At 36.0% G+C, this 58,349-nt stretch overlaps 1 pseudogene; it reads right to left on the bottom strand.

Annotated features, from left to right (window-relative positions):
- Positions 1-16,526: 16,526 nt before the first annotated feature.
- Positions 16,527-43,968, bottom strand: LOC101646289 (annotated as a pseudogene).
- Positions 43,969-58,349: the final 14,381 nt, after the last annotated feature.

The raw sequence follows: 58,349 nt of genomic DNA, 5'->3' as shown, positions 1-58,349 counted from the left end.
CTTCCTCCCCCCAACTACCAGGACCCCAGTTTCGCCTTGAAGACCTGGTTAGACCAGATGATGCACAGCGGTGCGGATGGGAGTTGGAAGCGCAGGGAATCTAGGACGGAGGAGCCTTTCGGGATCGGGGGCGACGGTGGCGATACCAGGAGGGAAAGGGGAGGTAGCAAGGGGGAATGGATCTATATACAGGTTTTTAATGATGTCTATTGTTTTTGATACATGGCATAACACAATAACATAAATAGTTTTAGTAAAAAGAAAAACAATACTAACAAAGCAAATATATTTCTTTTTGTCTTCACAGAAGGAGCAGATACGTTTAAGAACATAGTCTGGGAAGTAAAATGTCTGAATAAGATGCCTTTTCAGATAATATAAATAGGAAAATATGAATAATCTATCTAATTTGCTAAGCTTATTGACTCTCTTTTTTGGTTGGTCTACATTTATAGCATATATTTTCTTCTCTCTTTCCCCTGTGGAGTAAACCTACATATGTTAGTGACCTGGGTCATTATGACTATCAGATATCTGTTGCTAGTCCTTAAACTGAGTAGATTAGCCCTATTGAGTTGGGAAGACAGAAGAACATGGAGTCAGACAACATATCATACTGAATTCTCTAATCAAACACTTATAAGTTTAGCTGAAATTTTGTCTATAAGCCTTATGAATATTTATTGCTTAGTTCAAAGACTGATGTAACTGTTTACATTTCTCAACATCCAATAATTAGGTGCTATAAACATATACCTCAAATAACCCTTACATATCATATAAGGCATAATGCACAAACTTTAATTCAGATTTCAAGATGTAATTTTTATCCAGGTAAGTGAATCTGAAGTAAAAAAACTAAGTATTCATGAGTTTTCTGGAAAATAAATCATAAGACTAATTTCCTTCCTTGTAAAACTAACAATTAAATCACATTAATTAAAATCACTGTGTTGTGTTAGGCAGAAACAAAATGGAACTTGTTATGATTCAGTAATTCAAATAATATAGTTTCTTATGGACAACAGTATTAAGTAATAAATATAAATCAAAATGAAATGAAATGTGCTAGAACATATAGATAAAAAGTAAAAGTGAGGGTAGAACTAAGATAGCAAACTATGAAGATAATTCCACACCTTCCATCTGCCACAAAGACCTGAGAAGCAAAGTGGACCAGATACAGATGATAATCTTGCAACCTTAAGCTTTCAATGAAAGGATAAGAAGTAGATTAAAAGATTATAGGAAGAGATTCAATAAAAACATTGAGCCAGAACAGATAGGAAGTAGAAGTCCCTGGCCAGCCAGCCTGACAGAGCATGAAAACTTTGATTCTTTGCAAGCAGCATTTTGGGTAATGAACATAAGAAAACAACTTTAAAAAAATTTCCAATGAAGTCAGAGGCAGACAGAGTGCAGATGAATTTGGAATAAAAGAAAGTGAGCAGAACATGGTTGTGATCTAAGGAAGAGAAATGTAAGAAAAAGAGCTAGACCTCTAGAGACTCAGGCAACAACAAAATAGGAAGAGATACAGTCAATAGTTTCATAAACACTAACCAGTAGTCATTCCAGATTGTTTGGGTTGTGAATCCCTGAAGTAGAGGATGCCCATGGGATGGTAGCTGGAGACACTAGACATGAAGTGTCTCATATTTAAACCGAGTTTCAGTAAGAACTAGCTTTTTCTGATCATACAAAAATATATTATTTGATTATGACAGGGGCAGTTATACCCTGTCTTATAGGGTCGCTATGAGTTGGAATCAATTTGATGGCAATGAGTGAAGAGTGGGAGGAGGAAAAAGGGTAAATTAATGGCTACAGGGTAAAAACGTGCTAACTTGGATGAAGGCAAAGGCCATATACAATAAGAAGGGGCCCAAAATGATACAGGCAAAAGTAAGCACTGGAAGAGCACAAGCGTTGAAGACAAAGAGGTAAAAACTATTGTATATACAAACCTGTAATAACTGTGATTTCTCAGTAGATATACAGACAGATATGTAATCTGAATGAAGGATGATGAGATGGTGGGCATAACCCCATGAATGTATATAGACTAGAGAGAGGATATGCGTTTTGTGACACCACACAGTGAGTATGCATTGGGCTGCCACTACAAGATCATTAGTTTGAAATCAACAGACACTCCAGGCGACTGGGATGTTTTCTCAATATTCACTTGCTCTTGTATATAAAGCTCTTTCTTATACACATGAGTGTCCATGAATTCATTTCTCTATTCTACCCAGACTGGTACAAAGGTCCTGGGTAGAGCGGGAGAAAATGTGGAACAGAACCTAAAATCATAAAAAGACAAGGCTTACTGTTTTTATTGGAGACTGGTGGAACTGCATGATTATTGTTTTTAGTCACCCTTGTGTTCCAGAAAAGAACTCACTTCTGTGGTACAATTTTCAGCCAATCAATGAACAGACCTATAAGGGAACAATAACACTAAGAGAGATAAACAATCAACCATTTGGGATCAAGAGGCCAGCATGTACTCTAGGAAAAATTTAGAACTGTTAGAAAAGATGGAGGAATCAAAATAGAAAACAGTCAATGAGATGAAACAAATATTCATGAATTGTTGAATGGAAACTAATCTGCTCTGTAAATCTTCATCTAAATAACAACATAAAAATAGTTAATTTGTATTTTTAATAAGTAATATTTCAGAGAGAGTGATATGTTGAGTTGCAATTTTTAGCTGAGGTGTTCATGCAACAAACATGAGAAAGAAAATTTTAAGGAATGGCTGCAACATAAAACTCATATCAAGGTGAAGATAAAGTTGGAAATAGTTTAGGACATGATTATTAAATTCCTTAGATTCCAAGCTAAGGAATCTTACTTTTATAAGGAATTATGTCCTAAAATAATTTGTATAGCAGAAGAATTGCTAATGCATATAAACCAACGTGCGCGTGCACGTGAGCACACACACACACACACACACACACACACACACACACACACACACTCTGCTGTCCCACAAACCAGATATGCATTTGAAGATATATTATTCCTATATATAATGGTGCAACCATCTGTTCTAAACAACTCCTTCTAAAAGTTTGTCTTTAAAATGAAAGAACTGGTAACCACATTGTTTACTTTAGAGGAAGAATTTTGTTTCTTTTTTATTTGCTGTGGTTTTGGTGTTGTCACTGTTTGATGAGAATGACTTAAGCTAGTATAAAAAGATGATGAAAAGAACCTGAATGAAGTCAAATACATAAAAGAGAGATGGTGCCATTAATGGTTTAAGGATTCAGGAAAGGAACTGGAGCTATGAAACAAAATCAGAGTTGACAGACTTGGAGGTAAGGCTGTTCCTGTGTTTTAAAAGGAAAGATCTAATGGATATAAATAAATATAAAGATGCTTGTGTTTTATGGATTTCAATTGAAGATATTCAACTTCTGTTTACTTCCTTTCTTTTGTAAATAAAAAAATTAAATCTACTGCTAACAATGATCAGAATGGGAGATTAAAGAATACTCTATTACCTACAACTCAGGAAAATAAGTGATAGATAATAAAACTTTGTACTTTGTTTGGAGAGAATATATAGTTAAGAAAGATATTCAATGTCATAAATAATCTTTTTTGTGAGAGTCTGATATTTGTTTCTGAAAATTAATTTAATAAACTATCCCATGGAAAAAGGAAATAAAATTAAACCTATAAAGAATTATGACTTTCACATTTAGAGAGAAAATGTTGGTTTATTCATTTAGATAACTGCACTACAAAATATTTAAACATTATCACTCAAAATATACAAATGCCATATTAATAGATAACATGAGATTTAATATAGCCATTTTGTAGAAAATGGATGTCGTAGTTTAACTAAATGTAGAAAAGATTCAGTTACTATTTTCAGATTTCCTAAATTCATTAACTTCATATTCACATAAATATATGGAGTATACATTTGAAGCTAAAATAATGTGACAAAGTATTTGAAATACTTCTCAATTCATCAAATGCATTGCTTAATGTGCATAAACTGAGCATAAAATACGTTTTTCATGTTGTGGTAATTGAGAAATGTATTCATATGTGTATTTTTTGGTTAAAACAAAAAGGACCTACCACTTGAATTATTATAACTGCTATATAAAATAAATCTATATTTCATGGTTTATCTATAGTATAAAAGGAGAAGCTTACATTTTCTCTCAGATAACTATAAAAAACTAAGAGTAAAGAGAATATTTACAATTTAAACACAGTATTAATGTATATTATATCCATAGAGGTTACCTTAAAACAGCAATGTCTTATGTTTAATATAAGATATTAAAGTTATTCTCATTTTCTCTCTTCCTTCTCCTTACCCTGCTAAGTCTGTTATTATTTACCCAAATCTATAATTTTCTAGAAAACAATATCACTTTCTTTATGCCTTAAATGGATTTATCTATATTATTTTATCTGTAAGTAAGCCTTTCAAAAATATAGATGATTTATTCTTATATGAAGGTTTACAGCTATGCGTATTTTTGTTTTGGTGTAATAAAGAAAAGGACAACTGCACAAAAGAGTGAGAACTTGAGTAAGAGAACACAAAATAACATTTCCTCTAGTTACTCACAAAGAAGTTAACTCATTTGCTTCATGGAATACCCTTTTTGTGCTGCTTTGGTGCTGGGGTCAATGTACTGCTCTTTGGATAAAAGACTTGTGTCTCTTATTTATCACAAATTATTGAGTACTTGCTCTGTCAAAACCCTGCCTCAAAGGGCAGAATTATCACTCCAGTCCCACAAATAATGTTTTCCTGCAAAGTTAACAGCATACAAGTGTTCATAGAGCAATGATTAAGACTGCAGGTTTAAAAGCCACATTTCTTGGAATTTAATCATGTTTCAACCATTTAGTATCTGTGTGACCTTTCTTAAGTTATTATCCTCTGTGACTGAGTTTCTTCATTAGTCAAATAAAGATAACAATTATCACTATCTAGGACATAGAGTAAAGCAGGATAATAAAAATAAAAGAAGAAAATTGATGCATTTAAATTGCTCAGTTGGTAAATATGTTGAAAATACAGTGGATATGTTCATTTCTGAAGAATGAACAAATCCTTCTTGGAAGAATTAAACCCAGGGTACTCTTTAAGATCAAGTGTGATGAAATTTTATCTTGTTTATCTTGAACACACCATCAGAAAGGCCAATCACCAGAAAAGGACACAATGTTCAATAATGTGGAGGGTCAGCCCAAACGATGGAAACCCTCCACAAAATGTATTAACATATTAGGTGTAACTATGAGCTCAGATATAGCAAAAACATAAAGATGTTGCTGGAAGAGCAATTTCTTGCTTTGTTTTATGAAAGACCAATAAAAGTTGGAGCCAATTACATGGAAATAAGAAAGAACATAAAAAGCAACCTCCTATAATTTGGGTGATGATTAAATAAATTAAAATAAGCAAAGATTTGGAAGAGTAAAAATTTGATAAAATAGAACCAAATATTTTTTTTCTTTTAAAAATATCCCCCTAACATTTTATTTACTTCCAGGTGCCCAACACCTTTTTGATTCTTATATTTATTTATCAAACCATCAATTCATTCATCTTATTCAACATATATAAGTGTCTGCTCGAGCCAGTCAAGGTGCAGTGTAGCAATGATGAAACATACAACTTTCATCTAATTCTTAAATGCTTCCTCCCCTGCCCTTACTATCATGATCCCAATTGCACCTTACAAATCCGGCTACACCAGAGGATGAACACTGGAACAGATAGGAACAGGAAACACAGGGAATCCAGGACAGATGAACCCTTCAGGACCAGTGGTGAGAGTGGCAATACTAGGAGGGTAATGGGAAGGTGGAGTAAAAAGGGGGAACCAATCACAAGGATCTTCATATAACCCACTCCCTGGGTGATGGACAACAGAAAAGAGGGTTAAGGGAGACATCGTACAGTGGAAGAGATGACAAAATAATAATAATTTGTAAATTATCAAGGCTTCATAGGGGGGCAGGGAGGAAGGGGAAAAATGAGGAGCTGATACCAAGGGCTCAAGTAGAAAGAAAATGTTTTGAGAATGACGGTGGCAACAAATGAACAAATGTGCTTGACACGATGGACGTATGTATGGATTGTGATAAGAGTTGTATGAGTCCCCGATAAAATTATTTTTAAAAGTGTCTGCTATTGTCAGAAATTATGGCAGGCACTAGGTTACAATCAATAAGAAAGTAGACCTGCCTTCATGGAATTTCAGGGATCATAGTTCACATGCACACAAAAATAGTATTTAATACCACTAGGTTAAATGAAAAATAAATTATTACAATATAGTAAATGACTTGCATATTCTTTGGAAATGCTGAAAAAGCAGGTTTTATACATTCCTTCCTTAAAAATCCCAAATCCAATCAGCGAAATTGGTCTGCAAGGAAGTTGTTATTGCTGCTGTCACCGCTGCTTATTTCATTCCCTTGCTACCTTTGTTACAGTTAGGAAACTGTTAATTTAATAAATCTGACAATTATTACTCAGCATCCACAAATATGTCTAACTAGCATTTAAACCTGTGTCACTACTGTCACAGAAAAATAAAAATATCTAGTCAGAAAAACCATCTAACCAATAAATTGCCATACTTTCTTTGAAGTCCTGAGTGGGGATATTTCTTTGATTATATATGGTAAATCTATAATGCATGGAAATATGGAATATTCAGTTTAAATTTTCTAGTTTCTATTTGTTTTAGGTTGGGTTCTCTAAAGAAGCAAAGCCAGTGAAGCTAGAGAGAGAAAATTTATATTAAAAAATGTCTCACACAATTGTAAAGTCAGTCAAGTTGCAAGTTCAGGCAAGTTCCACATCCATGAACCACATGTTAGCATGGAGGCTTCTACTGACTCATCTCTGTGGGGACTGATGAGCTCATGATGAGCAGGAAGATGTCAGGCTCGTAAACAAATCAGGTGGCAGGCCAATGACAAGTCCCTAGATGGGAGGCAATATAGCAGGTCATTGCCAAAGAAGCAAAGGTTGACAAGACAAATGCAGGACCAGACTGACAAAAAACAAACAAGTTTTTCAATGGCATCCATTTAGATTGGAAGCAGGCCACACCCCAGACTAAAATGATTTGAAGCAAATTAATTATGTCCTGCCTGTGATCTCAGTAATGGTGTTGTATTCCACCCTAATCTTTTTACTATTATCCTCTCATATCTCATTATAGAAGTATCTGCATTGTGTTAGATTACTAGGTCTAAATTAATAAACTATTGAGAAACCTGTTTCAGCAAAACTGATACAAAAATTTAACAAGCACACTATTATAATAAAAGGAGACTTTTTGGTGAAATGATTAAACACTTGACTGCTTGCTAAAAGTCAGATGTTTGAACAACCAATCACTCCACTAGGGAAAAGAATTGCCATTCTTCTCCTGTATAATTAAAGCCTGGGAAATTCTGTGTGTGTCAGTATAGAATTGTGCTTCATAAGATTTTCTTTTCATTTTTTACTTGTATTATTTTTGATACTTATATTGGGGGCTCTTATATTCTAGGCAATTAGTATTTTGTTACTATTGTACATGGTATTTTGAAATATAATTGAATTTAGAACAGTATTTATTAAAATGTAGTAAATATACATTTAAAATAAGTAATAACTAGCTTTTATTTGAAAAAATATTATTTAAAAAAATTTCTGTCATCTGAAAATAATTCCTATATTCTTTCTTTTCAACCCTTACATCTTTTATTTTCCTTGTCCCTTTGTACTGGCTAGGACTCACTACAACAATGAATAGAAACAGTGATAAGAACATTTTTTATTTTTCCTGGCATTGAATAAATGTTTTCAGTATTTCAATATTAAATATCTGCCTAGGTCTCTAAAAACAATGATCAGATTAAGGGAGGCCCATTCTGAAAGTTTTATTGAAAATGCATATTAAATTATTCCTAAATGTATTGAGTTGATGTTATTTTCAGTCTTTGAGTATTTCATAGGATATAATTTACCAATGAAAATGAAGTACTCTTGCAGGGTGTAACAGGAATAAACTTTAAAAACATTTTGCTAAGTGAATGCAGCCTGTTACAAACTATCATATATTGCAAGATCCCATTAATGTGAAATGTCCACAACAAGCATACCCATAGAGACAGAAAATATATTGACCATTGTTTAGGAATGTCGTGTCAGGGGAAAGAGTTATAACATTTCACAATTCACTCTATACAATCTTACACTCTATACACTCTATACAATCACTCTATACTCTAACGCAATCATGATAGAAATCACAGGAATATCATAGCCAATATCCCTTAAGAGTGTAAATATAATGTCATTAAAATATTTTAGCAAATAAATGTCAACAACAACAAAAATAATCATAAATATAACCATGAGGGACTTATTTCGGTAATGTAAGGTTACTTTAATGTGCTATTACCAATTATTGCAATGGGTCATATTGAGTGATGGAGTACAAATCTATACCATCATCTCAATAGAAGCAGAAAAATCAGTCGACAACAAATATATTTTGATGATAAAACAAAATCATCTATAAATGCAAACAACTTTTTATTTTCTTTTAAAACCTGGAACAACAACAGAAAAAAATAACTACTCTCATGAATTCTATTCCACATTCCCTGGAGGTTCTAACACCTATGTGAGGAAAATATAGCATAACTACCATATACTAAAAATAAATATTTCTATTTTAAGACATAAAGGATCATTTCATAAAGCCCGTTGACCAAAACTAAATGAATTATCTCAGCTCTTGCTGAATTTAAACTTTTTTGTGTCTTTATTTGCATGTCATATTTGATTAGTTGCATGCAAGAGAGTCAACACAAATTTCTTACAGGCTCGTACTACATAGCTATGTTGAACTCCAGAAGCCATAAAAATTAAGAAATAATTTCAACACAGACCTCTTACAACTGCCTGTTATCTGACTATATTAATTTACAGAAGCCACACAAATGATGAAATAATTTCCCTCTATAGTCATATCAGTATGTTAACAAAATATGCTCTCACAAGGATAATCTTGATACAGCTGTCTTTCCTATAAAGTGGTCCAAGAAATATTTCTATGAAAATATGTAATAAAGGGAATTGGCTACAAGGGTTGTGGAGCCAGTCTTACCTACAATTTCCCAGATAATTTCAATGAACTATGGTTTAACAAGTTGTTTCAGAGATTTTATGATGTCCCGGTATCAAAAAAGTGTTTCACAAATTCATGAGACATCTGCTTAAAGTTGTTTAAGCATTTGCTTGTGATACTTTAAGATCCCACCAGAGGGGCATATGACTATCACTGAAAATCTCCATAATTAGTTTCCAAAATCAATTACTGTAAGCTCCTATAATCAATTTACTGATACAGGGTAAGGCAAACTGAAGCTCTTGAGCCATATGTTGCTCTTTTGGTGTATACATGCAGCTCTGAAGTAAAATTGAAAAAAATGAAGAATATTGTTCAGGTAATGGTGAGTTCATTTGTTTGTAAAAAGGTGTTTACTGCCCTCGAATAATTTTTAATTTTTTTGAGGGACAGGATTGATTTTTCTCTCTCAAAAGTTTGCCGACCATTGAATAGAAGATGACTTCTGACCCCTATCCCATCCTTCTTTGCCAAAGACTAACCAATTAAAAATTCCAATGTAATTTTTCACCTGCTGTTCTGTATATATCTTTGTTAGAATATCTTTACTTGGAGTAATCAGTTGTTACTTATGTAGGCTTCATGTTTCCCTTTATTAAAATGTATTTTTAATACCTTTTTCCCTTAGATGTTGTTGTTGGATGCTGTCAAGTCAGTTCCAACTCATAGTGACCCTATCCACAATAGAACAAAACAATATCCAGTCCTGTGCCATCCTCACACATATTCCAGCCATTGTGTCAATCCATATTGTCATGACCTTCCTCTTTTTTGCTGCAGCTATACTTTAAAAAGCATGATATCCTTCTAAGGGATTGGTCTCTCTAGACAACATGTCCAAAGTACATGAGACCTCCCAATACTTACCTGTAAGGAATATTCTGGATGTACTTCTTTCAAGACAGATTTATTTGTTCTTTTGGAAGTCCAGGGTACATTCAATATTTTCTCCAGCACCAACTCTTCTTTGGCCAATGTCCAACTTTCATATTCATATGAGGCCACAGCAAAAGGACTCAACATTGAAGCCCTTATCAATGAACTGGGCTCTAACTCAAAATTACCTGCAGCCCTTAGATTTCAGATCAAAATTCCCTGGTGTCGGAAGAAACAAAGATGGCCTTCCCAAGGCATGGAATTCGTAGTCATTGGAATTTTGTTAGCATCTCTGGTTTTGTGGGCATCCTGTGAAAGGTGGCCCAGAACTACCATATATTTACTATTTTAATACTTGCTTTAATATTACATACATTAATCTAATAGACAATGATCAGCCCTTGTAATTAATTGTTTCTGGATATTTTCCCTAGCACCATCCCCCATGGTCAATGTAAACAGAGTTCAATAATTTAAATTTTCAGTCTATAAAAATCAACAACTTATGAACTGTGGTTTGCAGCTGGGCTATACTTGAATAACCTTATTTTCTCACCATTATTTAAATTCTATGCCATTGGATAAATTAATGATACTATTAATGGAATTGTCTTATGCCACCAAGGAATGATTGATAGTGTTCTTTTTCATTAAAATGATGAGACTTTTAAAGTGAACCAGAGTCACACATAATCCATGGAAATATGAATGGATTCTGGGATCCCACTTAATTGTAGCCCCAACCCAAGAATATTTGGTTCTCATGACGTGGCTCTACTCAATAATTGCCTTCACAAAGAGATCACTGAAGATATGGGTGCTACAGCAAGGTGTGGTATAGAAAGCATATTGTGCACAGCTATCAAAAAGAGCAGCATTTGAGGTCTTAAAGCCTTTTATTCTACCAAGTAGCCATCTAAGTGAGGGGTCAATGAAGTCCATATAGAAGAAGTATGCCAGTCTGTGTGATCCAAAGATGACATATAACAAAGTTTAAATACAATTATGGAAAAGTATCAGAGCTTAAATTGTGAGCACTTAATTTGCAGAAGTCGATGGATGACAGTGGTAAACAAATATCCATGTGCAGTGTACATGGGTTAAGCCTCTGGTAGATCTCCTTTGACCACACATGAGGGAAACAATTGACCTTACTATCAGACAGAGATTACTGTGAACTGGATTATGGTGTAAGGCCCTATGATATAATATATCTGGTCATTGAATCTCCCTCTTGATCCTTTCTGCATTTATTTTAATTTTAAAGATTTCTTGCTTATTTCTCCACAGAGGATTCTTATCTGGTTTGTTTTAATATTGCTGGTGGTCTTTTTTTTTCTTTAAATATATTTTTACTGGTTTCTTTTGCTTATGTTTCTCAGTTTATGAAGCACAGAAGGGGTGGATGTATAGAGACAATAATTGATGTAGTGGCTTATCTGGGATATAGATGGAGAAGGGCGTGGTTGAAGGGAATTGGGGAGAAAATAATGAATACAGAAGAGGGGGAGGATGCACTAGAACTGATTATGGGGATGTATATACAACTCTTTTAAAATACAGCTGAATTATGGATGCGGGTGATATGTGAATTATATTTCAGTAAAAGAAAATATTATGGCTTGGGTCAGGTGCACCGTACCCCTCAAAGTCACCTCCTGGCTTTCAACATTATAAAGAGGTTTTCTTGACACAGATATATGCAAAGTAATGAGCCTTTGATCTGTTGACCACTGGTTCCATGAGCATTGATTCTGGATCCAAGCAAGACAAAATCCTTTACAACTTCAATCTTTTCTCTAATTATCATGATGATACTTATTGGTTCAGTTGTGAGTATTTTTGTTTTCTTTGCATTAAGCTGTAATCCAGACTGAAGACTACATCCTTGATATTCATCAGCAAGGGCTTCAAGTCTTCCTCACTTTCAAAAATCAAGATTGTGTAATTTGCATATCAACGGTTGTTAATAAGCAAGTAATTATGGAAGAAGCTTATTGGAGTTTGTTTTAGGCCAGTTGACTAGAGAAACAAATCTAGAGTCACTCATATAGGTGTAAGAGAGAACTTTATATCAAGAAGTAGTTATATATCAGGAAAACATACCAGCTCAGTTCAGATCAAGTCCATTTATCTGATACTACTGCATAATCCCCTCCTCAGACTCACACAGCTACAAGCAATTATTCAGAATGCAGGAAGATCACATGCCAGAGGGTTCAAAGTCTTGTGGATTCAATGACAGTGGATGCATATCTATGGCTTGCACATGTCTCTAAGTGGCTCCTCAACGGGAAGGTGAAGGCAGAGAGAGAGAATGGCCTACCTCTAGAGAGCCCTTTAACTCAACGGCACCTCCAAATGAAGTCATCAAGCTCCGACTTGATTGACAGGCTAAACTCCACCCATATCTACTTATGGGTGCCATGTTGGCTCCAAAACCTAACTATCACAGAGCTTATTGGATAAAGTTTATTGGAGTTATTTGGAGGAAGCTCCAATCCTGATGCCACATTCTTCTTCGTATAATCCAGCTTTTCTGATTATTTGCTCAGCATACAGATTGAATAGTGTAATGAGGATACAATTCTGTCACACACATTTTCTGATTTTAAAGCTTGCAGTATTCACTTATTCTTTTAGTAAGTACAACTGCATCTTGATCCATGTACAAGTCTTTGTGAGCACAATGAATCATTCTGTAATTCCCAGTTTTCTCAAGGTTATCCATAGTTTGTTATGATCCACACAGTTTAATGTCTTGGCACAGTCAATAAAACACAAGTAAACATACTTCTAGTATTCTCTGTTTTCAGTCAAGTTTCCGCTGACATCAACAATGAATATCTTTTGTATCATGTCCTCTTCAGAATCTGACTTCACCCTCTGGCACCTACCTGTCAGTGTACTACTACAATCAATGTTGGATGATCTTCAGCATAAATTTGCTTACCTGTAATATCAGTGATGTTACTCTTTAATTTGAACATTGTGTTAGTCTGGTTAAACAAGAGAAACAAATTCATGGAGACTCATATGTGTATAAGAAAGAGATTTATATGCTAGATAATTGTATGTTAAGAAAGCATCCCAGTTCAATCCAGTCCAAGCCTGTAAGTTCAATATTAGCCTGTATGTCCAGTACCTGTTTATAAATTCCTCTTCAGATTCATGCAACACATGCAATGATGCCAAATGCAGAAAGATCACAGGCCAGTGGGTGAAAAGTCTTTTGGATCCAGTGGCAATAGAGGAAGCTCTAAGGCTCTGACTGCCATCAGCCTGTCTTATGTGGCTTGTCAACAAGAATGTCTCTTTGGTAGTGAGCTTGTGTCTCACCTCCAGCACACTATATATCTCCTAATGCTCCAAAAGAGGTCATCAAGCTCTGACCCAATTGACAGGCTAAACTCTACCTCTTCACTCATAATGCTCTCAAATTAACAAATTTTATAATTACCACAGACTACCCCTTGTCAATTTGACACTTTCATACAACTCTTTAGCCATATACAATTCTAAAACAATAATAAAATCATATATGTACCTAACAGGATAAAACTAAAATGCATACAATTCAATATGTGCCACCCTCATTTAAACATAACATTCTATAAGTGAACAAACAAAAAATATTTTATGCCTAATAACTGCAGTTAAGTAATACCTACACCTTAATCCTATAACCCTGTGCATATATTTCCCCACCTATGAAAGTTTGTAAGCCAACCACTTCATGTCTTTATGCTCCCAATTTCGGGTATACAATTTCTATACTGTCCACTTACATCAACCCAGTGCTCTGAGGAGACAGTCATATTATTTGATGTGAATAATCTTCATCCCAGTTTGAACCTTGTCAAGTCTGCATCCAGAAGCTGTTAAATCAGGACAGGCCATCCATAAAGTCGGCAGCCATATGCACCAGTTCACAGAATATCTTCTATTCATCTGGTCAGGTTCTGGTCAGCACAATGTGGGCTGCCTCACTTAGCCTCACCAGGGTGCCCATTGGTTGCCTTGGCTTTAGACCAAGGCCCCATCACAAATTCTCAACAAGCCTAGGCCCCTTGTGCTAGGTCATGAACTTAAGACCAGTCAACCGCCTCGTATCTTCTCCTCTAGTTCCTGTAAACCAGGTCCACAGGTGTCAGTGGCTAGACTCAACCTGTCTCTTTATTACTGCATTTCTCCCACTTCCATTCAACAAGTGGATCCAGATGGTCACCTAGCAAACATTTCACCTTGCCCTCAGGCTTCCTTTAACCTTCAGTCCCAGATATGAGTTTTCTTCATGGTTTCAGATTTTTTCCAGCTTCTGAAAAAACCCACTAGTTAAAATTCAAATGTCCAAAGAGTTCATTTTTCCCCCCTTCAATCTGTCAACAATGGCCCCTTAGGAAATACTCTTCGAATACAAACATCCTGAGTACTCCAAAACACTGGGTGGGGCTTATCCTTTCAGAGCCTTCTTTGTAGGCTTGTCCTAACCCCTTTAAAATTCAAATTATAATGGCTCAAGGTAAGTGGGCTTACAAGCTCTTTATTTTCATAGTTCTCAATGGTCATTTATATCAACAATAATAAGCAGAAGAAATCAGTATAAACAAAGTAGAATCAGATATTTAACTCAATTCTTAAAACAGTCAAGTTCAATTCTTATTTAGCTTATCTAAATCCTTGTCTAAACTATTCTATTGATACAAAAGTATGGGATTAGGCCTCTGAGAGCATTAAACCAGAGCCAATCATTCTTTCAGCCATTTTGACGTTCTGTCAGCCATTTTCCCTAAGCAGCATGGTTTCTGAGGAATTTGGGGTGCGATTTTTATCCCTGAGCTCAAAATATACATTAACAGCATTCATTTTTGCCATTTCACACAGAATTAACAAAAGACTACAGCCAAACAAAAAATCAAAATTTTAACTTCCCATATTCTTTACAGAAAACAACCTAGCAAACCACATGGGCATATCTGACTTTTGGTTAGCCAAAGAAGAAACACTACCATGAAGCAGAAGTCAAACAAGAATCCACTCTCCATCGTTATAATTTGTTTCTCTAGTACCCCACTCCTGGTACCATAATGTGTTAGTCTGGGTAGACTAGAGAAACAAATCCAGAGACACTCATATGTGTATAAGAAAGAGCTTTATATACAAGAACAGTTTAATATTGAGAAAACATCCCAGCCCAGTCCAGATCAAGTCCACAAGTTCGATATTAGTCCATATGTCTGATACCGATCTATCAAGTCCTCTTCGGACTCATGAAACATGTGCAATGATGCCAAATGCAGGAAGATCACAGGCCAGTGGGTGGGAAATCTTGTGGATCTAGTGGTATTGTAAGGATCTCAGAGCTGGTAGGGCTCTCCACATGGCTTTGCAAGCTCCAGAAGTCTGGCTCCATCAGCCTCTCTCTATGTGTCTTCTCCACAGGGATGTGTCCCACGGAGTGAGTCCTGTAAGTAGAATGTCTCCAAGGGAGTGAGCCAAGAGAGAGAATGTGCCTTTTGCCTCCACGGAGGAAATGCAGGCGTTCCCAGAATCCTCAATAGAAGACCATGCCCACACAGAGGGCTCACTATGTATATCCTGATTGACAGACTAGACTCCACCCCTACACTCTTAATCCTCAAATTGACATCAGACTACGTAACTACCACAGACATCTTGTTGTGTAACCTTTCTTTGAAATGTTTAAAAACATGTATCTCTCCCAGGCAGTTGACAAAGTTTTCTTCCAAATTTCCTGGCATTGACAATTGAGTGCTTCCAATGCTTCATCAACTTGTTGACACATGTCAATTGGTAGCCCAGCAATCTGGAGCCTTGCTTCTGGCTAATTATTTCAGTGCAGCTTGAACTAATTCCTTTAGCACCATTTGGTCTTGCTAATATTCTATCTCCTGGAATAATGAAATGTCAATTAGTTCTTTTTAATACAGTGACTGAATTTTTTCTTAAGTTCCTTCAGTTTCTGATATGTGGAGCATATTCTTCCTTTCTGGTGTTCTTTTTTTAACTTTATAATCTACCTTTATGAAATTATACTTAAGCACATTAATTTCATCATATGAATATGATTTATATTACATAAGTCAGTAATATAAAGCACAAGCCTCAAACTGTATAATCTGATTTAAATTAACTGCACTCAGACACAGTGTACATTTGTAATGTTGTGCATTAGTGAATGTTTTAAGCCTCATATTTTTAGGTTTTAGCTGAGGCAACCCTCAAGAGTTTCTTAGTTTTTGTCAGTCTTGTTTTGGGAACTATCTAGCCTTATTGTGCCTAAACAGAGTACACTTCAAAAATACATTAATAGTCCATACTGGGAATTAGGTTCAGGTACTTTTCCAGTTCCTTAGGAACATGAGTTCCTATGAACACAAGGGAATGGCCCAATTATCCCTGGACTGGGTAGTTTCAACAGGATCAATTTTCCTATGGGGCTAAAGACTGTGGTCTGATTTTCCTAGAAGCTTCCAAAACAGAAACTGGGTTTACTTTGTCTTCAAATTATTTCTCCTGGTGCTCAAGAAGAATGCTTTGCGTTCCTGATCCCACCACAAAAACTCATGCTAAGATAAAGCTTATGCCTTCCAGGTTTCTAGAGAAGCCTCTGTTCCCAGCCTGGAGGAAGTTGTCCCAGACACTCAGATGGACAAATCCCATAAACATCTTCTTCCCCGTTTGGGACTGTATTTTTTTTCATCAGGAAGATTTCTTCTTTGAAATATGGCTGGAAGTCTTTCACTTCAGTGTTGATGTGCTCCTTCACCACTGAGTAGAGTGGGATACCCAGTTTTGCAGCCTCTTCTTGACAGAGGAAACAGCCTGGCCTGTGCACAGCGAGAATCACGACTCCATTATTTTTCCATAGCTCCTTTGCTTTGAAAATCCTAGGTTCCTTCACCAGTGTTTTAAGTTCTATACCCTTTAGGTACTCCAGTGATGCTTTCTGGGGATTGGACAGAAAGAGGTCTATGTTGACCAGAATCAGTGCCACCGCTGCAGACCCCAGCACCAATGGACCACACTCCCATAGCTGAAGAAAGTTGGATCATGTACCACTGCTGAACCCACCTTAGTGGATGCCATGTGCCTGGCATGGCCCAGGGAACAGCATTAACTGCTGGCACTGCAGTACCCCCTTTACATGCCTGGTGCCTGGGCTAGGGACTAAAACGTCCCAAGCCAGAGGTCACAGTCCTTTTTAGTTTTCTAACTCTAGGTCTTCTCACATTTCATTACAATATTTTACTTTCTTTTTGAACTGCTCTTTGATAGTTTCTATTCTCTGACTTCATAATTTCTTCCATTTGCTTTAGGTACTTTATGATGTAAAGCAAGTTTCAGATGTTCTTCTTAAATCTACTTTGATCTTTTTCTTCATTCCTGCCTTTTAATGACCATTTGATATCTTCCTGGATGATGTTCTTGATGCCATACAACAGCTTACAGGGACTTCTGCTACTAGTGTTCAATTTGTTAATTCTGTTCTTGAGATATTCTCAAAATTCAGATGGGATAGATTCAAGGTTTTGATTTGACACTTGTGGACTGTTTCCATTACTTCAGGTCCAACCTTGATAAATGCTCTTGATCTCATTTTAAGTACTGGGTTTTCTGTAGGAACACAGAGGATATACAGAAAACTGTAAGGAATACACAACTTCACATTATTTTAACTAATAAACTAGTATATTGGTATTAAAGCATATTAGATCAATGTAAAAATCAATTGCATGTAAAACTGGGAACAGGATAGGTTAATCTGTAGAGATAGTAATTGGATTAATAGACCCTTGAGGGTATGGCAGGGAGGCTGGGGGGGGGGGCGGAATGGGGAGCTAATAACTGTGAGCAAAAGATTGAAAAAATGTTCTGAAATGAACTGTTGTGATGATTGCACAACTCTTCTTCATGTGATAGAATTATTGAATTGTATGTTATGTAAATTATATGCCAATAAAACTTTTGGGGAAAACAATTGGGCACTAGAGCAAAAGTAGAGACAACTAGATGAGAGAAAGAGGCAAGAGGGTTTCTATTGTATAATTGAGTGGGACCAGAGCTCAATGAAATTCCTAGATACAGGGCTTCTCTTTTGTAATAAAACGTTCAAGCTATTTTTTCAGAGATATTACCTCAAAACTGAAAACCAGTGTCATATTTTGGTGCACCTTACCCAGATACCCTTGCACTTTACATCACTAGTAGTAACAGAGTGTTGGACTAAAGTTACCAGAATCTATTCAATGTGGGGAAGGAGTTAAACATTTTAACAATGGGAAAAAGGAAGTCCAATAAAAATATCTCAATTTATACAAAACGTTATGCAACATATAAAACTATATAGTTGTTTGTTTTTTTTTTAAATAAAAATAGGAGAAAAGCTTAAGGGCCTACAACTACATACTATGACTATGACTACAAGTTTTAAGACTTGATCCTCAATGGTGATAAGGAATATAAAATCAAAACAGAGGCATATGGTCAATTTGTAAAGTGACTGAACTATATTTAATTGCTCAATATATATATTTTTAATTTAAATGCTACCTGTGTTGTCTAGTGTGTTAGTCTGGGTTGACTAGAGAAGCAAATTCATAGGCACTCATATGTGTGTAAGAAAGAGCCTTATATAAAAGAGCAATTTTATATTGAGAAAACATTCCAGCCCATCCAGATCAAGTCCATAAGTCCAATATTAGCCCACATGTCCACTACCAACCTATAAATTCCTCTTCAGACTCATGCAACACATGCAATGGCGCTGAATGCAGGAAGATCACAGGCCAGTGGTTGAAAAGTCTTGTGGATCCAGTGGCAGTGGAAGCATATCAATGCTGGCAGGGGTCTCCCCATGGCTCCTCCAGTTCCAGGGCTCTAGCATAGGTCCATGTGTCTTGTCAGCAGGAGAATGAAGCAGAAAGTTTGCATGTATCTGGCCTCCCGTGAGCTATTTATCACCTTATTTAGTGCCTCCAAATGAGGTCATAAGTTGTTACCTGATTGACAGGCTAGACTCCACACCTTCACAAGTTGAAAGATTATATAACTCCCACAGACCACCCCAGGTCAACTTGACACTTTTACACAACGCTTTAGTCATACATAAAATTTAACAAAACAATAATAAAATCATATCTGTAGTGAGCAGGATAAACTAAAACGCATACAATTCAATATGTGTCATCCTTATTTAAAGATAATTTACTATAAGTGACAAAACAACAATATTCTATGCCTAATAATTGCAGTTAAATGAACACCTACACCATAATCCTATGAATATATTCTCCCACCTATGAAAGTTTGTAAGCCAGTCACTTCATGCCTCTATCTGCCCCATTTTGGGTATCCAATTTCTATACGGCCCACTTACGTCAACCCAGTGCTCTGAGAAGACAATCATATTCTTTGATGTGAAGAATCTTCTTTCCAGTTAGAACCTTGTGAAGCATGCATACATAAGCAAAGTCAAATCAGGACAAGCCATCCATAAAGTCAGCAGCAATATGCACTAATTCACAGGCTCAAATATCTTATCATCATCTGGTCGGGTTCTGGTCAACCCAATGTGTGCTGCCTCATTTAGCCTCAACAGGATGCCCTTTGGTCACCTCGCCTTTAGACCATAGGCTCTGTCACAAATTCTCAACAACCCTAGGCCCCTTGTGATAGGTCATGAACTTTAGACCAGTCAACCCACCCTTGTCTTCTCTTTTAGTCCCTGTGAACCAGGTCCACAGGTGTCAGTGGCCAGACTCAATCTATCTCTTTACTGCTACATTTCTCCAACTTCCACCCAACAAGTGAATCCAGTTGGTCACCTAGCAAGTATTTCAGCCTACCCACAGGCTCCATTTAACCTTCAGGCCTAGAGAGGAGTTCCGTCAGGGGTCCAGATTTTTACAGCTTTGGGCTTAAACCATGAGTTCACAATTCAAAAATCCAAAGGGTTCCTTTTTTTCTTCTGTCAACAGCCCCCTAGGCAAGTCTCTTCATCTTCGAATGTCCTGAGCAATCAAGAAGCTGGATAGGGCTTATATTTTTAGAGCCTTCTCTGCAGGTGTCTCCTAAACCCATTTAAAGACTCAAATTGATCGCTGAAGGCAAGTATACTTACAAAATTTATATTTATACTTCTCAATAATCATATCTATCAACCATTATATCACTAACAATAGGCAGAAAAAAAACAGTATAAACAAAGTAGAATCATCCTAAATTCAATTCTTAAAACAGTCAAGTTCATTCCTTATCTATCTTAATCTTCATCTAAACTATTCCATTGATACGAAGTATGGCCTTAGTCCTTTGGCTGCATTGCCTCAAGTCAGGGTCAGGAGTTCTGTCAGCCATTTTGACCTTTTTGTCATCAGTTTTCACTAAGCAGCACAGTCTCTGAGAAATTCAAATGGTGACATCCACCCCTGAGCTCAAAATATTCATTAATCACATTTATTTTCACCATTTAAAGAGGAATATCCAAAGATAAAAACCAAACAAAATATTCAAAACTGTAACTTCTCCTATTCTTATCAGAAGACAGCTCAGTAAACCACATGGATATATCCGACCACTGACTAGCCAAAGAAGAAAAACTACCATGAGGCAGGGGTCAAAGAAGCATCCACACTCCATCCTTATGATTTGTTTTTCTAGTACCCATCTCCCAAGGTGCCATAATGTGTTAGTCTGGGTAGATTAGAGAAACAAATTCATAGACACACATATGTGTATAAGAAAGAACTTTCTATACAAGAGCAATTGTATATTGAGAAAACATTCCAGCTCAGTCCAGATCAAATCCACAAGTCCAATATTAGCCCATATGCCGATACAAATCTATAAATTCCTCTTCAGACTCACAAAACATATGCAATAACTCCGAATGCAGGAAAATCACAGGCCAGTTTGTGGAAAGTCTTGTGGATCCAGTGGCAGTGGAAGCATCTCAATACTGACAGGGCCTCCACATGGGGTCCTCCAGCTCCTGGGCTCTAGTATTGTTCCATGTGTCTTGTCAGCAGGAAGACGAAGCAGCGAATCTATAGATATCTGGCTTCCAGTGAGCGAATTATCTCTGTGGCATCTCCAAATGAGGTCATCAAGCTGCAACCTAATTAATAGGGTACATTCCATTCCTTTGTAAATTGACAGATTATATAACTGCCACACCTAGGAACCAACTCCTATTATTATTACCAAAGAAGTAAGCACATTGTAATAAAGTAGACTCAGACTCACAGTGACCATGTAGGACAGGGCAGGGTAGAACTGTCCCTTGTGAATTTCTGAAACTGCAGCTCTTTACATTAGTAGAAACCTTCATCTTTCTTTCATTGTGTAGCTGATAGTTCAAAAAACCTGACTTTGTAGTTAGCAGCCCAATATGTATTATTATGTCCCATTATGTCCCAGTGCTCCTATTATTTATTACTATTAAGGGAATGAGTTTTTGTGTGGTTAGACTGAAGAATATGAATACCACATAGAAATGTTTGATCTCAATTCCTTAAGTTCCCGGCTGGTCTGAGCAAAGTAATATTTCATGTAAGCTCTGCTTCCATTCTCCTCCAGAGATCCATATTAGAACTTGAATTCTGAGCTCTCAGTTTGCAGAAGGATAAGGTTGACAGTGAAAGACCAAAATCAATTTGCACAGCCCCTGCCTAGATTAGCCCTCCATTTAATTCCTTCTGACCATTAATTAAGGATGCATAGACAATGTTGCCTTCTGGCAGAGTGCATTGGAAATTTATTGCTTCCACCTTTCTCCATGCAGCACGGCATGGGGTGGGGAGTGGGATGTTCAGTCTCTCTTAGGGACTTGCCTGGGTGTGTCCTTGATGGAGATCACCATACTGGGGACAGTATAGGAAGTTTCATGGTCATTAGTCATATCCTATTACTATTTATGCTTTGGTCATGGTCAGAAGCCCTGTAAGCTTTTCTAACCTAATATATATGTCCCAATCATGGTCCTGTTCCAAATTCTGTAATCCTACCTGTAAGTAGGATATATTGATATGCCACAAATCAGGAATTTGTGATGATTTCCTTTGTTCCATTCCTTAGTCAACTAGTGTCTTGAAGGTGAATCTTTGTAAGCCATTATGGCCTCCCTCATCTGGAGGATGTGCTGTGTCTTTGTGTTATCTTTGTCCCTTTTAAGCCTTAACATATGTTCTTCCTCAATTATATTTCAGATTAGGGTCTCTTTTGTATTTTAAAGTATATCCAATACTTTGAGTAAGCTAATTGTTAAATCATTTCAGAAAATATCTGTTATTGAAAGAGATCTTGAGGTTTCAAGTTGCTCCTTTCTTAGTTCTTGTCCCACTCACAAGAAATATTCAGTTGAAGGACATATAGAAATCATGAATGGAATGAGTGAGTCTATTAAAGGGGTATTTCAGCATGAAACACAGAAGTACATTGCATCTAATCTGAGGGCACTCTGGGATGAAAACTCAAGATTTAACTGCTAATGGAAAACCTTACTCTATTGATCAGCTTTCCAGCATACTTTTTGACTTTCCATAGTGTACCTCCCACTTAAAATTGTGGATGTGCACCTCAGAATTCATGCTGTGTCTAAATGAAGGGTCAGTTCAATCACTTTAGGGGAGGGGGATATACTACTTTTCTCCACCCACATATTTTCACTGTCTCCTCTTCTTAAAAACCATTCATGAAGAAATATGTGTTCTCTGCCCTCCATCTTGCTTTGTGCTCAGAAACGTTTGCTAAAGGAAATGTACTTTTGCTTTTCTTTTGTGCTATAAATTCCTTCCATTGCCCTGTTCTTTCCACTTGCATGTATTTGTCTACCTAGTATTTCTCCCTCAAGTGATACCATTCAAATAATTATGGAAGTTGAGGAGGCAATATCATTCATCAGCAGGACAAGGGCATAGAGCTGATTTGGATGGAATACTTAGTCTCTGTTTGAGCTAGAAGTTGTGGGGAGAGTATCTGTATAGAATTTGGTAGCAACCCAATCTACGGATAGGCTAGATTATGTGTGTGGAACAATTATTTGTAGTTGCACAGCTTCCAACTTGGAAGAGACAAAATAGAGATGGACATTAAAAATACAAGGTCCAAAAAGAAACGGGAAACTAATAGAGACTAAGGGGCCCAGGATAAGCAATAACCAGAAACCTCATGACCAAACATCAGATCAAGAAATCCATCCAACTGTGGCTTGAGCCTATAATTCTCTTGCTTGTTACAGGAACTGGTGGATATGTTCTTGAACTTGACCCACTTAGTTAAATTATACACAACACTTTTTCTTGAATATAAAACAAATTTAAACTTGGGCTACTGCCAGTGTATCTATACCTCATCAATTCTGGAGAAGAACTGTTTCTAGGGAATAGATATGAGCCTGCATTATAACTAATGAATCCTGATATTCGGTTGTGCTATTTTGGAAGAAATGTTAACATATATTTCCTGCAGGTAACACTCCAGTGGTTTGAGCAAATGTACCCACAAATCCCTGCCATAGTGCATATTCATAATCAAAAGGACCCAGCTTGTTTGAGCATTCTATATATGGTACATAATGGAATGAGAATGGGGGTTGTGTCATTAGAAACAGATACGGTAGGAGAGTCCTAACCCAGAGTGCAAATCAAGTTGGTTGGTAAACAAAATAAATTCCCTTTTGGGAAAGAAGACATCTCAATATAAAATATGCAGCTGAAAATAATTCTCACTTATTTTGTGGCACTTACGCGTATACTTCCAACGTAAGTGATAAGCATGAATGCCACAGTTCAGAGGACTAAAACATGGAGTGGTGCTATGACTAGAGTTGTAACGTAGAGTTTTCCAAAACATGACATGCTGAGTAGTGCCAATGAAACCATTCCTTTTTGAGCTACTAGAAATAGAGAGAGTCCTGGCTCTCTGGCTTAGCTGGTTAAATCACCTGTTTAGCAGAAATAAGGGAAATATTTTCTGTTCTTAGGCTTCTCCAGTTAGATTTTCCATCAGAGGCAAACATATGCATCCCAGAGGTCTCATTTAGCAAAATACTCCCAGATAGTTTAACCTCTGAAATATGTAAATATTTTGGTGAAATGAAAAGAGATTAATTCCCAAAGAGAAATCTGAGAGAAGGGAAATTTTCTTGTTGGCAAAATGCATATCTATTAAAATCTTACAAGTTGAATAGTTCAGGGCTGGCTGCCATTTGATACTGCAGTAGAAACAGGGAAATTGAGACAAAGAGGAGACTCAGATTTAAGGACAATGCTGATGAAAACTGGCCCTACAAGAGGATGGGTGAGGCCCTTCTTGGTTGTGGATGTAAAAAATCTTGGTGTCTGGAGAGAGTTAAATAATACACAAATGCTTCTATTTGAGCTCAAAGCTACAAGGGGACCGGTTATGCTTCCGCAGGCCAACCTAAGACTTCTCACATATCCAATAATTTGAATTGTTGTGGGGGAAATAAAAGGGGATTTAGTTGATGTAGACATGATGCAAAATCACAAGGAAAGAACAGTTTTACAGGCTATATTCATCTGGTCTTTCAAAAGAATTCTCATAGGTCCGTCAATGGTTCATTGGTTCCATTATGGTCTTTTATTTCATCAATTGTGAATTGTGCCTGTGTTAAGGTTTCACTCTTGGATAGTGTATCTAGCTAGCTATTCCTGGACCTTTGATGGTTGTGGAAATAGAAAGCATGACTATTTAAAGTCTCTTCCACTGTGGGAAGAGGCGAAATACTAGAGTCTCTTTCTTTTGGGGTTTTTATTCATATTTGGGGCATGTCTAATACAATGGGTTGGGAGTGATGGGGGATGATATCTTTATCCCATATTCCTGGACTGTTTGATTAAATTTAGCCAAAGAGGTGACAAGTCAAAGGGTTTTGCCAAGTTCTTTATCTAACGCTATCTCAGTTGTTATTAAGGGTTTTCCATATTAAAGCCTAAAAACCCTAGGAAAGGGTAGGATTATTTTAATCCTGAGCAAGGTATCAGGCTGAATTAGCAGTCAAATTTGAACTGTTTCTTGGCAAATTTTCATAACCTATTTTTTGAAGATTTTGGGGGTATTTATTAATTTATTATTTTATTTTGAGCTCTTACAGATACTATAACAATCCATACTTCAATTAGATCAAGCGTTATTTTACAATTGATACCACCTTACTTTCAAACTATTTCCTTTCTTCCTGAACTCTGTAATATAAGCTCCACTTTATCCCCTCCCTCCCCTATTCTACCCCCTAAGAACCATTATTATTATATTATATATTATTAACATTTGCAGTATCCTACGCCATCCAATGTATCCATTCACCTGCAATTCTGTTATTCATTTTCCTTGAGTGGGGTTATAAAGTCATCATTGATATCAGCTTCACCTTCACCTTCTTCTCCCCCTTCTCCCAGTACCCTCAGGGAATCATTACTCCAGTTACTGTTTCTGAAAGGTTATCTAGCTTGGCTTTCATGGATCTTAATTGTATAAATGAACATATTCAGGTCTAATGAGATTAATGAGGTAAAACTAAGCCCATAATAGTAAGAGGAGGAAATATTAAAGAGCTAGAGGATAGTTATGTGTTTCATCAGTGCTATACTGCTCCCTAGATTTATCATCCCTTCAGTGTGGCCCTTCTGTTAGGGACTGCCCAATTAACTTACAGGTGGGTTTTGGGTCTCTACTTTGTCCACACTCATTCATGTCAATTTGATTATTTGTTTTGAACTTCTGATACCTAGTCCCATTGAAACCACATGATTACACAGGCTGGAATGCTTCATTCATGTGGGCATTGTTACTTCCATGCTAGATGGCTGCTTGTTTAACTGCAATCCTTTACGACCCCAGACACTATATCTTTTAATAGCTGGACACCATCAGCTTTCCTCACATCATTTGCTTATGCACCCATTTTGTTTTTAGCGATCCAGTGGGGGAAGTTACCATATAGTGCCACATTATTAGAACAAAACCATTCTTGTACTGAGGTAAGATTTAAGTAGAGGTCCAAATTCCATCTGCTTCCTTGTTGTATTTACACACACACACACAGAGCCAAATATGCCTATCTTTATATATTTACATATCTATCTATCGAGCTAGCTAGCTATATAATTTTTACTTTCTTCTTCTTTACTCTTTTTCTTTTCTTTTTCCTCCTGCCTCACTATCATGCTTACCCATCATTCACCTCTCAGTAATTACTCTCTGATACATTTTAACTGATCAAACACGACCAGGAAGGCTACACCTTCCTCACCATCCATTTTAGAACACTTGCTATTCCCCTGTCCCTGTCGTTATTGGCTCACCGATCACCTGCCCCCACCTCTTCCCTTCCCATTCCGCACCCCTAACCCCCAACCTTTGGTCCCTTCACTATTTCCTTGGGACTGTTTATTCTGCCTATCTTATGTAGATAGTCACCAAAATGGAAGAAAGAAAAAGAAAAAGAAAGACCATACAAATAGTTCCAAGCCTAACTCTTAACCTGACCCAGAGTAGCTGAGTATCTCTCTGTTAAATAGCGAGTAGGACTTGTTATAATCCATCAGTCCAGTTCCTTTACTTTTATGATTCCATATTGTCAGAACCCACTTACCTAACAGTGCTTATACCCTTTAATTCCTCAGCATTTGTGACTCAGAGGTGCACCTCCTACAAGTCTGCATTACTCTTCCTGCAGTCAGAAATGGAGCAGTCTAGTGCCCCACTCCCCCACTGTTACACCTTTAGATTTTCAGTGTGAACCCCTTGTGAGTACACCTAACCAGTTCAGATGAGGTGCCCAGTGCTGCCCCCTGAGTTGGAAGTCTACAATAGGATTACTCTGGGATTTTGTGGCTTTTCTCCCATTGCTGGTCTGTTGCACTTGCCTCTTGGATTGCCCCAATGTGGGCAGGTCTGATAGACCACTGTCCCAAAACTGTATCATCAGGGCCTTCTTCTGCAGTGCTGTCATCTAGGTAGGGGATGTCAAGTCTTGAGCTGAGGCTGGGCCTGTAGTCCCCTCTTGTGAATGAGCTGCTCTGAGCAGGAATGTTGTCCTCAAGGGTTGGCACACCAGAATGAAGTCTACTCTCCTAATCCCTTTCTTGTGGAGACATAAACAAACACTAGCCTTTGGTGAATTAGTACCTCGGCCCCCCATTGCTGTTTTTTTCCTTCTCCCAACCCTCTCTGGGCCTTAAAGGCAACCTATTTTTTAAGGTTTTGATTAGCTCACCTACTTTTGTCCAATAATTGGGGTTTTTAGACTGAGTATAGATGACAAATAATGACCAGAGTCTACTTTACTTCTTGTATTTTTGACATGTTATATTCTCTTTCTGCCAGAAAAATTAAGGTTTGTATTACATGCCTGTGATCTGCTTCTTCTGTGGGAGAGCAGATAAGAAATTCAACAACATGTTGAATTACATAACCACCCATCCCCTCAAGTGGAAATTCTTTATGTTCTTCCACTTGAGCCTGTCTGAATAGATGGGTGATATCTTAGAAAGCTGATGGTGTAGTGGTTAATTGTAAGACCATGATATGCATGGTCAGCAGTTTAAAACCAACAGCCACTCTGAAGGAAAATACGGGCCTTTCTCCTCCCATTATCCCTCACACTCTGGGGAACTCACAGAAGAAGTTTTACCCTGTCACATAGGGTTGCTGTGTGTTGGCATCAACTCAACAGCAGTGAGTTTTGTTATTTTTTAAATTTTTTATCGTGGAAACCTTATGGGAACATAGACCAGATAATTTGTTGTTTATATCCCTGCAGCCCTGAACATTCAAAGGGAATACAAATTAATATGCCGGATCTGGATCTATTGGAATAAAGTAAAATGCAGGATAGAAAAAGTCCAGCGTAGAAAAACACTATGTTAGGGAGGGAACGTTACCCAGAATGGTGTAAGAGTTCGGCACCACAGGGTATATAGGGATGACTAACTCATGAATTTCCCTTAAGTCCTGAACTTTCCTATAGGTCTCATCTTTTTTCTTAACTGGCAGACTTGGAATATCATAAGGGGAGTTACGTATTAATAACAGTTTATGCTTCAAGAATGTGCCAATAATGCCCTTTAGTATGTTTGTGGTTTCCGGGTGGAACGTTCCTGTTGGGAAAATGGGTAGGTTCTCTGAGCCTAATCATAATAAGTTTGGCATAAAGAGCTCAAAGTGACATTCCAGTTACCCACACCTGATTATTAAACTGGTTTCCTTTATTGATGTTAATTTTACCTGATTCTCTTTTGACAAATAATGCTAACATAGGGCCAGGTTCCTCAGTCTTTATGGAGCATATCATCTGAGTTTTAATTTTCTCAGAATGCTTCTCCCTAGTAACAGTGTGAGGCAGTCAGTCATAACTCAAACAAAGGGTGTATAAAAGTGGCATTTGGATGGGAGAAAATCTTGACTGGAAGTTAACATGGAGAAAACTGCTCTCGAGTACAACAAGCTTTAGCAATTTCTTCAAAAGATACCCTAGCCTCCATACAACTGGTTTGATGCTATTTACAGCAGGCCACTAGTGTAAATGGCTCCATCAGTTCAAAGCTATGGTATCTGAGATTGATGAACCAACATGGTTTTGGCCTTTTAGGGCAGTCCTTTTTCCAATGGTCAAACTTTTAGCCAAGAGGATTCTTTGGATTCCTAGACCTGGAACATTCTCTCTTCTATTATCCAGACTTCCTACATTGGTGACGATTCTCAGAGTATTGTCTATGGTAAGACTTGGGAATGGCTATTCCTGTAGGGCAGCTATTAATTGAGCTTGCCTTTTCTGTTTGTGTCTATCTTTCTCCAGGGCTCTCTCTTGCTCTCTCTGTCTCTATTATAAAATGTCAAGGAAATTGCTTTCAAAATATCTTCCTTGGGAGTCACTGGATCCATTCCCAACTTCCACTAACTTTTCCCTCATAGCTAAGGTAGATTAAATTATAAACTTATGTTTTAACACTATCTTTCCAACATGACTCTCAGGGTCTAGATTGGTATTTTTTAATGAGAAGCTATGGTAGCTGCTCTGAGAAGGCCATTGGATTACCCTGAAGCCCTTGCTCAATAGTTGATAATATTTTATTCATTTAGTCAACATTATCTGGATCTGGTTTTTCCTCTCCCAAGGTCAGCAAAAAGGCAGGTTCATCTTAATTCCAGCACAATTTAGGAGCATCCCAAAAGTCCGCACAGAAGGGACCTATGTCCACTTCTTTTGCCTTTTTCAAAACAAGTGTAGTTTAAAACTCAACTTAGTAAAAATAAATTAACCCAAGGTTTCCAGATGTTATTTGGAAGGGGCTCCAATTTTCAACCCTAGTTATTTTCTTGCTTGAAAGAAAGTATATGGATGAGGAACAGATAAATAGGTCTGAATGGAATAAGTGAGTTTATTAAAGGAATACTTCAATATTGATGACTGAAGGGCACTGCAGCTAATCTGAGGATCCAGTGGTAAGAAAATTCAAGTTATTTTCCTGCTAATGGCAGGCCTTCCACTATTAGCTGGTTTTCCATATGGGACTCCCCCTTAGAGGTGATGTATGTGAGCCCCAGAGTTAAAGCTATATGTCTTTGTTTCCAGGCTTAAAATGAAGGATCAATTCAAACATTGTATTCATGATGTGAATATCCTGTCTTTCTGCGCCCACACCCATTTACTGTATTCTCCTTGAAAACTACTGGTAAGGAAATATATGCTCTCTGCCATCCACATTTCCTTGTGCTGGAAAGCTTCTGCTAAAGGAATTTTGATTTCGTCTCTCATTTGTGCTAGAAATCCCTTCCATTAGAACCCTTTTCCCCCTTGCCCAAATCTGTCTACCTGGTATATCTATCATGTTATTGCTTTATAATCAACATGAAACTATCTCTCTTTCAATTATGTCCTTTAAATAATCGATGTATTCATGCAACCAGTAATGTTAAAGATCATGTTTTATTCATTCCTGACTTGGACTGAAAGGAGCCCTGTTGGTATAGTGGTTAAGGGTTAGGCTTCTAGCTGCAAGATTTGCAAGAGAAATACGGGGCTTTTTACCCCTGTAAATAGGTACAGTATCAAAAACTCACTAACCTTTCTTATAGAATTGCTTTGAGTCACCATCAATTTGAAAACAGTGAGTTTGAATTTGAACTTTGATTGACTTTAATACTGTAAACCAAGACAAATATTATACTCTTTCTGCCCACTCCCTTTTGCACAGTACTTACTTTTAAGCTGACTTTTTCTCTGGAGATCCCTGAGCTTCAACTTGAGGATTTGAAATCTCTGATCACAATGCTAATGTTGGCTTCAACGTATCATTTATATTCTACTTCAACAATGTAAGAGTTTCCATTTAATACTATAAATCCTAAGAGGAAAAAAAATCAATAAATTGAATTTTATCAAAATTATAGTTTTCTTTGAAGAAGAAAATATTTGCACATCAAAATCCAACAAAGATTTACTATCTGGAGTAAAGAATTATCAAAAATTAAGAGTAACAAAATAATGCAGTTAGAAAAATACAGCAAAAAAAAGCATAGACAAAAAGGTATGGTGTCTGGGGTCTTAAAGGCTTGAAGGTAAACAAGGGGCCATCTAGCTCAGAGTGGTCATACTGGGAGTGTAGAGGCAGAGTGGGTTGGAAAGGGGGAACCGATTACAAGGATCTTCATGTGAACTCCTCCCTGGGGATCGGACAACAGAAAAGTGGGTGAAGGGAGACGTCGGACAGGGCAGATATGACAAAATAATAATTTATAAATTATTAAGGGCTCATGAGGGAAGGGGGAGTGGGGAAGGAAGGGTAAAAATGAGGACCTGATGCCAGGGGCTTAAGTGGAGAGCAAATGTTTTGAGAATGATGAGGGCAATGAATGTACAAATGTGCTTTACACAATTGATGTATGTATGGATTGTGATAAGAGTTGTATGAGCCCCTAATAAAATGATTCAAAAAAAGCATAGACAATTCAAAAAAGATCTATATAGGTTGCATATATAAAAACAAAACAAAAACAGCAACAACAACTCACTGTCATTGAATCAGTGCTGACTCATAGCAACCCTATAGGACAGGGCAAAAATGTCCCTGTGGGTTTCTGAGACTGTGACTCTTTACAAGAACAGAAAGCTCTTTCTCCCACAGAACAGTTGGGGGTTTCAAACTGTTTACCTTGTGGTTAGCAGCCCAAATTGTAACCACTATGCCATGAGGGCTCTCTAGATAACATATAGATAGATGAAAATATGTTTAGAACTATTAGTGGATTCAAACGCTATATTCCTTGGTAGTACCTCATAGAGGTCAGGGAATTGGCAACAGGGAAAGGGATATTTCCCCCCATATTTTCACGAACTCGTGAAGACTCTGCCAAGGTGAGCACTCTTGGTTTTATGAAGTAATGTTTTGGGGGTTTTCAGTAACTTTGTAATGTTTTATTAAGTCTTGCAGTGTGTTTTGTCAGCTGTGAATTGTTAAAGGTTTGTTCATTTTCTGTCTTGTTTAGAAATACTCGAGTGCCTTCTTTACAATTTGTTCTGAGTTTCCAGTTTTGTATGCTTATGCTTTATTTGACTCAGAGTATAATCTGAAAATTGATTTCCTATTTCAACATTTATCAGAAGTAATTCTTATTTTGTTGGGCTCTGGGGATCACACTGTTTACATATTTATCATAGGAGCTCTGGTGGCATACTAGACTACATGTTGGATTGCTAACAACAAGGTAGCAATTCAATTCACCAGTCACTCCTCATGAAGTGAGAAAGATAAAATGTCTACTTCTGAAAAGTTATAAACCTCCAAAATCCATAGCAGCTGTTCTACCTTGCGGTAAATTGCAGTGAGTTTTCAGACTATATTCACATTTAAAAATTTATCATTACTTTGGTATGTTTTTGCTGCTTTGAAAATGTTGTATGGTTGTTAATCTTTGTAACATGCAATGTTATAAAGGAAAACACAGGTAGAAAGTGACCTTATAGCTTGTTATAGAGTGAGTTACCACAAATGGCACACACTTAGGTGAAAGCTGCTCATGGGTCAGTGAAGAATGGTAGATAAGATTCCAGCATGGACTTCTCTTTGATTTCCCCCTCCATTTCACAAATTACTTTTTGTGATTTTTGATTTGATAGACATTTTAACGATTGTCCTATAGAACAATTTATTTATTTAAATAACTTTATTGGGGGCTCTTACAACTTTTGTTACAAACCATACATCAATTGTATCCGACATGTTAATACTTATATTCCATTGCTCTTTTTCTAGTCATTTACTTTCCATTAAGCTCTTGAGACGAGTTCCTCCCCCCTCCCCCAAACCTCATGGCACCGTGATAGATTGTAGATTGTTAATTATTTTCAAATCTCATTCCAACTGCTGTCTCCCTTCCCCTCTGGTTTCTGTTGTTCTTTCCCCTGACTGAAGGTGTGTGGTTATGTGCCATTCATTGCATAGGTGCCCCCCTTCCTCCCCACCTCTCCCTTCCTTTCCCCAACCCTTTTGGTATATCTATTCTCATTCCTGTTCCTGGGTTCCATGTGTAGTGAGTTTTATCTCTTGCTTGTACCTATGGACATGTTCCCATCTAGTCTAGATTGGGAGGCAGCACTGAGGTCGTGATAGCAGGGGGTGAGGAGGCCTCCAGGAAACAGAGGTAGATTGCGTGACCCATTAGTGCTCTACTGCACCCTGATTGACTCACTGCCTCTGTGTGACCCCTCTTTGGTGGATGCTCCATTGTCCATAGATGGACTTGGGTCTCTGCTCCAAACCCCCTCCATAGAACAAATTATTAAAATTTTGATTGAAAAAATCTTGGAGTTTCAAAGCAAAATGTTTATAAAATAATATATACTTTAACTTCTGGTTTGTATTATAAGTTAGATAAAATATATGTATATGGTACAAACCCCTCCCCCCAAATGAGATTTCACTGGGAAGATAGGGACTTTCATAATATGCCTTTTTCCTGCTAGGAAATCATCCAGCAACTTGTTCTGAGTTAATAGACCCAGTGGCTTCATCTGGGAAGCTTCTCTCTGGTCATAGTGAATTTTTTCGTAAGAGCAGTTTTGCTTAAACCTCTTTTTTGAGATGGCCAATTTAAGAGAACACAATGCGGTCAGGAAATTTACTGTAAATACTCATGTTTAAGCTGAGGTTTTCAGGGCATTTTAATGCAATTTTTGTGATAGAATTACCTAGCTCAGCTGATATTTGGGTCAGCTTATACTCAATTATATATGGTAGTTTTCTGCTGGGGTTGGCGGAGCGTGAATGCCACGAAAACAGATGTGACATTGAACACAGCTTACAAGGACAAAGCAATAGGAAAATCCCAAGTGCACAGTGCTTTCTCATTTCAAAAAAGATGAAATGTCAATTAATGACAGACCTCAAAGTGGATGTTTGTCAACTTCCTGAATGGATGAAAATGTTGACTTGCAGTGCATTTGAAGTTTGTTGCGCCAGCTCAGACTGTTCACCAAGCTTTCTATTTAGAGGTTCTGAAAAAATTGCCTAACAGTGAGCAACAAAAAAAGGCCTGATTTGTGGCAGTCAGGGGACTGGTTTTGCCACCGTGACAATGTACCTGCTCATACAGACAACTCAGTGTACTAATATTTAGCCTCTCTTGTGCCACACACCTTACTCACCTGACCATGCTCCAGGGAACTTCTTTTTGTTTCTGTGAATGAAAAGGGACATGAAAGGACAGTGATTTGATGATATGGAAGATGTGAAGAAAAAAACTGAGGGAGGTGCTTTCAGCCACCCAAAATGTTTCCAAAACTGGAATTGCAGATTTGGCAAATGTATTAAGTGTAATGCAGAATATTTTGAAGGTGATAAATTTATTTTGTAAAAAAAAAGTTTACATATATAGCTTTGAAAAAAATTCCAGTTTTGGGGGAGAGTACCTCCTCATATATATTTTCCATTTTCAAAGAACTTGCCTTTGATATCCCAGCACATGTATGCTTATTAATTAGATTGTTTTAATATTGTTAAGTTAAGGAAATGATTCATTTTAACATAGTATTATATATATATATATATATCAACCTTAGCATCTAAACCTTTACAAGTAACTTGCATTATTAGATATTACAGAATCGGTTCCATTTAAAGGATTAAAAAAATTTGTTAATGGCAGTTCGAGCTTAACAGCCACTCACAGAAAGTCAGCTTCTTTGATCCTATTGAGTTTATGGTCTCAGAAATCCTGGAAAGCAGTTTCTACTTTCTTTAGAGATCACAAAGAGTCAAAATCAAGTCAATAATTGGGTTTTAAAAATAAATGTGTAGATATATATTTTTAATCTTGAAGAGCTAAACTGAGATAAAATAAGAAAAAAACTTAAAATGACTAAGCTTTAGTTCAGTGGTGTCTTGCAGTACATAAATAATTTTGAGATTTTAAATTAATTTGCTAATTAAATTGAGTTAATGTTATATTTTGAAGTATACATGCCTTTTTAACAGAAAAAATATATCTTTATGCAAACTTGCTAAATATTGTGTTCACTTTTCCCTCCCTTTTAAAGGGCAATTATAAGAGATATTCAACAAAAGCAATATTTAAAAAGTTCATTCAGGATACATTTATTTAATGTAATCAAAATTTTACTCATGTCACCAGAGTTTAACAGTTTTATTTTGGGGAAGGTACTCAATATTATACAGCAGTAACAAAAAATTAAGTTTCTTGCCATTGAAAAGGTATTTTGATTAATTGTTAAAAAATCTAATTCATTCTTCAAATAATCTGGCTTCCAGGACAAGAATGATTTTGTTTCACCAAACCACATGATTTTGGAAAAGGCTGATGCTCAAGTTACTATAAATTATTACAAATTCCTGAAAATTCAGAACTTCATGAGGAACCATGCAATCTAGACTGATTTCTTATTTCCTTCCTCCACACCCAACATATGTGGAACATTTTTTATCTTTCCATATTGCACTAGGAAAAACATGGTGCGGGACTGTGTACATGATCTGTCTGGAGTTCCCTCTGGACTTCTCTGCCCATAAGGCCATTAAGACAGCTAAGGGAGTATTTAGGCATCATAAATGTTATTCTTATTGTTTTATCTCATTTTTGATAGTGTATGTTTATATTTTATGGTTATTATTTTTACTTAACAGATTATAATACTTATTAAATGCTAACTTATCTCTTCTGGTTCTATCTGCTTGCTTATAAGCTTAATTAAGATTTTTTTAACCTTGATACCTTTTCAAATTAGTATGCCTTGAATTTAAAATGTATTTTTCCTGAATTTAAAATGTATCTGTATCATCTTCCATTACAAAATGTATATTTACAGAGTGGAGAACCTGCATTAATTGACTTAGTACATACTAGATTACTGAATATAGAACACCTTACAAACAGAGTTGAAAGCTTTTAACATGGGCTGGAAAGCTCAAGAAAAGACAGAACTAGTAGTAAATTTTCTCAAGGGAAAAAAAGGGTAGTTTTGTCTTAAAGTAGAATGTTTGGGTGTGCCAGGATATAAAAGATAGTAAGGTGAAATTTGAGTGTGTGTTGTAAACTTTAGAGGTTTGAGGAGAAGTGAATTTTACTTACTTTGGTTTAGAATACAAGAAGCAAAACCAAATGTATTAAATTCTTTTAATATTATATCAATGTTAGTTGATCATTCATAGGATGAAATGAAGACTGGCAGTTCTTTCAGTATAAAATACCACACAGGTGCTATTAAAAAGACAGTGAAATCATAATCTTTAAAAGGAGTAAAATGAGATAGACCAAAAGTCTTATGCCATGGCAAGGTTATGATGATGATTAGTTCAAGTGAATTTTTATTGTCATGTGAGCTATATATGGCCAATGGAAATGAAGATTTGAAACGGCTGCAGATAGTGCATTTCAAACATGTTCTCAATTATACAATTAAGAAACAAAACAAAAGATTTGTTAACTTGAAGGTTTGGCATTATATCGGAAGCTTTTTAGGAATAAGTTTAATCATTGTGTTTTGAAGTATTTTTGTATAACATTCTTTTTCACTTTAAATTAACTTTTTTGGCCATAGGTATCCCCATTATGTCTTTCAAATATTATGTATCTATATCATGACCACGTGCTAAGGCATTTGATAAAAAATTTCCAACAAATATGGGCTTTATTGAACTTACAAAAATGACTCATATCTTGAATTGAAGCCATAACAATAAATTAAGAATCCTAGTACTCTGGAAGGTGATGGGGTTCATGAATTGCAAAGGATCCAATAATCATTAGTAATTTAATTAACTGTTTATATAAGTACCTTATGTGTGAATATTGTGGGTGTTTAAGAGTATCTTATATATAAGCAACAACTATTTTCAAATCTCCACAATTGCTTAACTTATGGGTTTATTTATATATTATGATTCTTAAATTGAACGCTTTTATTAGCTCAGATTTAAATTTTAAGACAAGATTAAATTAAGATTAAATTCGTTACTATTTTAGAAATTCCTAAAATCCCTGACTATAGAAGCAAATGAGATCAAATCTATGGTTTACAAAGTGAAAAAGAAAAATTTTCTTCTAGATCTAAATGAAAAAAAATGTTTGTCTTTATACATTCTCAGTGTCCACATTCCTGTCCTATCTGAGGTTTCTATAGAAAGTGTTGCCAGTGGTCTAATTTAAATATGGACAAATATCTCATAATATTTAGTATTTTTAGTCTTAGAAATTATTTTCAAACATAGCTTGATATTATTGTTAATATGTCTTTCCATGATTTCATATAATGTTGGGGCAACTCACAAAAGCCATTTACCCCTAGGTATTCTTTTTAAACTTTGGGGTTTGGAAAAACTAAATTCAAACTTCAAAAACTTCAACAATGACAAAAATCTGGTGACTAAAATTCATTTAATATTTGAACAATAGTTTCCAAAAAAACAGTAGACCAATTTTGCTCTAAACATTGAGCTCTATTGATGAAGTACCTGTCAAATATTAATAATGTCTTGCTAATTCCCTTATTTTCTCATTAAAAAATTACTTTAAAAATTTCGGAGCAAGTCTCGCCTCTACTTGAATCAGTTTATATCTTCCAGCATTTTGGATAAGTCACATCAGAAGAACTCAGATTTAGAACTCTACTAAAATAAAAATGACCTTTACTTGAAATATACTTCTTGCAGATGAAAGGAACTGAAATACCCTTTTGGATTTATGGTTGAATTTCCCCAGTGTGGGCAGAAGCAGAGGACAGATCTCTCAGTCACGGGCTTTACAGTCATTGGACTTTGTGTGAACTTCTGTGTCTTTTAGGTTGCCTTATAATTGGAAATTAGATCTATGGCATATTTGCCACCTATTATATACTTTGCTACACATCTTAAATTGTGATAATATTTTTGCCTTAGCGAAGGGGTATTTTTTAATTTGCTGCCCTGTACCTAACACTCATTGTTTGGTCACTATTCCTTTTTAAATTTATATAAGTGAATCTTTCCACAGGTTTTAGTAAAAAAAAAAAAGCTTTCCTTTCATTTATATATTTGTCTTTTCTCACTAACATTATAAATCTCATTATTGACTAGTAGAGATGCTATTACTATTAAGATTTTCAAATATACCATGAAAGTGATTTTTAAGATTATTTCTCATGAGGCTAATATGCTGCATCTAAAGTGGACCATAGAAATATACATTCATAAATACATAAATATATTTTGAGTCTCTACTAAATTATAATTTCTAAACTGAGAACAATTAGTTCTTAGACTGTGACCCTTATTGATACTTACCCTTGTGAGATGATCACAGAAGATATGGGTACCATTAATAAAATTTGGTGAAGAAAACAGATTTTGCTGGCTATCAGAAAAAATAATATCTGCGGTCATAAAGGCTTATATTAAAGGTAAGAGAGAAGTCATCTAAGGAATATGTCGATGAACCCAAGTGGAAAAAGCATACCAGCCTGTGTGCTCAAGTGACTTTTAATAAAATCTTTGGTCAGAGAAGAGGATTGTACTAGAGCTTACAATTCTGACCACTGAGTTTTTTGGAAGGCATTGGGCTACATTGGAAGCCTGAAATTAATTTATGAGTTTCCATGTAAATTCAGAATCCTTTGAATTTCTTCTGACCATTAACCAAGAGTGTGAAGAGCTTTGCCTTCAGGCAAAGTGTATTGGAGAGTAAATTGCTGCCACTACCTGAGCCAGACCTGAGAGAATTGGCATGGCCCTTAGCAAATTTCCTGGGTGTGCTCTTCATAGAAATCAGGGTGCTAGATTCACATAGTCAAGAGTCACTTCCTGAATGCCTTGGACATAGGACCCTGAACCAATCATGTAAACTCTTTGGTTTAACATACTGTATTTTCCCCAGTCATAGTCCTACTCCAAATTCTGCATTCCAACAGTAACTATGATGTACTGATCTGCCACCAATCATGCTCTGTGACAGTTTCCTTTGCTCTACCATGGCTTCTTTAAGTCTCTGGTTCTCTGTAAGCCCATGGATGACATTGCAACTTTGTGTTCATTGTTTTCCTCGTCTAAATTTTTGTCTTTGTTTTGACTTTGTATGTTTAAGATTCAATAAATGTTCTTCTTTAATTATATTTTAGATTTGGGTTCTCTTTTGTACCTTAAAACATTAGTCATTAAACGCAAACCAAAAGCACAGAAAGATATCACTATTAACCTCTTAGATTGCATTAAAAATGACATTGCCAAATGCTGGGAAGTATGCATAAAATCTAAATCATCCATGCAATGCTGTTGAAAATTTAAAATGGGTAGTCACTGTGGAACATAACTTGGGAGTTTCTTAAAAAGTGAAACAATAGAATATGCAATTACCAAACTTCCATGCATAACAACAATTACAATCATCATGGTCATCAATCCCAGAGAAATGGCTATGTATGTTCACACAGAATTCTTTAATAAAACGTTTATAAGCATTTTATTAATAATAGACAAAACATGGAAATAAGTTAATAATATTCAATAGGTAAATGGTTATAAATATAGTATCTGCATACCTTAGAATACTAAACTATCAAAAAGCAAAATAGAACAGAGATGAATCTTCAGAGAATTATGCTAATGGAAATGGATCAATCTGTTCAAGTTAAATGTTGTATAATTCCACTAACAAAAAAATTAAGGACGTAACAACATTATGTAATTGAAGATCAGATTTATGATTGTCAGTTATTACAGATATGTCAGGGCTGGAGTGACATGCTTGTGGCTATTAAGGGAAACATGAAGGATTTTTGTGGTGAAAGGATTGTTGTGGACCTTAAATTAATATTTATATCCTGGTTCTATAAAGTAACATATTTTAGTAAGGTGTTACATTTGGCAAAGTTTGTGCACATTGCACACAGGAAACTTGTTTAAATTTTGATAGTTGTATGCATATCTCTTGTGATCTCAAAATAAGTTTGGCTAAAAATCAAGTGAATTCTATATTTGATTAACAAATAATCTGAAACAAAAAATAATTTACAATGGCTTCAAAATTAATAACATTCTTAGAAAAAATTGAGCCAAACAAATGCATTATTAATAAACTAAAAATTAGAAAACATCACAAAAGGAACATAAAAAGCACCTAAGTATATTTTAAGATATCTAAAATTATGAATCATAGTAAATTATATTGTTAAGCTTTCAATTAGTGTTAAGTACAGAGTCAGGAAATTTACTACCAAAATACCAGCTGGTTTTTCCCCAGAAATTTGAGAGTCCAGCATTGATTGTTGACAACAGTGCTAAGATAATTCCATATAGGATTGGATACTTTTTTTAAAAAGGAACTGGACATCATGCAAGAGAAATAAGTTGGACCTAGTAATCATATTAAGAAAAAGTAATAACTTACATATTATTCTGTCACAATAAGAAAAAATCATGAATATTTCACAATTAATTTAAGATGCCCATGTAAATTACATACTAAATCCTGACAAGAGTAGTACAAATAGAAAACTACAAGCTATAATTTCTCTCATGAATATATAAGCAGTAATGTTAGGCAAAATGTTTACAAATTTTCATAAATAACTAAAACATGCTATGAAAACTTTACGTTTAACTCAGAAATAAAAGTTGGTTTAATTCTCAAAACATAATCAATGGGTGGGACTGTATCATCTTTTAAAGCACTCATTTGCCTATGCCAGGAAATCTGAGAGACAGCTGCTTGGTCAACTGACTGGAAGAGTTCCATGTTTGTACCCACTCCTCAGAAAAGTGACCCAACAGAATGCTCAAATTATAGAACTATATTATTGATATCACATGCAAGTAAAAATTTGCTGAATATCATTCAACTGTGGTGGCAGTATATTGACCTGGTTCAAGAGGGTCAAGCTAGATTCAGAAGAGGACAATAGAACACTGTCAACAATATCATTGGTTACATTTAGTTGAATCTTTGTGAAAGCAGAGAGTATCAGAAATATGTTCACTTGTATTTTCTTGACTATGCAAAGGCATTCAACTGTGTGGACCATAATAAACTGTGGATAACCTTGAGAAGAATGGGAATTCCAGAACACTTCATTGTGCTCATGAGGAACTTATACATGGATCAAGAGACAGTTGTGCCAATAGAATCAGGAAAGGTGTGTGCCAGGGTTGTATATTCTCACCATACTAATTAAATCTGTTTGATGAGCAAATCAGAGAAGCCAATTTATATGAAGAAGAATGTGGCATCAGGATTGGAGAAAAGCTTACTAACAATCTGAGATATGCAGATGACACAATTTTGCTTGCCAAATGTAAGACTTGTAGCGTTTGCTGATAAGATCAAGGATTGAAGCCTTCAGTATGGATTACAACTCAATCTAATCAAAGTCCTCACAACTCAACCAATAGATAAAATCATTATGAAAGGTGAAGAGGTTGTAGTTGTCAAGGATTTCATTTTGCTTGGATCCACATTCAGTGCTCTTGGAAGCAGCAGCTAAGAGATCAAAAGTTAGATTGTTTTAAGTAAATCTGTTGCTCAAGACCTCTTTAGAATATTGAAAAGCAAGGACGTTCCTTTGAGGTCTGAGGTGCCCCTGACCCAAGTCATGATATTTCAAATTTTCTCTTATGCATATGAAAGTTGGACATTGAATAGGGAAGACTGTAGAAGAATCAATGGATTTGAATTGTGGTGCTGGAGAAGAATATTGAAAGTACCATGAACTGCTAAATGGACAAACTCATCTGTCTTGGAAGAATTATGTCCAGAGTATTATTTAAAGGAAGGATAAAGAAATAGTAGGATGGATGCAGACACAATGGAAATCTATTCATCACTGGAGAACAATGATTTAAACATGAAGCACTTCCTGAACTGGAGAGCATTATGCTGAGTGAAATTAATCAATCACCACAAGCAAATACTTTATAAGGGAAGGAATAAAAAAAGACAACAATTTTCATACCAAAGTGAACAGACTTCAAGGCTACCAAAATGGGGAGGGCAAGGAAAGAAAGATTAAGCAATTTACTAGAGAGTTGACAGATATCAATTTAGATAAAGGGGAAGATATTAATTCACAAGCAGGAGAAGAGAAATCAAAGGCAAAGACTAAGTCATTGGGTGATTTGATAAGTAGTTTAATCTGTTGAATACAACAAAATTGGTAATTTAAAATGTAAAATCCATCCTCCTTTTAAAATAGTTTTAAACATTTCTTTACAGTGAGGAGAAAGATATTGAAAAGTCTCATTAAAAATATCACTGTAATTCAACATATTAAAATAAAAAAGGAGAAGCAGTTTTGTCTTAATATAAGCAAAAAAGCATAGGGTGAGTTATAACATCAACAAATAATAAAAAGTCTTAGCAAATAGAAAGTCTATAAAGGTATACATAATCTAATAAAAAGATCTATAAAATGTTACAACAAAAATATATTTTAATAAAGAAAATTTAAACATTTCTGCTAGGATTAGAAATGAGCATTGATTTTTACTATTCTACTATCAATCATTTTCTGCAAGTCAGTGCCTTAATATAATAAATAGTAAAATACACAAGGTTTAAAAAGAAAGTTATAAAATGTTCATCCTTAAATAATATTTTATACAAAGATTTCCAAAAGACTGCGTCAATAAAACACTACAAATCATTATTTTAGCAGGGTTAATAGATAGATATTAATGTAAAAATTTTGTTTTTCATACTATCAAAGACATTGAATAAATACAGGATATAGAAAGCCTTTATAATATCATGAGAACATATATAATTCAGTCAAATGAATTAATAAAGTACATGAAATTCTGTTACTCAAAGTAATACAAAATATTAAGGGAAATCAGAGAGAATATTTACAAATAAAAGCATGAACTGCGTTCATGGATTGGAATATTCAATCTTCAATTGCTCTAATTTCTCCCTAAAGTGGTGTATAAAATCATTGTAAATTTTCATTAGATCTTTTAATTTGGAAATTATAAAATAAATCTAAAATGTATATAAAAGTACAAAAGTATAAATAGATAAATATGATTGTTCTTTTAGGTATTGCTGTGAATTGAATCGTGTCCCCACAAAAAATTGTGTTGCAAATCATAACTTTTAGGTCTGTGGTTACAATCCATTTTGGGACTGGATTGTCTTTGGTATGTTAATGACGCAGTATTAGTGTAAGGTGTGTCTTGTGTAAATCTTCTTTGAAGTTTAAAAGAGATTAAATAAGCAAGTCCTCAAGCAAAGATAGGAAAAGCTATATAACTTGTTATATGAGGATCACTAAGGAACAAAGACCTTTCCCAGGCTTGACAAAGTGAAAGCCTTCCCCTAAAGGTGATGCTCTGAAGTTAGACTTCTAGCTTGTAAGAGGAAGAAATTAGAAGAATCAATGCTTAGGTCTAATTATTTTGGTTAGTAGCCAATCCTTGAAAGGTTGACATAAATCTTTAAGAAACCCCATAACTATAAAAGCATTTCAGAAGACATAAAGGCAAATCAAAAATATTCCAGAACCATAGAAATGTTTATTAAACATTTATATATCAAGTTGAAAAGCTGCTTTTCACCATGTCCTACATCTAGGTTTACACATTTCTGATGGCAATATTTCCATCTCTCTAACCATGTTCTGATGAATTCTGCTGTTCTCTTAGAGTTACACCATATCAAATTGGAACTTTTATTATCAAGGAAATATTCAAATCATGTTTTGGAAATAAACAAAAGTTTGAAGGGGCAAGATTTGTAGATTGTGTAAGAGTTATAGAATGTTGTAAAATGAGATATAGAAAGAGTTGTAGAATGGATAAAGTAAGATTCTCTAATTAATTCAGATTTTGCTACCATCGAAAATGATCCTCCGGTGCACAATGGGAACATATATTTTGGCACAACTTTCCTGACATTCTCCTGAATGCAGTTTCTAATTTACATAAAATTTCTTCATTATAGCCCCTTGTAATTCCCATGTCTTTCAAGAAAACTGTCAAGATTACACCACGAGAACCCCCCAAAATAACTTCCATAATCTTCTGATTTGACCTCTCGACCTTAAATTTAACTAAACAAACTGTTCCTTGTAATATTCACTGTTTTGGTTGAACCTTCTTCTTGAAGGCACCCTGTGGTAGTTACATAATTTCATGTCAATTTGATACATAAATATAGGGGTGTAGTCTAGGCTGTCACTCAGGTCACAACCTGATGATACCTCCTTGTGGGTATGACCTTCTCATGAGGATTCTGGAAATTTCCTTTCTCTTGATTCTACCATCAGAATAGGCGGTGGTCCACACTCTCTGTCTTGGCCTTGGTCTTCCTGTTGGAAAGCTACGTGAGGAGTGTCTTTTTCTGCTTCACCCTCTTCTTGAGGATCCATACTCTGAGAGATGGAGAAGCCATGTGGAGACCTGCGCTAGCACTGAGATGTTTCCACTCCACTGGATCCACAAAACTTTGCACCCACTTGCCCATGGTTTTCATGCAGTTTGAATTATTGCATGTGCTGTATGAGTCTAAAGAGGAATTTATGGACTGGTATAGGACTTATGGGCTAATACTGGATTTGAGGACTTGATTTGGACTGGGCTGGGATGCTTTCTTAATATACAATTACTCTGATATGAAACTCTTTCTTATACATATATGAGTGTACCTGGATTTCTTTCTCTAGTCAACTCAGTCTAACACACATCCTAAGGAGACTAATATGAGTGGATTACTGAGAGAAAATGTTTTCAGTCATCCACTTATTACAGGGATATGTTTACACATATTTTGCTTGGAATAAGCAAAGTACATGCATGAACTGGAATTTAGAAAAATCCTTTTTTAACTTACCCATGTATATCAGACCTCAAGTAGTTACTGGAGTGCTACAGATTGAATTGGTTCTGATTCATAAAACAAAATTGGCCAGTCCTGCACCATCTTCACAATCGCTAGGTTTGCAACCAATTTTGTAGTTCCTATATTAATCCATCTTGTTAAGGGTCATCCTCATTTTTGTTAAACCTCTACTTTACCAAGAATGGTGTTTGTGTTAGGCTGGATTCTTCAGAGAAGAAATATTGTTGTTAGGTGTCTTTGAATCATCTCTGACCTATATTGATCCTATAAACAACAAAACACAGCACTGCCCTGAGCTACGTGATAGGCAAAATTGCTCCTTTGCCTGAGACCATTGTTGCAGCCACTGTGTCAATCCATCTTGTCAAGGGCCTTCCACTTTTTAACTGCCCCTCTACTTTACCAGCATGATGTTCTTTTCATAATATGTCAAAAGTATGTAAGACAAAGCAAAATTAGTGATATGTATATATGTACACATATACAAAGAGGTTGATAACAAGAAATGGTCCACATCATTATAGAAGTATGAGCGTTCAGTTTGGTTCAAATCTGTTGGTCAGATGTTAAGTTGGAAGCTATCCTGACTCATGTAGATATAGGGGAAATGAACCAGGAAGCAGGGTGACAAAGCAGGAAGACTACAGTCTGGTGGATGCAACATCAAATGAATCCAAGGTCAGCAATCTGGTTATTGCTCCTTGCACCAGTAGGCAATACAACAGGAGGGAGATGAACCAGATGCAGGATCCACACCCAGAAGATATGACAAACGTTCTTCAGAGTCTGCTTGAAGAGGAGCAAGCCACACCCTTGAGGAATATGTCTTCCAATTGCATCAAGGCTGTTACATAATCAAGGGAGATGTATACCACTACAATTGTTAGCTGCTCACTAAATTGATTACATTATGTTAGCTCCTATCATGGAGTTGATTATGTTGTCTTAGATCACATCATGAGGGATTACTGCCAAAACTTCTGAGAATCAGAGTCCAGCAAATTGATACAAAACCTAACTACCATAATGTTAGGTTCTCTACAAATTGATCTCTCCTGTTAAGATGTACAGTATATAAGATGAAGGTTCTCCGGCCTAACACTAATATTGACTTTCCTCTGATTCCTTTATCTTGAGAAAAAAAAGAGAATATGGCATACGAACTGGCAGCAGTCATTTTGAAAGCTTGATTTCACAAACATACTATAAAGCCTAATAAAATTAAATTAGAAATATTTTGCAATTATTTGCGATTTAAAGAGTTTTTTGTGTGTGTGTAAAAATCAAACAAGCCTTGCTTTAATTTTTGTTACACTCTTCATTAAAAAAATATTTAAAACATGTAATATTCACTTGTTCTGTTCACACAATTATCTCTTTATCCATGTACAAGCTCTGAAATTAACACAATAATGTAGTCTGGAATTTTCATTCTCCTCAAGGCATTCTATAGTTAGTTACAATCCACACAGCTAAAGGCTTTTGCGTTGTCAATAAAACGCAAGTAAACATCGGTCTGGTATACTTTGCTTTCAACCAAGATCCAACTGATATCACCAATGATATCCCTTGTTCCACATACTCTTCTGAAACTCTGTCAGTTCCTTGTCAATGTACTGCTGCAACCACTGTTGGATCATCTTCAGCAAAATTTTACTTGTACGCGATATCAATGATATTGTTCCATACTTTGAGCATTCTGTTGGGTCTCCTTTCTTTGGAATGGGCACAAATTTGAATCTCTTCCAGTCAGTTGACCAAGTAGCTACCTTCCAAATTTCCTGGCATAGACAAATGAGTCCTTATAGGGCTTCATAAACTTATTGGAATATTTCAATTGGTATTCTATCAATTCCTGAGGTGTTGTTTTTGGCTAATGCTTTCAGTGAAGCTTGGACTTCTTCCTTCAATACCATTGGTTCTTATACATATACTATTTGTTGAAATGGGTGAATGTAGACTCATTGTTTTGGTACATTGACTTCATTATTTTTATCTTATTTCAATGCTTTCTGCATCATACAAGACATGATGTTCCTCACTGACCCATAGCACCACGGGGGACAACACTGGAGATACACGACGGGAATTGTCCCTGCCCTTACCCCACCACACCAAGGCAAGATGCTAGGGGTGTGCGACAGAGCAGCAAGGGGAGCAGAAAAATAAGTCCCCAGGGAACACCAAAAATAGACTGTGGGGCCAGGGTGTGGCGCCTCATCAGACTAGACTGGAAAACACTCATAAAGGACAACAAATAGACCTTGAACTATTTATAGGCTTTTCTTTTTTTATGACATTGTCTTTTTGTTGTTGTAGCTATTGTTTTATTTTATATTGTTGCTTTGTTGTGCTTAGTCTTATGTTTGTGCATATTGTTGTCACTGCCTGTCTATAAGGATGGGAAAGATGGGATAAACAAGCCGGAAGATAGAACAAAGGGACAACAGTTCCAGGGGGATATTTGAGAGGGGGAAGCAGGGGTAGCAAGCAGGTGCTAACAAACCCAGGGACAAGGGAACAACAAGTGACCAAAAAGCAACGATGAGGAGGGTATAGGCAGTCTGGTAGGACTTGATCAAGGGCAATGTAACCAAAAGCAATTACTGAAACCCAAATGAAGCCTGAACATGATAGTGGGACAAGGGGAAAGTAAAAGGAAATAGAAAAAAGAACTAGGTGGCAAAGGGCAGTTATAGAGTTCTAAATTTTAGGCATGTACATATGTAAATATATTTATATATGATGAAGGGGAAATAGATCTATGTACATATATTTATAGGTTTAGTATTAGGGTGACAGATGGATATTGGGCCTCTACTCAAGTACTCCCTCAGCATAAGAACATTTTGTTTTAATAATCCGCCATTCTGAAATGCTCACTTTCCTGACACAATTGCTGAAGACAAAGCGGGTGCATAGGCAAATGTGGTGAAGAAAGCTGATAGTGCCTAGCTATCAAAAGATATAGTGCCTAGTGTCTTAAAGGCCTGGATATAAACAAGCCCCCATCTAGCTTGGAAACAACAAAGCCCACATGGAAGAAGCACACCTGTGTGATCATGAGGTGTCTTTTGGATCAGGTATCAGGCATCAAAGACCCAGAACAAAAAACCATAATGTGAATGAAGGGGAGAGTTTGGAATGGAGGCCCAAAGCCATTCTGTAAGCAATTGGACATCCCCTTACAGAAGGGTCGTGGAGAGAAGACAGGCCAGCCAGGGCGCAGTGTAGCATCGATGAAACCTACAGCTTTCCTCTGGATCTTTAATGCTTACTCCTCCCCACTATCATGACTCCAATTCTACCTTACAAATCTGGCTAGATCAGAGCATGTAGATGGGTACAAATAAGAACTGGAAACACAGGGAATATAGGACAGATAAACTCCTCGGGATCAGCATTGAGAGTATCCATACTGGGAGGGTAAGGGGAAGGTGGGGGGAGAAAAGGGGAACCAATCTAACTATAAACCCCTCCCAGGGGGATGGACAACAGACAAGGGGTTAAAGGGAGACATCGGACAGTGCAGGCATGAAAAAAAAATTATCAAGGGTTCATGAGGGAGGGGGAGAGAGGGGGGAAAAGTGAGGAGCTGATACCAAGGGTTCAAGTAGAAAGAAAATGCTTTGAAAACAATGATGGCAACATATGTACAAATACGCTTGAGACAATGGATTTATGTATTGATTGTGATAAGAGTTGTACGCGCCCCGAATAAAATGATTTTTTTAAAGTTATGCTGATTAAATGCTTGCACTTTTATAGTTTATTTGTGAAAAAATAGAATAATACTTGTTGGTCAACTGTTATATAAACTATGCTAATCCACTCACATTGATCAATTTAATCTTCATTGAATATTCAGAAAATTATACAATAAACATTCTTACATCCAACATTTACACAGAATAAAATATAGCTTTTAAATTTTCTGTAATATACCAGTAATTCGATGCAAGAATTACCTAGGTAATTCTTTGCTACTTTTTCTCCTTTCATTGAGGATATATCACACATTCGAAACATACCAACTTTATTTTCCACAATCTGCATTCTATTCTGTGACATCTGGCTGATTTCTTTTCTTTTTTTTTCATGCACTGAAGTACACTCTTAATGATATGTGATTGTAACAAAGGAAACCTTACTAACCGAGAGTCACTCTTGGAATATGAAATTGAAAGTTAGGTGTTCTTCCATAAATCATGTGGATTGAATCTTATAAGTATTTGTCATGCTGACTGTAGATATCCTAAAACATGTCCAAGCAATGTGATGTATGAACTATTGATACATAATAGAAGAACTGGGGATTGTGAACTTTTTACTCACTTTCTTTATTTATTTATGACCCATGAAGAGAAAACATTTTTTGTAAGTTTTTTGTTTTTTAATCAAAGATAGTGGTGGTGGAAAGAATAGACACTTCAGACGTTTTACCCAAGACTACTACGTATCCCCATGACCTATGCATTTTTTAGTTGAACCTATCTGCTGTGGGTGTTTATTCTTAGAAGTTTTGTGTCAGTTATCACAAGAAGATCACACACTAATAAATTACTATTTTTAATAGTTTTATTGACATATGAGTCACATATCACGCAATTCAGAAATTCAATCATATTAAAAATAATTGTGGAATAATTTCCACAATCAATTTTAGAATATTTTTTCTTCTCCAACCTCTCCTGCCACGCTGCTGTTTTTGTTAGGTGCCGTAGTGTGAGTTCTGATTCATAGTGACTCACTGGACAACAAACATTGTCTTGTTCTGTGCTATCCTCATAATTTTTCTTCTGTTTCAGCCCATTGTTGCAGCCATTGTGTCAACCCATCTTGTCAGGGGTCTTAAACTTTTTCGCTAACCCTTTATTTTACCAAGCTTGAAGTTCTTCTCCAGGGACTGTTTTATCCTAACAATATATACAAAATATGTGAGATGAAATCTTATCATCCTTGCCTCTAAGGAACATCCTGGCTGTTCTTCATTCAAGACAGGTTTGTTGATTCTTAGGCAGTCCATGATACTTCCATAATTCAAATGCATTGATTCTTTTTCAGTGGTCTTTAGTGTCCAAATTTCACATGCATGTGAGGCAGTTGAGAATACCATGATTTGGGTTACATGCACCTAAGTCCTCAAAGTAACCTCCTTGCTTTTTCAAAACTTAAAGGAAGTCTTGTGGAGCAGATTTACACAAATTACAATGGGAAAGAGAGCATAAAATATTAAAAAGTAGAACACATTCAAAATGGGTTAAAAGGCAGATCAAATGATAAAATGTTCAATTTTAACCCAAAAATATCTGCACACTCTTTCTGAAAGGAAGTCCATTCACAACCCTAGTCTGTTGTCAGCAGGGATTAACCAGAGGCTTAATCCATGTGGAGATTCTGCAAATGGATTTGGAGTATTCACTTTCACCCATGTTGTTGTTGTTGGGTGCCATCAGGTAGGCTCTGACCCACAGGGATCTATGCACAACAGAACTAAACACTGCCCATTGCTGAGCCAGCCTCACAATTTTGCTTATGCTTGAACCCATTTCTTCAGCCACTGTGTCAATTGATCTCCTTGAGGGCCTTCTTCCTTTTCACTGCCCCTCCACTTTACCAAGCATTGTGCCCTTCTCCAGGCACTGGTTTCTCCTGACAACATGCCCAAGGTAAATAAGACCAAGTTTTGTCATCCTAGCCTCTAAGAGGTACTCTGGCCATACTTATTCCAAGATAGATTTCTTTGCCCTTTTAGCAGTTCATGGTACTTCCAATATTCTTCTTCAGTACCACAATTCAAATGCACTGATTCTTCTTTGGTCTTCTTTATTTAATGTCCAACTTTCACATGCATATAAAATGACTGAAAATACGATGGCATGGGTAAGGTGAACTTTAGTCCTCAAAGAACATCCTTGCTTTTCATTACTCTAAAGAGATCTTGTGCAGCAGATTTACCTCACGCAACTGGTCTTTTTCATCTTTTGACTGCTGTTGCTATGAGCATTGATTGTAGATCCAAGCAAGTCAAAATCCTTGTAAACTTCAACCTGTTCTCCATTTATCATGATTTTATCTATTGGTGCAGTAGTGAGGATTTTGATCTTCTTTACATTGAGCTGTAATCCATATTGAAGGCTACAATCCTTGATTTTCATCAGCAAGTACTTCTAGTCTTCATAACTTTCAGCCATCAAGGTTGTGTCATCTGGATATTGCAGGTTGTTATCCATAGCCTGCAAGCCAGGTGCCCCAAATTTAAACTCTAATACCATTCTTTCCTCTAGATTTTGATTTTATTATTTACAAGCCTTGGATCACATAGGCTGGTTTGATTCTTCCATGTGGAGTTAGCTTATGCCGCACTTCAATGTCTGCTTATTTTAAGACAAGCTTTCAAGACCCCAGACGTAATTCTTTCTGAGAGATTATCACCATCTGATTTCTTCACCTTTTTTAATAGCACCAATATCATTACTAATCTCTTCCTGAGGGAAAGAATTGAGTAGGAATTTGTCATAACAAGTCATTGTTTTTAGATTGGACCTACAATTAAGTGTGAGCTCATTTATCTATGTTCCTGGTTCATATTGGAGAAATTATTATCATTTTATTGAAGAGTCCTATAAATCATCCCCTGATGGTATAGGATAATTCTATTGATATTATCATTGATTTTGTCAATGAATTTAAGACACTGTTGGGAAGAGAAAAGTATGTATACAGCATTTTAGACCAAAAATACATGAATTCTTGTATTGAACACACATCTTAAGTTACTGGAAACTATTTTTACAACCAATGAAGGTTTGAGATAGGGAAATTTTTTCTATTGACTCATGAAAGCATTACCATGTCTCCTACACTAAGACATGTCTTAGAAATAGCAAAGAGAGTTGAATTTATCATGAGATGGATTCAAGATGGGCAATAGTTTCAAGCATAGGAGCAGTTTTGAGGATGGTGCAGGCCCAAGCAATGCTTTGTCCTGTTGTGCATATCATCACAAGGCATTGGAACTCATTCGATGGAACCTAATGACAACAACATGTTAATCCTAAACTGCCATTCTTTGGACACTCTCAAAGCAAGAGATCTGATTCAAAGTTCAACAAACTTCAAATTAATAACTGTGGGATAGCAAACATCTGATTTTTCTCACCCTAAGGTGTTTCTTCATTAAGTCCAGGGGAGTATTTCAGTTCCTCGCTCACTCGCTTTAGATTTGTCATCTAGTAAGATCAGTTGCTAGGAGAGGAACATCATACTTGGTAAATAGAGGATCAATAAATATGAGGGTAAACTTCTGTGTTAATCTGGGTATATTAGAGAAACAAATCCATAGAAAATAATATGTATAAGAGAGAGAATTTTATATAAAGGATAAGTGTACATTAAGAAATCATCCCAACCCAGTGCTTCCCAAGCTTATAAGTCCAACATTAACCCATATGTCTGATACCAATCTACAAAGTCCTTCTCAATCTCACAAAACACATGCAATTATGCCAACTGCTAGAGGAAAGCCAAATCCGTGAGCATGTTAGCATCTCAGTGCTGGCAGGGGTCTCCACAGAGCTGCTCCAGGACCCAGGGCTGCATCGGGTTAGGTCCATGTGGTTTCTCCTCAGGTATGACTTGCAGGAAGTGAGCCTTGCCAGCTGAAGCAGGGAGCTGGCTAAGGCAGCTGCACTCTGGTCCGACCATCAGAAAGCAGAGACCCGAGAACTAGAAAGGTGAGGCTCACCAAGCCATTTATTTCTCCGCCCTTCAAACGATTCCACATGTGTTTATCAGACAGGTTGGCACAATAAACCTTAACTATCTCAACTGCAATTAGAAAAGTTGATAAAATAGTAACAATAAATTCAAGCATATTAAAGATCATCAATATGGTTATTTTGGTTTACAAAATGTGACCATGAGTTACAACTCAATACCAGCTAGCAACAACAACAAAAGTGTTAAAAAAATTTCCTAGAAGAAATGATCTATCATGTATTGATATCAATCAATTTATATTGACATGAGAAGTGATGGATAATTATGTTGTACATTTCTTGTAGCTAGCCATTGTAGCATTTTAGCCATTACTAATAATCCTCGCTGTATTTGAATCAATATAAAAGGATTGAAGTACAGCCATAGCTTCAACACTTAAAGAAAAGCATCCTAGTTTTCTAAAACTACCTAGTTGACTCTCATGAACTGTAGGTTTTGTTCTCTTGACCTTAGGTGTCCTATTGTGGATCCTGGTTCCAAAACAACTTACAGAAACTAAATACTGCATAGCTGCTACCTCAGAAAGTTATTCTCATGATGTTACAATTAAAAAAAAATCATGTGATTTTGTGATGCCATTAATTATTGAAACAACTTAGAAATCTCTGTGTTATAAATGACTGAATTGGTAGAGCTCCCTAAATTGCTCAATAGCATATAAACAAGGTAAATTTCAAATATGGAGGTGGTGAGAAGTTAAAAAAATAAACAAAGAATGGCTAATCTATAGGAGGCTCATCAAAAGGTATACTGTAAATATCATAGAAACATTTATTAAACAAATTATCAAAACATAAAACTATTGTTTCTTGACATACAAGTATAGTCCAAGGTCTATGTATTTCTACTAATGATATTTCCATTTCCATGACAGCTCCTTGGAGAATTTGGGGGCCCTTAAACTTATATCTCAATGAAACATATGTTTTGGCACCCTCAAGGAATGAAAATCATGCTCCTTTTAAATGTTCTTACAGGTTGGGGAATGAAAAGATGTTTGAAGGGGCAAGAGTAGCACTGTAAGATGGAAGGTGCAGCTTTCCAATGAAATTCTCATACTGAAACATTTGTAACCTTTGATTGTGAAAGATATTTAACAATCAGAATTGTTAAATATCAGGATTTTAACAAAATCCTGATTGTTAAATATATTTATATCAGCCTTGACTTCAAAATTATGTTTTTCCCTGGCACAAAATGTATTCTCATATTCAAGGCCCCCTAATGAGACTAAGACAAGTATAATATTGATAAAAAAAACTTGTCTTTAGTCATCACTTGGTTTCCAAGACATGTATAAACGTGCTATTTGAAACAAATTCATGTGTTTCCAAATTAGAACCCTAGTAAAACTATTTTGACATATCCTAGTATAAAACAATAAGCTGTGACTCCTAATGAGAAGTGATAAAGTCCATGAGACAAAATACAATCTCTTCAACAATCATACTAGAACAGTTATCACTTAGTAAATGGGTAAATAGGGAAGCTATAAGTCATTTACCAAGTCCTGATCATTCCAGTATATTCACTGAGGGTTGATTGGATGGGGATTAGAATTCCTAGGCCCTATTGTGATTTCCTTTTATTTTGATCTGGATCTCCCCAGAGGCATGATTGGTAATGCTCTTTGGTAATGTCATAAAATGGTAATGAAACCTCTAAAGTGAACCTGAGTTGTACATAATCCACAGACAAGTGAATGGATTCTGGGCTTCCATTTAATTCTAGCCCCAAGCCAATAATATTTAGTTCTTATGATATGCCCCACTTGATACTCTTCTTCAAGAAGAGATAACTGAAGATATGGGTACTTCAGCACAGTGTGGTGAAAAAATTAGATGGTTCCCAGCTATCATTACGGTCTTAAAGCCTTGCATTGAAACCTGTCGCTATCTAAGTGATGTGTCAACTAAGTCTACATAGAAGAAGGACGCCAACCAAATATGACAAATATGATCCAAATATGACACATAACAAATACAAATACTATAAAAGGAATGGTATCAGAGCCTAAATTGTGTCAACTCAATTTGTAGAAGGCTATGGAAGACAGTGGGAAACCAAATCCAACTAGATAATACCAGTGTGGATTAAATATCTCTCTGACCACAGTCGAGGGATGAGACTAGCCCTGCTATCAGACAAAGATGATTATAAACTTGATTATCATGGATAAAACTGCACTATAACACGATACCTGGTCATTTGATCCCCCTCCTGATTCATTCCGGGTTTGTTCTTGGTTTAAATGTTTTTTGCTTGATTCTTGACAGAGGTTTTCTTTCTGGTTTATTTTAATTTTGTTGGTGGTCTTTTATATATATATAATGGTTTTCATTGTTTTTTGTTTGTTTTATGTATGTTGTCTAATCTTTGAAGCCCTGAAATGATGGATGCATAGAAACAATAGTTGATGTAATAGTTTTGGGGGATGGCCAGCAGAAATTGAGGGGGTGTAAATAGCAAATAATGAATACAGCGTCAGGGAGAATGCACAAGAACTAATGGTGACACTATACACATAACTCTTTTTAAATACCACTGAACTATGTAAGTGTATGATCTATGAATCATACCATAATATAACTATTAGAAAAAAAGTATGAAGAAAATGTTCTAAACTTGATTGTGGTGATAATTTTACAACGCTTCTTATGTGGTTAAACAATTGAATTGTATGATATGTGAATTATATGTCAATAAAACTATTGAGAAAAAAACATGGCGAGTTCAGATTCAACTGGTGCTTACAAAAGGCAATCTCACAAAGCAAAGACCTACAAAGTCATATTGAAAGGCTATTGCTTCAGGCAGAAGTGAAGAAAGTGAGTTATTTGTGTAATGTATCAAAACATGGATGCTTAAATTCATCATTGCAGTTTCAGTGACATATGAAGGAGCTTTAAAAAGTTCTTGGGAAAAATTCTGTTATCCTTTAATTCTATTTTTCATAACGTTTTATGCATCCTTGTGTACAACTGCCTTCTTAATCCTAATATTTATTGGGAATTTTTAACATAACACATTTAAAAAGCTTAAATTCCCTATTCCCTACCTTGAAACCTCACAGCTACTCTTCAAGCTGCTTCATTAATAGTTGTTCTGAATGAATACACCACTATTCACCAGTTTCTTAGGCCTATGTTTAAGAGCTATCCTTGATTACTCTATTTTGCTCATGCTTTACACTGACTCTTTCACCAATTTCTGTTGTATCTAATCATAGTAAAGCCTAAGTCTTACTTATACTTACTTAGCTACTGCTATTTTCAGGTGCAAGTCAAACTTAGTTTGTGTGATGGAGGTATTCAATGACCCTTTCACATATTTGCTTCATCGAGGTCCACAATGAGTTTTTAAAATTTTGTTCTAATATTATAACTCCATTTATCAAACATTTTTTCATAGTTTCCTTGGTCATCAGAATAATGACTCCTTGCCCCCAACCAAGATGGACATATCTTAGCTCCTGGAATCTGTGGATATGCTAAATTACATCCAAAGGAGATTTAAAATAGCTAACGGAATTAATACCTAAACTGACTTTAAGAGAGCTTGATTATCCTAAATTATCTGAATGGATTTAATGCAATTACATGAAAACTTAAAAGTAGAAAAGGTAAGGAGAAGAATCAGAAAAATGACAGTTTGACTTTGAAGCACTTGACCTGACATTTCTGACCTTGAATTTGAAGTAAAGGGGCGATGAGCCAAGGAAAGAATGTGGTCTCTGAAGCTGTTATTGGTACTGTCAAGTCTGTTCTGACTCATAGTGACCCTGTGCACAATGAAATGGAATACTTCCAGGTCATGCCCCATCCACACAATTGTTAATATTTGAATTCAGTATGTCAATCACTCTATCAACTTATATTAGACTGGGTTGTCTAGAGAAAGAAATCTAGTGACCTCTTTTATGTAAAAGAATGAGCTGTATATTATAGAGGAAAAATGGGTCCCTGGGGGTAGGATGGGGGAGAGAGGGGATGTGATAGGTAGGTTTATTATGCCAACCTGGCCAATGAACACATGTGGGATTAATTGAAGGGCGGAGAGATAAATGGCTCATTGAGCATCGCCTTCCTTGTCTCTTGCTCTTTGACGATCAGAACAATGTGTGGCTACCTTAGCTTGTTCTCTGCCTCAGTTTGCAAGATACACTACCTGTGTGACACCTAACCATGTTGCTGTAGTTTGAGGTCCCTTCAAGACCTGTTTTGCCACACTACTGGAGTATACATCGCTTGAGCTAGGGACTATTGGACCCTGCTGGTGACCTGCCTTGCTGTTTGCTGCCTGTGGCGGGATAGCCTGAATTGCGTGGACCTCAAGACTTGAAGGACTGCCAGTGCATTAGCTGTCTCATGGAAGTGAGTTGAACTGAGTCATTTGTATTGCTCTATAATTAGCTGTTTATTACTTATGTTATCTATCTATTTATATATATCAATAGATAGATAACATAAGAAATAAATATATAAAATATATATTTATAAAATATTATTTATATACTTATGAATATATGTTTTATATATTTATTAGAATATCATTTATAAATATATATATAAATAAAATCATAAGTGTATTGATTTTGTTTCTCTAGAGAATCCTGTCTAAAATAGGGGATAAGAGGGATCTGATATCAAGGAGTTCAAGAAGAAAGAATATATTCCAAAACGGATAGTGGTACCAGTTGTACAACACTGCTAGGTGTGATTGATCTGTGGAATGTTATGATATCTGTAAGAGCTCCCAATAAAATTATTTTTAAAATGTCTAACTTTCACATGCAATAAGAAGTGATTGAAAATACCATAGATTGGGTCAGGCGCACCTAAGTCCTCCAAGAAAAAAACTTGCTTTTCTCTAGAAGCTGGGAAAGGAAAGAAAACAGATTTTCCTCTGGAGAATCAAAAAGGATTGCACCCTGACAAAACTTTGATATTAGCCTAGTGAGATCCCTGATGTACTTCTTATGCATAGAACAGTAAGGCAGTAAATTTGTGGGGCTTTAAACCACTAAATATATGGTGATTTGATATAGAAGCTATAAAAACTAACACATATCTGATGATACTTTAAGCACAATTCAAAGTCAGCATGTTTTCTTGAACTCCTACCTGAAAACATTATTTATTTATTCATAATTTCTCAACTCCAAAAGAAGTCATGCTTCATGAGAACAAGCATTTTCTTGCTCATGTTTATTACCATATCTCAAATACCAAAACGGTGTGTAGGCCACGGTAGGATTTCAAATAACATGCATTAACTCAATGGATGATGTGTCTTCCAATATTTAAAGATTAAAGTCTTGTCTCCAATGATTATTTATTCATGGAAAATATTCCCAATTGTGTTAAGGAATGAGTCGGATGACCTGTGTTATAAGCTTAGATTTTTGTGACACTGACTAAATTATTTTGTCATTCTGACCTTATTTTCTGCATCTTTAAAATAGACTCCAAACAGAACAAATTCACACTCACCACCATTAAGTTGATTCCAACTCATAGTGACCATATAGAACAGGTATGAGTTTGAGTTTCCAAAACTGTAAATCTTTACTGAAGTAGAAAGTTTCATCTTTCTCTTGTGGAGTGGCTAGTTGTTTTGAATTGTTGAATTTTTATTAGCAGCCGAACATGTTACCCACTACATCTCAGTGAAAGTAAAAATTACTGTAGTGGCAAAGAACTCAGGCCATGGAAAATATTTAGGTCAAATTTCAGTTCTCCCTTTTATGAACAGTATTTAACATCTTTAAGTCTCAGTGTTATCATCTCTCAAATGGGCAAATATATAGTATTAACCTCTTATGGGTATTATGATGACTAGTAAATGACTAAATATATTGTTTATTTCTTTTGACTTCAGGTCATCATTCTCAGATTATAATTCTCTATGGATATAAGAAGATAGGAATAACGTAATAGAGCAACACAAATAAGAATACTGTGAAAACAATTTTTTTAAATAATTATTTTATTAGGGGCTCACACAACTCATCACAATCTGTACATACATCATTTGTTTCCAGCACATTAGTACATATGTTGACTTCATCATTTTCACAACACCCGCTTACCACTTGAGCCCTTGGTGTCAGCTCCTCATTTTTCCCCT

This window comes from Echinops telfairi, unplaced genomic scaffold (genome assembly GCF_000313985.2).
Source record: "Echinops telfairi isolate 266 unplaced genomic scaffold, ASM31398v2 ScPeMD7_42;HRSCAF=159, whole genome shotgun sequence".
Classification (NCBI taxonomy): Eukaryota; Metazoa; Chordata; class Mammalia; order Afrosoricida; family Tenrecidae; genus Echinops; species Echinops telfairi.
Note: the sequence above shows the minus strand (reverse complement) of the source record. Positions and strands in the feature narration are given on the sequence as shown.